Source organism: Heterodontus francisci, chromosome 10 (genome assembly GCF_036365525.1).
Source record: "Heterodontus francisci isolate sHetFra1 chromosome 10, sHetFra1.hap1, whole genome shotgun sequence".
NCBI lineage: Eukaryota > Metazoa > Chordata > Chondrichthyes > Heterodontiformes > Heterodontidae > Heterodontus > Heterodontus francisci.
This window is the reverse complement of record NC_090380.1, coordinates 68,168,841-68,240,929: the sequence shown is the minus strand read 5'-3', so window position 1 is coordinate 68,240,929 and position 72,089 is coordinate 68,168,841. Positions and strand designations below refer to the sequence as shown.

Below are 72,089 nucleotides of genomic sequence, written 5' to 3'. Positions count from 1 at the left end.
TTCTCATGAGCATCCTGTATTATTTTTTTCATTTGTATTCAAGCCTTTTACTAAAGTCTTAATTTTCTAAGCAACACTCTCCTGCCATCTAGGTGATTGTTTGAGTATTTCAAGTTGCAACTAATAGAGTGCTGCATAAATTGAACAGAAAACAAATTCATGAGGGAACAACATCTGCAGGATCAATGACACCTCAGGCAATTTGATTGCTCCCATCAATGCTCAAGGTGAGTAATGTTACTGGACTGAACTGCCAGTAAAAGAGACTTCTCACTGGTAGCATATGTTCATAAAATTGTCCCTTAGAACACTGTATTTACAGACTATGTCATTCTCACCAGAATATTTCAGAGGGCACATTTTTTTTCACCTCTGTTTCGCTGCAGAGGCTATGATTGAATTATGCATTTACTATGGATTACCTTCCAAACTCAACAACTGGGAGAGCTCTTCTCATCGCTGTGAAGGCCATAACAGCATTAAAGCTTCTGTACCATAGGTTCTATCTAGGCCACCACAGGGATGAAGTAAATCACTAATACCATGTCTTCCAGGGGAAACAGATTTTTCACTTTCCCAGAGGAAAGGCAGCACTTATTGGAAAGGGCACCAAACCTATACTAACTGGCCTGTTTCCCAAGAACCCAGGGTGTTATAGGTGGGAACCATTTTACCATCAGAGCTGCACACATCAACTCGAGTGCATAAATAACTCCATAAATTTCGGGTGATTTTTGACCACAGAAATGTGATCTTGCCCATTATCCAGAGAGAGCTTACAGTCCACAGTGCCTCAGAAATTAAAATCCTACACAGCAGCAGAGCACAGATAAAATGAGGGCTATGCCACCACCAACCAAGGACACCATAGGGATACTGAAGGAACAGTTCAATTGTTTGGACCTCTCTTATTACGATCCAGCCAAGATCTCCAAAATGATCATTATTTGTGCATGCAACATAACATTGTTACCCAAGTTGCATTCAGTGTAAAGGGTGTGCAGCTTTACGATTCAGGGTGTATTGTTTGGGAATGTGGGTTCGCATTGCCCATGTACCTTGTTGTTTGTGGGATCAGCACACAATGAGATAAAACAGCTTTCGGTTCTCCTCAACAGGGATGCTTTGCAAAGCAGACATAAGGCAAGGCTGAGGGACTCAAGGAATGGGAAGGTCTGGGATATGTTGTTTGGTCACTGTTAATAGTAATAAAGTGATTGAAGAACGTAAGTGGACCATATAATCAGAGTAACAGAATCACAGGGTCAGTGGCTTAGTGGTAATGTTACTGTACTAGTAATCCAGAGGCCCTGACTAATGCTGTGGCCACACAAGTTCAAATCCCACCACGGTAGCTGGTGGAATTTAAATTCAATTGATGAATAAATGTGGAATTAAATGCTAGTCTCAGTAATGGTGACTATGAAACTATGGGATTGTCATAAAAACCCATCTGGTTCACTAATGTCCTATAGGGAAGGAAATCTGCCTCCCATCCCAGGTCTGGCCTACATGTGACTCCAGACCAACAGCAATGTGGTTGACTCTTAACTGCCCTCTGAAATGGCCTATCAAGCCACTCAGAAAGGTCTAAAAAGAATAAAACCTGATGGACCACCCAGCATCAACTTAGACACCAGAAATGACAATGGCACACGCTGCCCAGTTGACCCTGATAACATCTGGGGACTTGTGCCAAAATTGGGAGAGCTGTCCCACAGACTAGTCAAGCAACAGCCTAACAGTCATTCTCACTAAATCGTACCTTACAGCCAATGTCCCAGACTCTTCCAACACCATCCCCTCCATCAGGGCAGACCCACCAGGGGTGGTGGCATAGTGGTATACAGGTGGCAGGGAGTTGCCCTAGGAATCCTCAACATTGATTCTGGACCCCATTAAGTCTCATGGAATCAGGTCAAACATGGGCAAGGAAACCACCTGCCAATTACCATCTACTGCCCTCCCTCAGTTGATGAATCAATACTCCTCCATGTTGAACACCATTTGGAAAAGCACTGACAGTAGCAAGGGCAAAGAATATACGCTGGGTTATGGACTTCAGTGCCCATCACCAAGAGTGGCTTGGTAGCACCACTAATGGCCGAGTCCTGAAGGACATATCTGCCAGACTGGGCCTGCGGCAGGTGGTGAGGGAAACAAGAGGGAAAACAGAAAGTGCTGGAAATACTAAGCAGATCAGGCAGCATCTGTGGAGAGAGAAGAAGAGTTAATTTTTCAGGTGACCTGAAATGTTAACTCTGCTTCTCTCTCCACAGATGCTGCCTGACCTGCTGAGTATTTCCAGCACTTTCTGTTTTTATTTCAGATTTCCAACATCTGCAGTATTTTGCTTTTATTATCACAAGAGGGAAAAACCTGCTTCACCGCCCACACCAATCTACCTGTCGCAGATGCATCTGTCCTTTTTATTATTCTTTCATGGGACATGGGTGTCACGGACACGGTCAACTTTTGTTGCCCATCCCCAATTGCCCTTTAGAAGGTGATGGTGAACTGCCTTCTTGAACTGTTGCAGTCCTTGACAGTATTGGTAGGAGTGACCACTGCACAGTCCTTGTGGAAACAAAGTCCTGTTTTCATATTGAGGATACCATCCATCATATTGTGTGGCACTACCATCATGCTAAATGGAATAGTTTAGTTTAGTTTAGTTTAGAGATACAGCACTGAACCAGGCCCTTCGGCCCACCGAGTCTGTGCCGACCATCAACCACCCATTTATACTAATCCTACACTAATTCCATATTCCTACCACATCCCCACCTGTCCCTATATTTCCCTACCACCTACCTATACTAGGGGAAATTTATAATGGCCAATTTACCTATCAACCTGCAAGTCTTTGGCATGTGGGAAGAAACCGGAGCACCCGGAGGAAACCCACGCAGACACAGGGAGAACTTGCAAACTCCACATAGGCAGTACCCAGAATTGATTCAGAATAGGTTCAGAACATATCTAGCAGCTCAGAACTGGGCATCCATGAGGCGCTGTGGGCCATCGGTAGCAGCAGAATTGCATTCAACCACAATCTGTAATGTAATGGTCCAGCACATCCCTCACTCTACCATTTCATCAAGCCAGGGAATCAACCCAGTTCAATAATAAGTGCAGGAGAGCATGCCAGGAGCAGCACCAGGCATGCCTAAAGATGAGGTGCCAACCTAGTGAAGATACAACACAGGACTACATGCATGCTAAACAACAGAAGCAGCACGCGATAGACAGAGCTAAGCAATCCTACAACCAACGGTTGAGATCAAAGCTCTGCAGTCCTGCCACATCCAGTCATGAATGGTGGTTGACAATTAAACAACTAACCAGAGGAGGAGGCACCACAAATATTCCCATCCTCAATGATAGAGAAACCCAGGACATCAGTGCAAAAGATGCATTTGTATCATTGAAGATGGTTATCTTCAGCCAGAAGTACTGAGTGAATGATCTATCTCAGCCTCCTCCTGAGGTCCCCAGCATCACAAATGGAGTGAATCAAATTGGCTGAAGACACTGGATACAGCAAAGGCTATGGGTCCTGACAACAAGCTGGCAGTAGTACTGAACACATGTGCTCCAGAACTAGCCGCGCCCCTAGCCAAGCTGTTCCAGTGCAGTGACAACACTGACATCTAGTGGAAAATTGCCCAGATGTGTCCTGTGCACATAAACCAGGACAATTCCAGTCCAGCCAATTACTGCCCCATCAGTCTACTTTGTAACGTCAGCAAAGTGATGGAAGGTGTTGTAGACAGTGAAATCAAGCAGAACTAATATAGCAATAACCTGCTCACTGATGCCCAGTTTGGGTTCTGCCAGGGCCACTCGGCTTCAGACCTCATTACAAACTTGGTCCAAACATGGAATTCAAGAGGTGAAGTGAGAGTCACTGCCCTTAACATCAATCAAGGAGCCTTCGCAAAATTGAAATCAATGAGAACCAGGGGAGAACTTTCCACTGGTTGGAGTCATACCTAGCACAAAGGAAGATGGTTGTGGTTCTTGGAGGCCAAACATCTCAGTCCCAGGACATCATTGCAGGAGTTCCTCAGGGTAGTGTCCTAGGCTCAACCATCTTCAGCTGCTTCATTAATGACCTTCCCTTCATCATAAGGTCGGAAGTGGGGATGTTCGCACAGTGTTCAGCACCATTCACAACTCCTCAGATACTGAAGAGACCTGGACAACATTCAGGCTTGGGCTAATGAGTGGCAAGTATTGTGTCACACAAGTGCCAGGCAATGACCATCTCCAACAAAAGAGAAGCTAACCAACTCCCTTTGACATTTAACCACATTGCTGAATCCCCCACCATTAACATTCTGGTGGTCACCATTGACCAGAAACCTATTTGGACCAACCACATAAATACTGCGCCAAAAGAAGCAGGTCAGAGACTGGATATTCTGTGGTGAGTGACTGACTATCTGACTCCCCAATGCCTGTCCACCATCTGCAAGGTACAAGTCAGGAGTGTGATGGAATAATGTGCACTTGCCTGGATGAGTGCAGCTCCAATAACACTCGAGGAGCTTGACACCTGGGAGACTGTTCCAGAATTCCATGTACCAGTGATCGGATTTTGTCTGGTAACTTGCCGACCAATAGCTAATTTGGGAAGTTTCCTCCCAGCGTGATTATCATGGATTGCATTCATTCTCCTGTGTTGTTTTAGAAGAACATCTCTAACTTCATGCACTGAATACAGTTTGCACTGGAGACTGTATGTTGGATGTAACAGGCTGTGCCTTACCCTCATTCTCACCCTTAGAAATCTTGAAACCACAAGACATGCAGAAGTTGAAAAGAGCTTCCATCTTCTGACCACAATGTGGGCAAAATTAGAAAACCAATGGAAAATCAATTGGGGTACCACAGCCCACCTTGCACTCCTTTGTTGCAAGGCTCCTTCTGGTCACAGTCTGAGGACTGGCAGGAGATAGTGCTTGGCGTCACCCAATGCCATGGATTGTTACAAAAGTTAGGTTGCTGCATGTGTGCAGTCCAGAAATAGCAAGTCCAGTCATTTGAACTATGTAGAAAAGTTGGGGTTTCCAATCAGAATCATTTTAACAGCACTTTAATCATAATGGATCCAAGACATTGGATTGGGGACCTATTGTAAACAGTTAGCTGAGCGTCGGTCGAAGCTCTCTTGGAATGCCATTTATCCAGATTCATGCATTTTAAGATGCTTGGGGTAAAATGTTTGTACTGACTCCCGTGTCCACATTTGTCCAAAGCAAATGCCTGTCTTCGTTTCCTGTACAGGAAGTACGAATGGATGCGAATACTTATAGCAGAGTAATTGAATCAATATGCTCGGAAACATTGACGACATGGAATGACTGTTCCGCTTGCTGACTCGTGTTTGTATTCTGATCTTCGGGATCAATAGTGCTACTGTCACCCACAACTTGGTGGATGAATCAATTGTGTCGTTTCGGAAAATTGCAATGTTTGTCAAGGTGCGAAGATGTTCTGCGGTTCGACTGTTTGTGTTCAGCACTCTTGCCCACAGTGTCTGTCTTGGCTTTCCAACATTGTTGTTTCCAATGGCCCCTGACACCACATGCTTTGCATATGGAGTTAAGTGCTGGACAGGCTTTAGGCAAATTCAAAAGCCTGTACCTTGTACATGATGACTTGGATTTGGAATCCCTTTTCAATGCACCTATGGTATTTGTTACATGTAGAGACTAAGGGCTTTGTTGACCTGCGATGATGGATTCAAATTTTGCAGACCTCCTTCAATGGGGCGTCAACCGTGTACTCTTTGCGTTTGTCCAAAAGATCCTTTTGGTAGAGTTCCATCTGTGTGGATGCAATCACAAGCTCGATGATGCAATCTGCTAGTTTGGAGTCAGTAAAATCACACTCTCGGCCTTTAGCATGACAATGACCGACAAACTGGTCTAGGGATCTGCAAGACTGTTGTCTGAAAGGCATGAATTCGAGTCAGTGTATTTGAAAATTGAGCTCAAGACATAATTGGTCTTCTAGAGTGGACCAAGACTTTGCAGGGTTCTTCTGTTCTTCATCATTAAGACCAGAGGTGTTGAGACGATGCAGACCTTCATTGCCAATGGCAAGACGTATCTTTACTGCTTGCTTCTGTGGATCATCAATGGCTAGGTCATCGAAACAAAGCTTGACTCTCTGCTTGAAAGGAAGAAATTCTGAAAGCAGGTCAGATGCTTCCCAATTAATAGTAGGAAAAGTGTTGCCATGATAAACTGGGAACGCAAGTAATAGTAATACTTGCAGTACCACTTGGATGATGTGGTGCTGTCTTCTGCAATGAAAGAAAGAGTTGTAGTTCCACTGGTGAACTTGTTTGGAGTTTGTGGCACTGTCGCTTGCTGTGGAGACTTGTTGTAATACCACAAACAAACAGGCTTGGAGGCTGTAGTGCTGTTGCCAAATTTGTGCATTTTTGGATTAGTCCCGCCCACGAAGGACAGACTTAGCATGAAGAGAAATCGAAGGCTCAAAACTGTGTTGCCGATTTTCTCTCAAAAAATAGCAATAACTATTGCTCCTCCGTAAACCATAATGAAAAACTCTCCTCCGTTCTGTGTCTTGACTGTTGCCTGTTCCGCTGTTCACTGATGGATCACTGTGGTCCCTGTACTGAAACTATGCCAATTTTGTGCTCGACCTGGTAGCCCACTGCCATGATGGTACTAAATTGTCTGCCGCACCTCATAAAAGTAAAGGGTTTGTTACCTTGGGGCAGCATTCAACTCGCCCAGACTTCCTCAGGTAACTCCCGATGTGAGAAACTGACCTCAGAATCCCCGTGTCAATTGAGTCAACTGGAGACTGCAGCCGCCCGACCTCACAGCCCAAGGTGGAAAGAAGCTTACCCAGTTGCTGCTTGCTGCACTGCTTCGTAGGTAAGAAGGCTGGATGGGTTGGGGCGTTGGAGGTCCAGATCATTGCTAAGCAGATTTGAAAGAAAACAAAAATGACTTGCAATGTGGTTTGATGTTCCAAGAGGAAATGAAGTCTGCTCTTTTTGGAATCCTGACATCCCATTATCAGCTTGTAACGTGTCTGGTTCTTCTAAAACCCCAGCAGTGATATCTGTTGCGTCTTTGGGTGTTCAGAAATATCACCACTGCCAACATGTTGCATGTTCCTTAAACCTCTGTGTTAGTTTAGACTGTACACAAAGACTGGGATCATTAATGCAATATTATGGATTCTTTATTGAGTGATGGTAGAGCAGCTAATATATCGAGATGTTCACTGTACAGGTGTTTCTGCAAGACTGCTAAACACTCAGAATCACGTGGTATGTTACATCATAGCTCTTAGATGACTAACATGATCTTGTAGCCACATCTCTTAAAGGTGTACACACACACACACAACACCTACACCAGATGGACTGCAGTGGTTCAAGAAGGCGGTTCACCATCACCTTCTCAAGGACAACAAATGCTGGACTTGCCTGTGACACTCTCATCGCATGAAAAAATATTTTAAAATTGGGAGAGATTGAGGATGTGAGTATATCTTATTGGCTCTATGTTGTATATCTGATGTCTGCATTCTGTGTCTTTTGATGTATTATGGTTTAGTGTTAGTTTGCAAGGAATGTAGAAATCAAAAGGTAGAATTGGTATAGTGTTTTGAGGAGACTATTGTATAATGTAGTCATTCTGGAATTATGGAGTGTGGAACCTGAGTTCTTATAGTGAATCATGAACTCGGTAATAAAGCATCATGTAATCATATTGAAATTGTGAGGTATGATTTGCCAGAGTATCTATGTTGGATTGTGTAACATGAACCCTTTAAAGACAAGGACCTGTTCCTGCAGTTGTTACAACTGATGTCTGTGTTTAAAGTAATGAAGCAAAATAGAACTGGAAAGCAGTCACCACCATAGTGTGGTACAGTTCCTCATTTGTCCAACTATTGGAAGCAGTGTCCTAGAAATGTAATTGTACCGGAAAATGATTGCACAAGGGAGCAGGGTGGACACTGTACACTGCAGTTCATGTGGTGGCAGTGACCACAGGAAATTGTGCTGGGGCCTCAATGAAATGAGATATAGGCATTCAACTAGCACTGATGATGGTAGATTCTGTGCAGGCAAAGATCATGGGAAGACTTGTCTTTGTGGTGGTTGGCATGATCGCTGGTGACTGAAGTGGCCAATTCTTGATCTGCAGGCTCTTGGGTAGTTGAGGCATAAGAGCTCTTGGTTGGAGGGGCTCTGGTATAAGTAGACTCCTTCCATTGTCTGCGCCTTTCTTCTGCAGCCTCTTGTCTGTTTGTTTCGAACTTGTAGGCTGCTTTCCTGATTGTTGTGCACCAGCTGTCTCTGTCGCCAGCTGCCTGCTCCCACACTCATTGTCATTGTCAGCCAGAGACAGAGCTGTCTTTTCAGCTGGTATTTGAAGCATTTGCAAGGTGTACCTCTATCTTGCTTACCGGAGCATAGTTCACCACAAACCACTGCCTTTGACATTCAGACTCCTCCATGCGCGATATGTTCTGTCCAACACAATTAGCATTGTAAGAGAATGCATTCAATGCTGGAAGACTGGTTCTGTTGAGGAGTTCATTGTTTGTGATGTAGTCCTGCCATCTGATGTTGATGATGGATTGAAGACAGTGCTGATGAAAGCACTCCAGTCACATTTGTTTTCTGTACAGAACCCATGATTCTGACCCATTAAAGAGGGTGGTGATGACAACCTCTGTGTATACTTGAATTTTGGTAGGTGTGCAGTGAATGGTTTTGCCAGACACGCTTAGAGAGGCAACCAAAGGAGCTGTTAGCCTTGGCCAGTCAATTGTCTATGTCCTTGTTGACTGTGGCATCATTTGAAATCATGCTACCTAGATAGATAAACTGTTCTACTGCATTGAGGTCTCTACTGTCAGTGCTGATCACTGGTGGATTTTAATTTCCTTGGGGCCATGGTTGGTACAGCACTTCTGTTTCCTTTAGGCTAATAGTAAGGCCAAAGGCATTTGCTGCCTAAGAGAAACAGTTTACAAACAGCTGCATTGCCTCCTCCATGTGTTCCAAAAGAGTGAAATCATCAGAAAACAGAAGCTCCACGATAAGCATTTCTGTGGTTTTGGTATTGTTACGATCAAGGTGAGAGGAGTGCACAGTCTTTTCTAGTTCCACTTCTCCACAACTCACAACATATATTTTGAAAATGTTTACCCAGTTACCAATTTAGTCAATCACAGACTCTACTCTTTATCCCAAAATAAAATACACCAACCAGGTTTCTTTAATAAACAACAAAATTATGAGTTTATAAAACAAGACTTATCCAGTAATGAAGCAAAGCATTAATACACAGATTGAAATATGAAAGTTCCCTTTTTAAATTCCCCACATACACACACACACACTGAAAAAAATGCAGAAATTCTCTCTGCAGAGGTCTGTTACAAAAAAAGAATACTTTGGCAAAATACTTGCTAATTTTCAAGAAAAAAGAGAAGATATGGCAGGAAGTCAGTTGTCCCTTTTGGTCTGGCATCTGGGTACACGGAAACAGGTCACTGGGATCGTTTCTAAAGCTGATCTTTTCAGGCGGCGTGAGAATTAATCTGGAAGGTTTTTCCAGCTTCTCAGGAGAGATGCAGCACCAAGGATTTTAGCACTCCCACATTGGATCTTTGCAGAGTTTCTTCAAAGAGGTAGAGAAAAAGGGTGAGCTGGCTGTTTTTTCCTTGGCAAGTTCAAAACAGTTCACACCACAATTGAACTGAAAATCAGCCTCCTGACCTCCATAAACCTTGACATGTGGATTCTCTGTAAACATCTTCCCCAGGTCACCAAGTTTTCTGTTCTTTATTGAGCTTAAAGCACATGATTTCCAGCACAGGTTGTTTTCAAACAACATCTCAAGTGTCCTTTCAGTGAACTTGGTAAAAAAACACATCCATGGAATCTTTTCTGTTTTAACACAAGTCGTCAAAACAAATTTTAAAAATGGAAGCACTTACATAATGGTATGTGCTGGTAGTTATCGCAGATTGAAGGAACTGCCGTCGGTTTGGAAGCAGATGTATATGCCATCTGTCAAGCCTGCCTTTGCCTTCTGAAGCATTGTACTGAAGAAAATAGAGAAAAGGTTCGGTACCAGAACACACCCTTGGAGATAGGGAAGCTGTCTGAGAGGGTTCTATTCTGCTTGACCTGACCTTGCTGGTCTTTGTGCCGTTGACTGAGAATAATAAGCAATCTTGGAGGGCACCCCAATCTAGATAGTATCTTCCAAAGTCCGTCCCAGCTAACTGTATCAAACACCTTGAGATCTACAAATGTAGCATACAGACCCAAGTTTGTTCTCTGAACTTCTCCTGGATCTGTCTCAGCACAAAAATCATGTCTGTAATTCCGCTATTGGGTCTGAATCTGCACTGACTTTCAGGGAGGCTTTCTTCAGCTATTGTCGTAACAAATCTATTTAGATGAACTCTGTCCAAGATTTTGCCTGCAATAGAGAGCAAGGTGTAGTTTGAACAGTCAGACCTCTCTGCCTTGTTTTTGTAGATGGAGACAATCACTGCATCTCGAAACGCCTGAGGCACTGTCCCTTACTCCCAGCATACTGCAAACAGATCTATAAGCCTATCAAGGATCACCTCTCCTCCCTGTTTATAACCTCAGCTGGAATCCCATCTGTTTTGGGGGCTGTGTGATTTTAATTGTGCAGTAGCTGTACTGAGCTCTACGCAGGTTGGTGATTCATCCAGCTCAGACTTCACTTCCGTCTAGGAATTCTTTGCAATGGACGTCTCCTGCACCATCCATTGGTCACCAAATAGACTCTCAAAGTGTTCTGACCATTGGTGCAAAATGGACTCTTTATGAGCAGGGTTCTGGCATCTGAAGATTTTAGTGGTGCCTGCATCTGGTGGGATGCTCCAAATACAGATCTCAAGGCTTCGTAGAAGGATCTCATATCCCCCATATCTGCAGACATTTATATCCTGTCAGTGAAAACGCTGTCCACCAGTCATTTTGGAAACTCGGAGACTGGTTTGCAGAGTGCTGCAGGCTTCTCTATATGCAGCATTTGTAGCCTGGTCATCAGGGCATGTAAGTAATCTATTGTGGCAGGGGGGTTTCTTTTGAAGAAGCTCTTGGATTTCCATGTCATTTTCATCAAACTAATTTTGGTTGAGAATCCAACCACTTCTGCAGTGGTTTCTTGTGGGGTTTTCAACTGTGCCCACTGCTCTATTGGGTTAAAATCACTGCCCGGAGTCGGCTCACTGCAGAGTCTGTATTCAAGCTTCCTTTGGAAAACTGCTTTTATGTCTAGTGGATATAGTCTATGGGTTCGTAGTTTCTGTTGTGTGATTGCCTTTAAGATCTTAGTATGCTAATGAGCTGAGTACCAGGATGTAGTCATGTGACTATATGTCAGTCTCATTCTGTACTGTAACACCAAGAGGCAAGACCTGCAAATAGATAGTTCTGCACTGTATTTAGTTGTTAGCTGTTCAATAAACCTGTTTGGAGATCTTCAACTATCTGAACTCCACGCATCTCATTTTATGTTGCACCAGACAACATAAAGAAGCTTCTCATTGTAGTTGCCTATTGGTGGGCCTTTCCTTTTGGGTGATGGTTTGATTTTGAAGGTAATGTTAGCTTGAACCAGCCTGTGGTCAGTGTAACAGTCAGCACTGGTCATAACTCTGCTGTGTCAAGAAGCCCAGGCTAATGCCCTGGGGACACAGGTTCAAATCCCACCATGGCAGCTGTGGAATTTAAACAATTAATTAACAATAAATTCAATTAATTAATAAAAATCTGGAATTGAAAGCAAATTTCAATAATGGTGCCATGAAGCTATCATCGATTGTCATACAAACTCATCTCATTCATTAATGCCCTTTAGGGAAGGAAAATTTGTCATCCTTACTTGGTCGGATCTACATGTGACTCCAGACCCACAGCAATGTGGTTAACTCTTAACTGCCCTCTGAAATGGCCTAGCAAGCCACTCAATTCAAGGGCAATTAGGGATGGCCTTGCCAGCGATGCCCACATTCCATAAAAAGAATGTAAAACGTATGTCCCGTACATCACATTGGTGCACCAGAATATAATCCAAATGGTGTCAGTGCTTTGAGCATGGATGTCTCCAGGTGCTCTTAAATCTGTCTTTCTGCTGGAATGGAGAATTAGTGATGTTGAGTTCATGCTCCATGCAGAATTCCAGCAGAAGTCGACCATTGTCATTACATTTGCCAATGCCATGGCTGCCCAAGACACCTCTTCAATGCTCTTAGTCACATCCAACTCTTGCGTTGAAATCTCCAAGTACAATGAGCTTATCATTGGATTCAACCTTCAGTAGAATGTATGCAGATCACAGTAGAAGCCTTCTTTGGTTACTAGATTGGCTTGTAGGGTAATAGTGGTGAACTGGTTGTCCTGGATTGGTAGTCGTAGGGATATGAGTTGATCAGAAAAACCGATGGGGAAGTTCTGAAGCCTGCTGACAATTGAGTTCTTAATCATAAATCCAACACCTGAGAGATGTTGTTCATCTTTACCTTTCCCTGACCAGAAACATATATAACCTGCTCCCTCCTCTGTCAATGATTCTCCTGCTCTGTGAAATAAATTTCACTGAGTGCAGTGATGTCAATGTTCAGCCAGGCGAGTTCTCTGGCTGCAAGTGTGGAACGTCTTCCTGGGTGTCTGTGATCATCTCAATCGGACATTGTACGAACATTCCAGCACACAAGTTTCAAGATGTTTTGTCTCTTTTTTTGTTTTTGTTACTTCTTTATTTTGCACCCTGTAGGAGATGCCCATTGGCTACTGCAAGCCAACCAGGTGAGTTAAAACAAGCAATATTTTGCACACCTTTTCCAGGCCCGTCTCCATTCTGATCAAGTAGTGCTATCCCTAGACAAGGTTGCTTGGTCACTCAGGGTGCTGCCGGATGATGTTGTTGTCTCAGGTTTACTACTGAGCTGCCTACATGCTGGATTGAAACTGCGTCCACCAGTGCCACCGTGCACCTGCTGTTTTCGCCTCTCCATTACCACTCAGACTTTTCTTCCCACCTGCGCTAAGTCTGTTTAAAGTGGAAATCAGCTCGAGCAGACTAATCCCACTCCTTGGGCATTTCTCCACAGTGGCTCAGCAAGCTGAGACGGCTGCAGCAACCACAAAGCTGTAGCTGTTACACTGGAGAATCTTTCTCCTAGTCTTTGGCTCAAGAGTCTGGCCTCAAGGCAGAGGGGTTATTTGCCCATTGCTGGGTCTTTGGCTGTCAGTTCCCCTATGTTTGAGCCAAGGCCCTTGAGACGTGGAAAGTAGCCTTGCTATATTGCTTTTGTGGTCATTGAACCCATCCTCCGCATGGTCCACTGAAGCAGTCTGAGTGCTGACCACCAGCTGCTAGCCGACAGAATAAAGCACAGGCCCCTGCTTAATCTTGGGGGTTGGGGTGGGGGGGGGGGGGGGGGTGGGAATGGGGGGAGGTCGCTCAGAGCCACAGACTTTCCTTCTCCTCCGCCATCTTGCAGTGCCTGTTCACGTCCAAAAACCCCTGCCTCAGCAATAGACTCCCATCACATTCAGCACTAATCCCCCTCAATAAATACCCCCGCCTCAGCAGTAAGCCCCCTCAATAACTAACCCGCCAGAATAACACCCACCTCAGCAATAAACCCCCTCAATAAAACCCTCCCTACTGTGCTGCTTATTGGGTACTTGCCTGTTTGTGGAGTACAGGAAATTGGGTGGCCCAGACGCCATTTAAAGACAGCCAGCACCTCTTAAAGGGGAGGTGTACTGTAAAAACAAGCATGGGGGAAATGTTCTCAAAGGGATAAAATGGCTGAAAGAGATACAGAGAAGTAACCCATATTCTCTGATGTCGCATTGGAAGTTCTGGTCCAAACTGTTGGCAAGTGGAGGGAGATCCTGTTCCCCAGGGGGCAGAAAGCATAGTAAATAAATAACTCAACCGTAACAGGCAACCCCTTAAAGGACAATGGGAAGAGACATTTAAAGAGTTGAATGCAAGGAGCTTGCCCCCAGCACATGGCTGCAATGCTGCAAAAGGCTCAATGACCTCAGCAGATTTGTCAAAGTAAGAATCTTACCTCTTAATTCAATCATTCTCTGCTCACACCTGCAGCTTCACCACTTATAGCACTCCCCTCTCCTGCTTCCATTCACTCTCCTACAATCAGTGTAGCATATTTCACACTGTTCCCTTCTCCTCGCACACTCTGCACCTCCTACTCTCAGCATGCTTGCAACAAGGACCAGGAGCAGGACCCACTGGCTGAAAAACACACCCTCTTGTTACAGCTTTAAAACCCACAGATGTGGGTGGAAGTTGAGAGGCATCCAGGAGTAGGAATATAAAAGTTCTCTGCGAATCATCTCAGACCTTGGCCATTCTGGTATCATAGAGGCAAATAACAGAACCATTTTTGTCTTTTTCGATTAGATTGATCTTTTGAATTTACTTCTCTCGTTCTTCATAAACATCAAATACATTGTGTGACACACTCCATCACCTCCCTGCAAACTTGCAGTGCAGAAATCAAGACTCATCGAATGTCTTCCATTCTAACTTATTCTTTCCCAAGATCACAAAATTGTGGAATCCTTTCCATCCGCAGACTTTCTACAGCCTGTTAAAACCCAAGTTTAGCATCAACTAATTTCTACCTCTTAACTTACCTGATCTTCTCTGAGTCTTTTCAACTTTGATGGAATCTTTACTATAAACCTCGGTTTCTCAAAGAAAGGTGTTGAATGGTGACCATATGCCAGATGGTTAAGGGAATAGAAATGGTAAATATGAACACCAGAAATGTACTCCGGGATTCTTCACATTGGCTGCAGTGGTTTCCCTTCCTGCTCCTGCATCATTACCTCTGGTGTATCCCAAGGATCTATCCTTGTCCCCCATCTGTTTCTCATCTACATGTTGCTATTCGGTGACATCATCCGAAAATACAGTGTCAGTTTTCATGTGTACACTAGCGACACCCAGCTCTGTCTCACCACCTCCTCTCTCCACCCCTGCACTTTCTCTGAATTATCAGACTGCTTATCTGACATCAGTATGAGAAGAGCAGAAATTTCCTCCAATTAAATATTGGGAAGCCTGAAGTCTTGGGTCCCTTCCACGAACTCCACTCCCCAGCCACTGACTCCATCCCTTTCCCTGGCAACTGTCTGAGCTTGAACCACATCTGTTTGCAACCTTGGTGTCACCTTTGACCCTGAAACAAGCTTCCAATGATATATCAGCCCATCATACCTGTGCCGGCCTGCATTTACTGTTCATTTAATCTACCCATACACTTTACCCAAAAGGTCTCACTCTGAAATGTTTTCTTTTTTTAAACTTCCTGAATGAGAGTTTTTGATAGCAGAGATAGAGAAAAACTATTCCCTTTAGTGAGAGGGTAAATAACCATCAGAAATGGATATAAAATCATTGCCAAAAGACCTAAGGTGAAATAAGGAGGAATGTTTTCACTCAAAGAGTTGTTGGGATCTGGATTGATCTATTTGAAAGGGTAGTGCAAGCTGATTCCATAAATAATTTTCAAAGGGAGTTGGACAGGTACTTGAGGATAAAAAGTGGGTAGGTGGGAGTAAGCCTGGCTGCTCTTTCAAAGAGCCAGCACAGTCACAAGGGGCTGAATGGCCTCCTTCTGTGTTCTATGTTTTTATAATTCTATGAATATCACATTTCACTTTGTGAATATCTACACCCCTACTCCCCACTCAGAATTTGCATGATTGCCTCACAATGGGCATTATTGACCAAAAAGCTGTCTTTTTCACTTTTTCTGAGATTTTCTTCAACCACTTTGGATCAGAATAATTCGCAGAGCAGAACAGGCAGAAAAAGACATAGAGCTTTCAACCCATATTGGCCCATTGTTTACACATGTCTACTGTTTTATTAAATGGGTGACCAGAGGAAAGTATAGACTCCATAGGAGAGAAGCAGTGGGACAGGAGAGGATTTAAAAAGCGTGCCAAAAGCTCGGAGATTCAGAGAAGCAGCGGGAGAGGAGAGGATTTAAAAAATGAGCCAAAAACTCAGACTCTGAAGCAGCAGGAGAGGAGAGGATTTTAAAAAATGAGCCAAAAGCTCAGAGATTCAGAGAGAAGCAGCAGGAGAGGAGAGGATTTTTTAAAAATGAGCCAAAAGCTCAGAGATTCAGAGAGAAGCAGCAGGAGAGGAGAGGATTTTTAAAAATGAGCCAAAAGCTCGAAGATTCAGAGAGAAGCAGCAGGAGAGGAGAGGATTTAAAAAATGAGCCAAAAGCTCAGAGATTCAGAGAGAAGCAGCAGGAGAGGAGAGGATTTAAAAAATGAGCCAAAAGCTCAGAGAGTCAGAGAGAAGCAGCAGGAGAGGAGAGGATTTTTAAAAAATGAGCCAAAAGCTCGAAGATTCAGAGAGAAGCAGCAGGAGAGGAGAGGATTTACAAAATGAGCCAAAAGCTCAGAGATTCAGAGAGAAGCAGCAGGAGAGAAGAGGGTTTTTAAAAATGAGCCAAAAGCTCAGATTCAGAGAGAAACAGCAGGAGAAGAGAGGATTTAAAAAAATGAGCCAAAAGCTCAGATTCAGAGAGAAGCAGCAGGAGAGAGGATTTAAACCATGAGCCAAAAACTCGAAGATTCAGAGAGAAGCAGCAGGAGAGGAGAGGATTTAAAAAATGAGCCAAAAGCTCAGGGATTCAGAGAGAAGCAGCAGGAGAGGAGAGGATTTTTAAAAATGAGCCAAAAGCTTAGCGATTCAGAGAGAAACAGTGGGAGATTCAGAGGCAAATCAAAAATCAATAAGTGACATCAGAGTAATTTCACAATCAACAGACTGTGCGGGAAAAAGAAAGCCAGCCAGGGTGAGGATACGGGTAAGCTTTTAATTTATTTGAAATGAATCAAGTATAAACTAAGACTTGATTGATTCATTGGTATAAAATAGAGAAAGAGAGTGAAACCAGTAGGGATGGTATTGGTTCAAATTAGGAGCTGGGAAATTAAAAATATTCAATCGGGGTAGTGTAACAGTAAGTGTTGTAATAAAACGATATGCACAGAGCAGGACTAGAGGCATTAATTAAAATTGATAGTTTATACATGGTACTGAATAGAGGGTTTTTGATTAGATCATGGAAGGGCAGCTGCAACCTTTTGCTTACAATTCCTGTGCCATCTGGGAATTTCAGGACACTTCAGGTGTCTTGGGCGACCATGTGCGTAGGAAGTGTCTCCAGCTGCTTCAGCTTGAGCTCAGGATTTCCAAGCTTGAGGGGCAGCTGGAGTCACTGCAGAGCATCAAAGAGCAGGAGAGTTTCCTGGATCATACATTCCAGGAGGTGGTCACCCCACAGGCAGCAGGAGTTTAACATCAGTGGTGGGTAAGGTTTTAGAAACAACAATCAGGGGAAAAGTCAACACACACTTGGAGAGGTTTGAGTTAATTAAGGCAAGCCAACATGGATTTGTAAAAGACAGATCATGCTTGAGTTTTTTGATGAAGTAACAGAGAAGGTTGATGAAGCAAATGTGGTGGATGTTGACTATATAGATTTTAGGAAATCGTTTGATAAGATACCACATAGAAGGCTGGTTAACAAAATTGAGGCTCATGGAATAGGAGGGTCAGTGTCCAACTGGATAAAAAATTGACTTAAAGACTGAAAACAGCGAGTTGTAGTAAATGGTTATTTTTCAGACTGGAGGATGGTAGTCAGTGGTGTATCCCAAGGGACCGTGCTGGGATGACTGCTTTTTTTTTTGCTATATATTAATGACTTGGATCTTGGAATACAGAGTAGAATCTCAAAATTTGCTAATGACACCAAACTTGGAGGTGTGGCGAACAGTGAGGATAATATGAACCGCCTACAAAAGGACATAGATAGGCTAGCAGAATGGGCAGAGAGATGGCAGATAGAATTTAATATGGACAAGTGTGAGGTGATGCATTTTGGCAGAAGTTTAGTTTAGTTTAGAGATACAGCACTGAAACAGGCCCTTCGGCCCATCGAGTCTGTGCCGACCATCAGCCACCCATTTATACTAATCCTACACTAATCCCATATTCCTACCACATCCCCACCTGTCCCTACATATTTCCCTACCACCTACCTATACTAGGGCAATTTATAATGGCCAATTAACCTATCAACCTGCAAGTCTTTGGCATGTGGGAGGAAACCGGAGCACCCGGAGGAAACCCACGCAGACACAGGGAGAACTTGCAAACTCCGCACAGGCAGTACCCAGAATCGAACCCGGGTCCCTGGAGCTGTGAGGCTGCGGTGCTAACCACTAAGGGATAAGGAAAGGCAATATAAATTAAATGGCAGAGTTCTGAAGAGTGTGCACGAACAGTGAAACCTGGGGGTATATGTGCATTGATCTTTGAAGGTGGCAGGACATATTGAGAGAGTGGTTAGTAAAGCATATGGAATCTTGGGCTTCATAAACAGAGGCACTGAGGACAAAAGCAGGGAAGTTATGCTGAACCTTTATAAAGCTGGTCAGGCCCAAACTGGAGTATTGCATTCTGTACTGGTTACCACAATTTAGGAAGGATGTGAGGAGCCTTGAGAGGTTGCAGAGGACCAGGATGGTCGCAGTGATGGGGGATCTTAGTTACAAGGTTAGGTTGGAAAAGCTGGGGCTGTTCTCTTTGGAGCAAAGGAGATTGAGGGGTGATTTGATAGCGGTGCACAAGATTATGACAAGCTTAGATAAATTAGACAAGGAAAAACTGTTCCCATTAACAAATGGTACAATGACAAGGGGACACAGATTGAAGGTTTGGGCAAAAGATGCAGGGGGAATGTGAGGAAGAACTTTTTTATGCAGTGAATGGTCATGACCTAGAACTCGCTGCCCACGAGGGTGGTTGAAGTGGAGACAATAAATGACTTCAAAAGGAAATTGGATGGCCATTTGAATGAAATAGACTTTCAGGGCTATGAGGATCGAGCGGGGGAATGGGACTGACTGGATAGGTCTGCGGAGAGCCAACATGGACTTGATGGGCCGAATGGTCGCCTTCTGTGTGATAAATGACTCTATGACTCCATTGTCAGTGCCATACACATACTACAGATCAGATATAGTACAAGTCAGTTGCAGGGTAAACTCCCACTATTCTGTTCCATTATATGGCTTAATTACAACTTCAGAACAGAACTCATTGCACCCGTGAGATTTTCATTTCTGACACCAGCCATCCTTATTCTCTGTCTGATTAAGACGATTGATTCTGAAATTGGATTAAAACTGTCCAAAGTTATTTTACTTCAAACTTTAACTCCTCTGTGATTGGTGGGCACCACAGAACATTTCCTATTTTATTGACAATAGGAACCAAATTGTCATTTAACACCACAGGGACACACTTTTGGTTTGACTTTGTTATCTGTAGTATTTGTCCTGCCACTTAATCAGCCCAGATAAAATAATACTTAGAACCCAAATATCTGTCTTTAATCACATCTGTATGCAGTTGATTTGATCGCAGATTCCAGAAGGGAGTGTACAGTGTGCCACCAGGTCTCTTTATCTGGTATTACTTATATTATTTGGCTGGGGTGGAGATCATCTCGTACAAAAGGCAGGTACTATATCGTAACATCAGGGCCACAGTGCTCTCCTGGTCTAGTCTTGATCGCCTAAGGGGATCAGAGAGGAATTTCCCAGATTTTTTTTCTTAAATTGGTCTGGATTTTTAATCTGGTTTATCATCTCTCCCAGCAGATTACATGGTTTCAGGTGGGCTAAGGAGTGTATATTTTGTGATGCACAAGGCATCACAATTGTGTGGGACAGGCTGGATAAACCAGTGGGTCTTCTCCTTTCCATCATTGTATGTTCGTATGTTTGTATATTATTTACTGGATTGTGATTTTATTCATGTAAAATATGTACCTTTTCATTAAAGCAGTAACTGTCATCTTGAAGTAACAGCTTCCTGTCCTGTGTGCTGCATGACACTGGAACTCACAGTTAATGAAATTTATATTGTTGGACTTCAAGAAATCTGAAAAGTTTTGCATTTATAAAGCACCTTTCACAACCTCAGCATGTCCCAAAGCACTTTACAGCTGATGAAGTACTTTTGAAGTGTAGTCACCATTGTAAATAAGGGAAATACGGTAACCAATGTGCTCACAGCAAGCTCTCAGACACAGCAATGAGATAATGACCAGATAATCTTCATCAGAAGGGCCATCAACCTGAAAGGTTAACTGTTTCTCTCTCCACAGATGCTGCCAGACCTGCTGCCTATTTCCGTTATTTCCTGTTTTATTTCAGATTTTTGGCATCCACAGTATTTTGCACTTGTAAGGGTTTTCTGTACTACGCCAGTATTCTATCACTGGTTTACAGTACTCCATTAATTGACAAACATGTTTTGCCGAATACCGAGGAAGCCAACAGCACCAGGTAGACCCAAGGTTTCTTGATGGATTTCAAAAAGTCTTCACTTTCTCCACTCATCATTACCAGTAGTTTGTCCCTGTACAGTTTTCCTCCCAACTGTCCAATCTCCTCCATATCTAACTGCAGTGATTCAGTCATATGTAAAATTAATAATGACTGACTCTCAGTCAATGTGAAGTTTTACTACATACTGGGTTAAGGTTTATGATATATACCTAAACATCAAACCATTATTGCAAATGAACAGTTACGTTTCTTCCACAGATATTGTTCTAAATTGTTCTGAATTGTTTTTTGTAGATGGTTTGTAGGAAATATGAAGACTTTGAAAACATATCTAGTAACTAGCACATTAATATTATGGATGTAAACATGCACACCATTCATACATCCAAAAAAAAGGAAACATATAAAACTCCCTGACCTGAAAGACAGATGAAGATGAAGCATAACTTAGATTAACCAGCAGTAAACAGAGCATTCCTGAAACAAAAACAAAGAGTGCTGGAAATGCTCAGTAGGTCTGGCAGCGTCTGTCGAGAAAGAAGCAAAGTTAACGTTTCAGGTCTGTGACCTTTCATCAGAATCTCAGTATTTCCAGCACTTTTTGTTTTTGTTTCAGATTTCCAGCAGCTGCAGTATCTTGCTTTTATTTTAGGGAGCATTCCTGAAATGCTGAGCCCCAGTGCTCACTGACAATCTACTCTGCTGCTCACATGTGTTATCACCATTATTCATTTTCATGCAGACTAATGCGGCAATCTGAATGCACAGTGCATTTCTCTGTGACATGCAGAGGTTGACATCAGGGATGAGAGGAGTGAGGGGAGCAGGAGTCACTGTATGAAAGTCTTCATAACTATCTCAAACACACTAAGGAAATTGGAATTGCCAAAGTATAACCTTGTTAATATCTTTAATTTAGACAAATTAGACAAAATGTGGTGACTTTTGAGGCATAAAAATTATCTACATTTTTAAAAACATTTTTCCTCCTTTTCAAATGATTTTCCCATGTCATGTAGAATCCGCAGCTAACCGCATAGCTGGGTAGACAATCTTATTCCAGTTCTCAGCCAATATCATCCTGAAATTGGTGCCTGGAAGATGTGTGATGGGGCCAGTCTCACATCAGTTTTCCCTCATTCTCTCTCTCTATGCCTGATGTACAGGTAAGAACAGGAATTCCATGTTTAATCATGGCCACTAGCTATGTTCCACATCCCACCTGCTTCCAATCAGAAACTAAGCATTTTATAAACATAATGTTCCAAGTCTTTGATCCACTTATTTAAGAAGTTCATACAGTGATTCCTGCTGTTGCACACCACCAATCCCCATACCCCCAACCACCCTCATTCCAGTTGTCAACCACTAGGTTGCATGAAATATCAGTGCTCTAAACCCATGTACTGCTCCAAACTTTCAAAAATGTAAATTAAAAGGGAGATGTATTGGGAACACAATGCAATGCAAGTGAAGCTATTCATGTCTGCAATTTTGACATAGTAGGACTGATAATGCAGTCCTGGTGCAATTAATTAATACAAATCTAGAATTGAAAGCTAGTCTCAGTAATGGCGCCATGAAACTATCATCGAATGTTGTAAAAACTCATCTGGTTCACTAATGTCCTTTAGGGAACGAAATCTGCCGTCATTACCTACATGTGACTCCAGACCACAGCAATGTGGCTGACTCTTAACTGCCCTTTGAAATTGCCTAGCAAGCCATTCAGTTGTCAAGGGCAGTTAGGGATGAGCATCAAATGCTGGCCTTGCCAGTCACAGCCACATGCCATGAAAGAATAAAAAAAAATCTAAATCCTCTACAATCATTTCATGTTTGTGCAACATGATAATATGACATCAGTACATTTAAATATTTCAGTGGTGCTCCCAGTGCATAGTCCATAATGTGTTGAGAGCACAACCATGGTTGGGGACTGGAATGATGGGTACCAGCAGCCATGAAAGGTTGTTCATTGTCACCATTTCTTCTTTCCATGTAGGATCTGACCAGTGAAGGACAACAATAAAACAATTGCAACAAGTAAGAGCAAGCCTATGTCTAGAAGAGGGCACAAGGAGCAAAAATGTTTTAATTCACCCCAGCCCACTCCACCCCCAAAGCGCCCAATTCAAAGGGGTGTTAAACTCTGTTGCTTGGATGCTCCAAGTGCATTGGGGAGCCCCTCAATTCATTTAATTTTCCTTCTGGAAAGAAGGAGGCCCTTATGATATATTCGGACAGAGCTGAGAGAGGAATCACAGAGAACAAGGTGGAACAGAAGGAGCACACAATAAAAATAGAGCTGAGAAAGGAATTGAACAGTAAGAAGTAATAAGGTCTAGTTTCAATTACCTAAAAAAGTCATGGAGGAATTTCCCAGATTTCTCTGCCCACATCGACCTGGCTTTTTATGTTTATTTGCCTTTCCCAGGAGATCACATGGTATTGGATGGGATGGGGAGTGTATTATGATGCACAAGGTATCACAATTGTGTGGGACAGGCTGGGTGAACCAGTAGGTCTTTTCCTGTCCATCTTAGCTCAGATTTATGGATATATGAACAAAGGGCTGAACCAAGATAAAACTAATTTATCCTTAAACAACAATTAGTCATCTTCACATGGGATATTCAGCAGCACAATTAAGGCAACGCACAATGATTTATTTACATCTATTACATGCTACATTCTGCCTACTTATGCATAAAATCCTACATGGAAGGACTGCCCGGGATATGTGTGCTGTAAAAAATTTAAATGGGACTTTCTATAAAACATTATGGGGTAAATGTAAAAAAAAAGTTTGTATTTGGCTGCAATGGCTTAAAATGAAACTGCTGAAATTATTCAAAATGTCAGTGGCACATTGCTGCCTGTTTAAGTTCCTTGTTCTGGAGCACAAAGCTGGTACAATCACAGATTTGGGCAGTGTATTGGGTGCAGTGCCTTATGTCTACCACCACACAGGGTTGCAGCTCTGAGTGTTCTTAGCTGGTGCCAAAAGGGATTTCCTAAGAGCATCAGCACCTTTCACTGGCAGAAACATGGCACTACAGAACCATAAATCCTGCTCTGGCTCTGCCAACCAACAGCGATATTACCCATTTTTTGCACTACAAAGGGAAACATTTTAAGTCCACAAGAGCAGCAAGTAACTGTGATGTTATTAATAACAGCTTTAAATTGAGTAAAATTATTAACATGGTATGACCTTCACTATCAATGAGGTGGTTAAAATAGGTGAAGAAAGTGATCCCAGATATAGAATCATACTGTTGGCTTTGTCACTCAGATCCAACACCATCTGGCCAGCAGAAAGCCTGTTACACTCTTCAGATGTGACATAAGGAAGCACTGTAATTAAAGCTGCACCTCTTGTTTGCTTTGCAAGTCTTGGCATGAAAGCATTGAGATTTTCTCCCAGCACACACAAGCAGCCAGTCAACTTGTCCAAAGTCTTGTTGGTTTCCCAAATGTGACCAGTGTCATTGACAGTTTTCAGAAAGTATTCAAAGATTCTGCTTGTTGTATATGTGCATGTTGTATAATCTCTCAGAGTTAAAACATCTGGCAAATTAGCCCTTAGCCACAGCAGAAATCAATTGGTTATCAAAGCAGTGCATTGTATTGAGAAAATCTCAAAAATCCCATTCACAAAATGGAACTTACATTGTGAAAAGGTTAGTATTTGGATTAACAGCTATTTGCTTTTTTTGGACAGCTAAAATCTTTAAAGCATTGGAGTTTAAAGACTTGACAGCCAGAAAGATTTCTGGTAAGACAGTCCCAAATATTTAATGTGAGTTTTCATCATGTGCTCCATCATTTCTTCCCCAACTGAAACTAGGATTTTCAACGAAAGGTAACAAATCTTCACATTAATAATCACAATCAGCACAATAATAATATTTAAATCCACAGAAGTATTAATGGGGCAAAATATTGAGATGGTGGAGAAGTGGTATTCTCACTAGACTTAATCCAAAGGCCCAGGCTAATGCCCTGGGAACACAGGTTCAAATCCCACCATGGCAACTGGTGGAATTTAAATTCAATTAATTAATAAAAATCTGGAATTGAAAGCCAGTCTCAGTAATGTTGTCATGAAACTACCATCGATTGTTGCAAAACCCATCTGGTTCACTAGTGTCCTTTAGGGAAGGAAATCTGCCACCCTTACCTGGTCTGGCCCAAATGTAATTCCAGACCTACAGCAATGTGGTTGGCTCTTAACTTACCTCTGAAATGGCCACCAAGCCACACAGTTGTCAAGGGTAATTAGGGATGGGCAACAAATGCTGGCTTTAATTGCCAGTGATGCCCACATCCCATGAAAGAATAAAATAACATTTCCAGACGTACAATGAGTACAACTATACCCAATTTAGCAAGGCAAAGGCTTACCCCCAATCAGCATTGGCATGCAAGCCACTGCTAAATTGGCCAGGGCCTTTTCATTAGTAACACCTAAATGAAGCCAGGTTTTATTTCAATATTGAAATGAGGCTTCTGGACACATTTACAACCTACAATGCGCCAGCTCTGTCTTGAGTGACTTAATCAGCAGTCCTTAAAGGGACCACTGGAGGCCATTCAAAAAATGCACCAGAACTTTGGGAAATTTCATTATTTGTGATGACGGAAGGAATAGGAATGCCCTTCCACAAAATAACTGCAGGCCACTGCCTGCTGTGCTCACCACTCTCCCAATCATCTCCTCCCTCTACAGCCTTACCTGTCGGCCTTGGTGCAGCCTGACATTGGTTATGACCGAAACTTCAAGCTGCTTGGGATGCCTGATTGGCACCCAGAGCTGACCAGAATTATGCTGTTGAGGCCCAAGGACTAACTTAGGATGGTTTGCGGCCTTCCTTGTTCTGGTGGACAGTTATGGCACACCACTAGAACTGCTCTTGATATTGGGCACTCTCCAATCTATTTAATAAAATTTAATAAGTGCAGAAGAAAACAGGGAATAATAAAAGCCCATATGATCTATTCTATCATGATCCATCACTCCAAACATTCTGAGCATTCCTATCATTTGAGCCCAGCCAAGCACTCTTCTCTAAGAAACGACTACATAATTTCTCCCTGACTCTTAAAGGATTCAAGAAAAACTGAATAACTTTCTATCCTCACATCTCTAATATCTAGTTCAGCCAGTTGTTCTTCAAAATGTTATTTCCTTGGTCCTGAAAAAGCAAACAATTATGTTCTATTTATTTGATTTTCTCAATCATGACAAGAAAGCTCAAATTTTGTATAATGACAAAACAGCATTCAGAACAGCAATCGCTACAACTTCACCATTCTACAGTCCGGAAGTTAATTAGCACATAACGTTAAAAAATATCAGAGATGTTACTACTCTGCTGAAAAAGCTTCCAAATAATTTCTCAGTGCAAAAGTCAGGATATCCTACCATTATCTCTACCATAGCAGATGAGTATGCTGAAGTTATTGTGTGGCATAGAGATAGAAGGAAAACAGATGCTGTACTCTATCACATCATGCACTGGAGGACGTGAGGAAGTACTGCCATAGCAACCAAATTATCAGCATGCTCCATACTTCCTCTAAGAACAATTAACTTAGGACAGAGGCTGGTGGAGTGACGGAGACGTCACTCCTGTTTTTGTATTGACCTCAAAAAATACTTCCATGAATCATTCGCAGAAGTTAGATTTAACTTTCTGGAGAATTGTTGCTGCACAGTTAGTGGAAACTGCTTCATACACATTTACTGAGTGTTAAAAGATCTGTGTGGAGGGTTTGGCAGATATGTGGAGCTGTGTCATCCTGGTCTTGATGTCTCTGGCACCCTTGGCAGTAAGTTTGAATACAAGAGCTAAAACCATTGCTAACGTAACAAGGTTGAAACCAGTCTACAACTTTGGCAGGAGCTTTCTGGGTTTGGACAAGTGCAATGCCTGTATAGGAACATCTCTGTGCAGGAAGTTCTTCAAAGAAGAAATCAGGTGAGATTAGAGATAATATTGACTGCAGAGAAACTATTCATTGATTGACTATAAACTCCATCAGATATGAGAGCTAAATATATTATAAAATATGTAAATTACGTTAAGTAATCCTAAATATGAAGTCTGGATCTTTCAAAATATTTCTGCATTGAAAATGGAAAGTACAGCAATGTCCATATAATTCCTGGGACAGGATATAGTGTGTGATGTGGGTGTAGGAAAATTTCAAAACTATTCTCTACAATTTGATTCATTCCTGTCGGTAATGGTCTGACCCTATAGTGAAATTAATAGTCTCCAGCTGAATGTTCTGCTTGAATTGTAAAATTCTGAAGTATTTGGAAGTGATGAGGAACATCCTTGGAATACAAAATTGACACATAGAAATTCCCCCTTTGGGGTTTCCCCCTCATTGCTCAATAGTGCAGGGCTAAACTCCTCAGGATTGGAGAAATTTCAGGGTTGGAGGGAGTGGTGTTGTAGGTGTGGAGGAAGTTACAGAAATAGGGAGCGTTGAGGTCATTGAGGGATTTGAACATAAGCATGAGAATTTTTAATTTGAGGCATTGGTGGACCGGGAGCTAATGTAGATCAGTGAACATAAGGGCAAAGGGCAAATGGGGCTCTGTAATTCCAACCTGTATCCCAGCACTCATGTGTCCCTTCTGACAGCAAATCTACACAGTGCATTACACCAAAGGTACAATCAATTTATCTCACTACTCGAGATGTGTCTGTACTTTAATAGTTTTTCCCCAGTACTTGCCCTTGGTGAGAGTGTAGATGTCTATTTTCTACTACCTAGTCTCATGATCCTTCTAAGATCCACCTCAGGGGGAAGAGGAAGTGTGGTGCCTTCCAGGCTGCATTGCTGATGTGGCATCATATTGTGGGCACAGTGTTTGGCTCTTCCTCAGGCCAGAGAATTCTTTTTTATTTGCACTGATGACACTAACATGAGAGATGTATTTGATGGGGTGGAACCTCCTGCCAATCTGATGCCTATTGTGACCTTCCTATTCTTGAAAGATACAGCTCTACCGTCAGCTTTGTGACTGTTGAAAGCTGATGGCACCAAGGCGAGAGACCTCAGTGCCACGACTGGGAGGTATCCTGACATTGCAGCATAGGGGAAGTGAGGGGGGGGGCGGGGGGTGTTTCTGCAGCCATTGCTCCTGTGCTGATGTAGGATCTGCAAGGGGGTAGTGTGTATTTGGGGGCTCTGCAAGGGGGCAAACCCAAGGGTACAGCAGAGAACTGGATTGTTTTCCCCTTTTCTTCATTTTATACAATGTTTTATTCTGATGCTATGCATAGACTGGATATTCGGTCACTGTTAGTGGTTCCTCTTTGTAGTTTAAGGCCTGATCTGAAATAAATGAAATTGAAACTTTATTTACGAAAAAAAGTTCTGAAATATTCCATAAAAACTGAGCATAAAGCAAAATCTCTTTTTCTCCCTGTAAATGTATTCAATGAATGGCAGAATATTTGATTCTTAGTCCTTTTAGAATGAGAATCGTTTCCAGATCGTAGTGCTTTTATTTTAACCCCTCCTCAACGAATCTGCTTTGTTTTAGCCCCTTCCCCAAAATTCCACAATAATCATGAGATAAAAGGAACAATGATGCTGGAAATCTGATAATTGGTCAAAAAAAAACTTGGTCTATACTAGTAGTATGAAATGGATCATAGCGAATCGGGTATTTTCCATTGGAAAAGAAAAGCTGACTCCAGTGTAGAACGACTGATGATTGGCTACGAGCCTGTATCAAGCTACTGTCATGGACCAATTTCACCTCCCTAGTGGAAGCTACCTTTCTTGCCTGACTACTTCTCAAATTATGTGTAGTGTGGTGCAGGGAATATACAAAGAGTAGGAGGGTTTAAAATTAAAAGCAAAAGAGAGGAAGAAAAAGAAACTTTCCATGGTAATGGATGTGAAATGTTCATTACAGGGAGAAATAATGAAAGATGCCCATTGCACTACATTTGCATTTCCTACCAGCTGATCATATGCCACAGTGGTGTCTGTTTTGAACAACTATTGCCTGGATCTCCCTCATGCACCATGCCAAGAACATTGATTAGAAAGGTGAAGTTTCATAGGCATTAGTAAATAGTATCAAGAAAATGCAATTTGGCCTCAGCAAGCCCATTCCTTTCAACAAGCCCGGGTACATCTTCCTTTCTACAAACATAACTTCCTAAAATTTCTCCCTGGAAAAACAACAACTTGTATTTAACTAGCACCTTTAACATAATAAAATGACCCAAGGGATTTGATAGAAGAATTATAAAGCAAAATTTGACCCCAAGCCACATAAGGAGATATTTTAGTGCAGATGACCAAAAGCTTGGTCAGAGAGGTAGGTTGTAAGCAATGTGTTAAAGAAGTGAAGCAAAGCAGAGAAGTAGAGAAGCAGAGAGCTTAGGGCACAGGCAGCTGGGGGCATAGATAGAAATGGTGGAGCAATTAAAACTGGGGATATTCAAGAGGCCAGAATAGAGCACCGCAGATATCTCCGATGGTTGTGGGGCTGGAGGAGACTACAGATGTAGGGAGGGACGAGGCCATGCCGTGATTTGAAAACAAGGATGAGAATTTCAAAATCGAGGTATTGCTTAACCAGGAGCCAATGTAGGTCAGTGAGCACAGGGATGATGGGTGAATAAGACTTGGTGCGAGTAAGGACATGGGCAGCAGAGTTTTGAATGACGCCAAGTTTCATGAGGGTAGAATGTGAGAGACTGACCAAGAGCCCATTGGAATAGTCAGCTCTAGAGGTAGCAAAGACATGGATAAGGATTTCTGTGGCAAATGAACTGAGAAAGAAATGGAATCAGGCAATGTTATGGAGTTGGAAATAAGCAATCTTAGTAATGGTGTGGATATATGTTGGAAGCTCATCTCAGGATCAAATAAGACACTAAGGTTGCAAACAGTCTGGCTCAGCCTCAGACAGTTGCCAGCAGAGGGATGGAGTTGGTGGCTAGGGAGCAGAGTTTGTAGAGGGGACCGCAGAAAATGGCTTTAGTCTTCCTGATATTTAATTGGAGGAAATTTCTACTCATCCAGGACTGGATGTCAGATAAGCAATCTGATAATTTAGAGATAGTGGAGGGGTTGAGAAAAGTGAGGTAGAGCTGGGTGTCATCAATACCAACGCGATGTTTTTAGATGATGTTGCCGAGGGGCAGCAAGGATAACTCCTTGGGGAATACCAGAGTATTGGTGCAGAAGCAGGAAGAGAAGTCATTGCATGTGATTGTCTGGGTACGAATACAAATATAAGAATGGAACCATGTGAGTGCAGTCCCAACTAGCTGAACAATGGTGAAGGAGGATGGGCTTGTCAACGACTGCAGACAGGTCAAGCAGAACAAGGAGGGATAGGTTTCCTTTGTTACAGTTACATAGGATGTCATTTGTAATTTTGATGAGAACTGTTTTGATGCTGTGGCAGGGGTGGAAACCTGATTGGAGGGATTCAAACATGGAGTTCAATCTCAAAATCAATTTTCCCTCAGTGAATCATAGAATGATTACAGCACAGAAGGCGACCATTCAACCCATCATGTCCATGCTGGCTCTCTGAAGGAGCAAGTGTTTAAATTCAACAATGGGAAGTGAGAAATATACACACGTGCACACTCTCAGTACTATACACAAATGCAAGGGAAATAAGTGACTTACAGCACACCAGTGTTAAACAGTGACTTCCTTTCACCAAAAGCAATGGGAAATACAGTCTCAAAGATGCTGTACACTGCTCCTGTGATGTCAGCAGCACAACAGAGATATACTCCAGCCATTATGATATGCTACTTTTAAGTACCCAATTTTGAATCCTTTTACTACTAGCACAACTAATTAATTAAAACAAACAGACTTCAAATAAGCTTCATTTTTATTTTCATGCCAGCTCATTCAAACAGTCCGTATTTGAACACTGGGCGACTGTGTTGTAGATTCTTGCAAATAAAATATTTTTAACACCACTGCTTCTAGATTCTGAAAGGATGTGGGAGAGACAAAACTAGGGGAAACAGTTTAAAAATAAGGGGTTACCCATTTAAGACAGAGATGAGGAGAATTTTTTTCTCTGAGGGTTGAGAGTCTTTGGAACTCTCTTCTCCAGAGAGTGGTGGAGGCAGGGTCATTAAATATTTTTAAGGATGAGTTAGATAAATTCTTGACTAACAAGATGAGTCAAACAGTATCGGGTGTAGGTGGGAAAGTGAAGTTGAGGCTACAATCAGATCAGCCATGATCTTATTAAATGGGGGAGCAAGCTGAAAGGGGCCGAATGGCCTACTCCTGCTCCTGATTCGTATGTTCATATGTTCTTTAAAATTAGACCAAAATAGCTGTAAAGACAGAACTCAGATGTACTTTTGCAAACTGCTGCACAATGTTTATTGCCTGGTTTTAACCCCATGAGATGACTATAATTTTCAATCACATTGAACAAATTGTATTTAAAATTAATTATTTCACAAATATCTTGAATTACAAAGTTATCTGTTCTGCTTTCCAATTTTGCTTGAAAATATTCATCGTATCATCAGGTGTTATTGGTTATTTATATTGTTGAAAGCTGGAAATTTCTTTCAGCACTCAAATAGTTAATCAAATTTTGACTGAAGGTGTATTTGAAGAATGTCTTATTTGGTTGCAACATAATCCTTGCTGTGGTGTAAAATGAACAAAATGCAAAACAGTTCAACAAGAGAATCACTGGAAATTTGAGTTGTGATAAGTGAGAATTACTTGAAACTTTAGATCCTTTATTACCTTATGATATATAAATGTGTTCTTCAACCTTCCAATGAAATAACTGCAAAAATACATTTTTAAGGTTCGAAATAGATCCACTGATCAGAAATGTAAAGGATATACTTATTAGTGTCACAACCCAAAAGATAATGCATACCACAAAAAATAGTGGTTAATTTAAAAGCAATTGGATGGCTATAGTGAGTAGGTACATACTATTTTTTATTCTGGGTCCCAGGTTCAAATCCAGTTCAGATCAGTTAGGGTAAGTGTCTCCTCTTTGACAACTATTAAGTTTGAACCCAGTGAGAATGAGTCTTTAGCACAAAGCTATTCTGAAAACCTGCCACTGAATTGTTCATTTTATTAAGAAATTGCAAGGATAGATGATGGGAAAATATAGAAACTCATTATACCACTGAAGATGCTCTCATTTGAAAACTACTTCATAGAAAAATGAAACAACTTTTATCAAGAATAATTGAGTTCTGCACCAAAGACAACTAATTTGCTTTATGATGTCATCAGTGAACACACATAGTGAAAGAAAGAAAGCAAGCATTGTGACATGTTAAAGCATTGTTTTCCTTTAAGATGTACAGGAATTCTTACGCCATGCTACATCTGTGATACAATTGTACTACTACTTGTAGATTTGAGAACTGGCTGTCTGCAGGTTTAAAGCTCCCTCCCAGCCACAGGAAGACTTATTTTGCAAATTACACTGCTGATACCGAAAATTGGAAGCCAGTTGTCATCTCACGGTTGCAAAGCAAGTATCAGAATGAAGTTGCGGATCGGAAAATCTGCATGTCGGCATCAAAGAAAGTTGCGTGCAGCATTGAAAATGTTCTGAGGGGCACAGAACGTTTCCAGAAATGGCTGACAGCTGATCGTCTCACTGCAGAGCTAGTTCAGGTATGTTACTGGATTTCTCCAATTGCACTAAACTGAAATGATCAATAATCATGAATTCTTTTTCCCATCTGTAGAAAACCCATGATCATCAGTCACATTTGAAAGCTATAGAAGGACCAATTGACCAGCCATAACTGGGTCACCTTAATAAAAACAGCCTAAATAATATATGCATTTTCCAAATACCATGCACAGTATACCATGTAAAGTATCAGTAGGAGATACAGTTAAGGGAGATGTACAAAAATTGTAGGAACATTGTTAAATCCTATTGAAGCATGTAGGAGTAATACTCTCCCGATGGTCCTCATCAGTGTGGTAGGTTGTTATTGGGGGAGCGGAGGAAGGTAGCTCACTTTGAGTGAAGTGTTGCCGGGCTTACCTTTCATTTGAAATATTCAACAAAGTGAACCACCTCGGCGGAAAAAAATTCTTCCACTCCTCGTACTTGTTAAATGTTATGTGTGTCACAATATGATTAATGGGAGTCAAGCACATTGCATATTATAATCTTGTACTTGCAGAAACACACAATGCAACATGGAAGTTCCAGGAACTAAGGTTTGATGATCTTATAACAAAAACAGTACTGTAATTGAGAGGTGCATAACTAAATCTCTGGGTGTAGCCATTAATAGATAAATCAAATTTAAAGTGAAATAGTTGCCTCGTTTTGAATTCAAGATTTAATTTTCTTGTGCAATATTTCAGATGAGGGGGGCAATATTCCTCTCACAACTGCCCTGTTCACATCTAAAAATTATGCAGTAATGGGAGCAAAATTGTTTAGATGTCTGCTGGTTTCAATTTTTGGACACATCTTGATTTAAATGCCCTGTGGTCTTACCAGAAACAGTTAAGGCCTCAACAAAAAGCCTGGATTTTGCAGTAGTAATAATGGTGAAACTGTCAGCATTCACTGTCATTACTCCTCAGTAATAACAGCAACTTCTGGTGTCTGCGCAATTGCAGTTAAGTGCGGAGGTCCAGAGGTTGCTGTCAGTGATTCCATGCTTCACCATAGGGTGCGCTTTTGAAGTTTCCCCAGACAGAAATCAATTAGGAATCATTGAACTGACCAGAGCGCGATTTTTATCCTATTAGTCTCACTTGAAAATGCTTGAAAAAGTTGCAGCTTGTTGAATGAGATGTTACTGGGTTTTTAACAGCATACTAAGTTCATAATTACTGCTGAACAACCTCTTTGGCCCTGAGAGACTAATATTTGCAGAATGACACATTTCCCCATTATGTAAAAAATTGCACATATTTTTAAATAATTCTTTTTAAAGTTTATGATATTTCAGTTTCTACCTTAATCCCATGTATACTTCCCAATCATTTATTCTGCTGTCTGTAAAACTTAATTAAAAGTGAAGGATAATCAGTGTGTTTTACTTGGTTTGCTGTCTGTGAGAACAAGGCTGCTTACGCTGCTTGATGGCATCATTGTTGCAGGTCACCTGGTGATCCCCTAGTCTTGGCACCAGATTTAAACTAACATCAGGAAAGGGGAAGTCCACACCAGAGATCAATAGACTTTTGTGGGCAGTTTTGAGGTCAGCCGCGAGCAGCGCCACCTCGCTGCTGACCACAAAATCTGAGCCAAAATGGTTCAACATGAGATCTGTCATTAGATAGGACAAGATTTTACCACTTATAGGTTGCACAGTATAATTATAAAATATAAGCACAAACAAAACTGAAACTGGAAGAATTTAATACAGTACCTGCAGAATAGATGAGTGCTTTTAGTTTTTTGTTAATATTGCTGCATTCCTGTGTACAGCTCATGGGAATTTGTCTGTACTGCCACATGTTTTTTTTAACCACAGAATCTCCCTAGCCCTTTGCTAAGATGTCCATCCCAGCGGCTGTTGGACCGGATTGTTCGGCGTTACGCTGAAGTAAGGGATTCAGGTAGTGTCCTGATGCGCCATTTGACTGATCGGGACAAGCTGCGCCTGCTCTATACCCTGTCTGTCAACACACACCCCATTGTACTGCAGGTACAATTCCTTACAACTACAGTTCAATTTTAATGTTACTGTTCTCTCGCTGAAGTACAAATTTTACTTTTGAATCAAACTTTATAAAATAAACCTGTTAAAGTATTTGATTTTTTTTTTGTCTTTAAGATAAAATAGAAAAATTATAAATCAAATAAGATCAATGATTCCAGATATTGAAGTTGACTTCCAAGAATTAGTAAATTGATGTCTGCCTGTTCATTGGGTAACCTGAGAGTGCATCCAATAATGAAATGCAATTACCCGCCCTCTTTACTGCCATAAAATCTTTTTTTTAAGCCTCCCTAGAATTTCGTTTAATTAAGACACAAAGAATTGTGGGGAACCAAGGGTCTAATGAGAGTGAGGAACTTTAATTAATTTCTTTATTACTAATTAATTTAATAATATCACTAATTTTGGCATTAATACTAATAGCCATATAAATACTGTGGCTACAAAATTAGGTCAGAGGCTGGGAATTCTGAGGCGAGTAACTCACCTCCTGACCCCTCAAAGCCTAACCCCCATCCGCAAGACACAAGTCAGGAGTGTGATGGAATACTCTCCACTTGCCTGGATGAGTGCAGCTCCAACAACACTGAAGAAGCTCGATATCATCTAAAACAAAGCAGCCTACTTGATTGGCACCCTAGCCACCAACTTAAAAATTCACTCCCTCCACCACCAGCACATAGTGGCAGCAATGTGTCCCATCTACAAGATGCACTGCAGCAACTCGCCAAGGCTCCTTAGACAGCACCTACCAAACCCGTGCCCTCTGCCAACTCGAAGGATAAGTGCAGCAGACACATGTGAACACCACCACCTGCAAATTCCCCTCCAAGCCATTCACCAATCTGACTTGGAACTACATCACCATCCTTCACCGTCACTGTCAAATCCTGGAATTCCCTCATGAACAGCACTGTGGGTTTACCTACACCAGATGGACTACTGTGGGTCAAGAAGGCAGCTCACCACCACCATCTCAGAGCAATTAGGACTGGGCAACAAAATGCTGGCCTTGCCAGCAATGCTCTCATCGCAAGAATAATTTTTTTAAAAATCAGCAAAGAAAAAAATACTGGAGAAATTAGTTGGATTGAAAGCTGACAAATCCTCTGGACCTGATGCCCTACAGCCTAGGGTTTTAAATGAGGTGGCTGCAGAGATAGTGGATGCATTGTACATAAAAACAAGAGAAGGCAATTCAGCCCCTTTAGCCTACTTGTCATTGAACAAGATGATGGTTGATCTTCTACCTCAACTCCGCCTTCCTGCACTATCCCCATATCCTTTGATTCCCTTAGTATCCAAAAATCTATCAATCTCTGACTTGAATATACTTAATGATTCAGCATCCACAGCTCTCTGGAGTAGAGTGCTCCTAAGGTTTACAACCCTTTGAGTGAAGAAGTTTCTCACCATCTCAGTCCCAAGTGGCTGACCCCTTATTCTGAGACTGTGACCCCTAGTTCTAGATTCCCCAGCCAGGGGAAATATTTTCTCAGCATCTACCCTGTCAATCCCCTTAAGAAGGGTCATTGACCCGAAACGTTAACTCTGCTTCTCTTTCCACAGATGCTGCCAGACCTGCTGAGTGATTCCAGCATTTCTTGTTTTTGTGCCCTTAAGAATCTTGTATGTTTCCATTAGATCACCTCTCATTCTTCTAAACTCTAGAAAATATAGGCCTAGCCTATTCAATCTCTCCTTATAGGACAAACCCCTCATCCCAGGAACCAGTCTAGTGAACCTTCATTGCACTCTCTCAAGAGCAAGTATATACTTCCTTATGTTATGGCATGACTGCTCAAGACAAAGCCCCCAATCAATATATATAATTCTGACTGTGGTGGAAGCAGTGCACTGTCAATTCAGTCCCGCCTCTCCACAGGTCTCATCATACGGATCTTAAAGCTTTCCAAATCAAAGAAAGCTACAGCCAAATTAAAGCAATCTAGTAACCCCCCCCAAATGAGGCGAACCAAACCAGGAATCTTTGGATATCAACAAATTAATTGTTTATTAAAAAAACTAAAATCTTAAACACTACTAAGATAAACTAATATCTAAAGACCTTATAACTTATTTTAAAAATCTAACTCCTGCATTTGCATACATATACCCAAACTATTGGTAGTTTGGTGCTTAAGTGGCTTCCTGAAAAAATAGAAATAATAAAATCTTTGCAGATTTACATTCCTGATGAAATGGAATCTTCAATGTAGAAACAGTCTGAGGTGCTTGAAGTCTTCGCAGTTGTCTGTTGGGAAAAAAACAAGTTCTTTCAACAATAGGAAATTCAGCAGTCCAGTTCAGCCGTTGAAGTGTTACTTTTCTTTTTCCAATGATGAACACAGCAGATCAACAATTGCATTTTTTTTTTAAGGAATTAATCTGGCTTGACTTTTCAGAATTTTGAGAGATAAATAAACAAACTAACTTCCCTTCTTTCAGTTTAAATGGACTTAAAGCACTCCTTTCATGTGCGAACAGACAAATGTCTCTCTGTCTCTGAACAAAACAGTTTTTTGCCAGCCAGTTTCTAAGTCAAACGGCAACATTGTATGTCCTGTTCTCCCTCTCTGTATGGTTGTATCCAGGCAACCAAGATGCAACTCAGTCTCTGCAGCTTGCTGCCTTAAAGATGTACTGATCTCTTACAGCCTTAAAAGCACACTGCTTATTTTCCAGAGGAGAAAAAAAACACGATCATGACACTTAGGTAGATGACCAAAACCGTACACCGTACTCCGGGTGTGATCTCACCAAGGCCCTATACAATCCCTCCAAGACTTCCTTACAGTTATAGTCCAATCAATTTGTAATAAAGGCTAACACACCACTTGCTTTCCGAATTGCTTGCTGTACCTGCATGTTAACTTGCTGTGATGTGTACAAGGACACCCTAATCACTCTGACTACCAATATTTCCCAGTCTCTCAGCATTTTAAAAAATATTCAGCTTTTCTATTTTCCTACCCAAGTGTATAATTTCACATTTCTTCCATCTGTCGTGTTCTTGCCCATTCACTTAACCTGTCTAAATCCATTTGCACATTCTTTGCGTCCCTCTCACTGCTTAAATTCCCACCTAGCTTTGTATCATTAGCAAACTTGGATATATTAGCCTTGGTCTCTTCATCTAAGTCATTAATATAGATTTCTAATAGCTGATGCCCAAGCACTGATCCTTTTAGTACCCCAGTAGCTACAGCCTGCAAACCAGATAATTATCCATTTATTGCTGCTCTCTGTTTTCTGTCCATTGATCAATCCTCAATCCATAATATACCCCCAATCCTTTGAGCCCTAATTTTGCATAATAACCTCTTGAGCTACACCTTATCAAATGCGTTTTGAAAATCTAAATACACTATATCCACTGGGTCCCCCTTATCCATCTTACCAGTTACATCCCAGAAAATCTAAGATTTGTCAAACAAGATTTCCCTTTCATTAATCCATGTTGATACTGCCCAATGGTATTATGATTTTCTAAGTGCCTTGCTATCATGTCCTGAATAAAAGATTTTAGCATTTTCCCGACCACTAATGTCAGGCTAACTGGTCTATCTCGTTCCCTCTTTTCTTGAATATCAGGGTTATGTTAGCTACCTTCCAATCCACAGACAGCATTCTAAAATCTAGGGAACTTTTTTTATTTGTTCCTAGGATGTGGCAAGGCCAGCATTTATTGCACATCCCTAATTGCCCTTGAGATGGTGGCGATGAATTCAGGAAGATTCAAACCAATGCATCTACTATCTCTTTAAACACCCCTTTTGAAATTCTAGGGTGGAGACAATCGGGTCCAGGGGCTTTGTCAGGTTTTAGTCCCATTCATTTCTTCAGTACTATTTCTTTACTCACACTGATATCCTTAAGTTCCTGAATTTCACTGGACCCTTGGTTCCTCCCTACTTCTGGAATGTTTTTTGTGACTTCTACCATGAAGACAAATATAAAGTATTCATTTAATGTCTCTGCCTTTTCCTTATTCAACATAATAATTTCTTCTGTCTCTGTCTCTAAGGGAACCATGCTCTCTCGCTAATCTCTTCCTTTTCTCCTGACCCAGCCCTGAACTTGTATCGTTCTCTAGTTTCTCTCCTATCTCCCCTCATGCCCTTTCTGAGCTCATCTTTCCCATGAGACCCATTTCTTGTTCTCTTGACCCTATTCCCACTAAACTACTGACCACCCAACTTCCCTCCTGGCTCCCATATTGGCCGACATTGTTAATGGTTTTCTCTCCTCAGGTTCTGTGTCTCTCTCCTTCAAAGCTTCTATCCTCACCCCTCTCCTCAAAAAGCCAACTCTTGACCCTTCCGTTGTTGCAAACCACCACCGCATCTCCAATCTCCCTTTCCTCTCCAAAGTCCTTGAACACATTGTCACCTCTCAAACTTGTGCCCATCTTTCCCAGAACTCCATATATGAATCCCTCCAATTAGGTTTCCACACCTGCCAAGTAAAGAAACAGCTCTTAGCAAAGTCACAAATGAAATCCTATGTGATGGTGACAAAAGCAAACTATCCCTCCTTGTCCTTCTTGATCTGTCTGCAATCTTTGCCATAGTTGATTACACCATCTTCCTCCAATGCCTCTCCACAGATATCCAGCTAGTTGGGACTGCACTCGCCTGGTTCCATTCTTATCTATCAAATTGTAACCAAAGTATCATTTGGAATGGTTTCCCTTCCCACTCCCATACAGTTACCTCTGGTGTCCTCAAAGGATTTATCCTTGGCCCCCTCCTATTCCTCATCTACACGTGCCCCTCGATAGCATCATCCAAAAACACGTTTCCACATGTTTGCTGACAACACCCAGCTTTACCGCACCACCACCTCTCTCGACGCCTCTACTGTCTCCAAATTGTCAGACAGCTTGTCCAACATCCAGTAGTGGATGAGCAGAAATTTTGTCCAAGTAAATATTGGGAAGACTGAAGCCATGGTTTTCAGCCCTAGCCACTGACTGCATTGCCCTACGGGAACTGTCTGAGGCTGAACCAGAATGTTCACAACCTCAGTGTTATATCTGAGGTGAGCTTTCAACCACATATCTGTGTCATTACTAAGACTGTCTATTAATACCTCCATAACATCTCCTGATTCTGACCCTGCCTCACCTCTTCTGCTGCTGAAACCCTCATCCACGGCTTTGTTACTTCCAGACTTGTCTATTCTAATGCATTCCTGGTCGCCCTCCCAAATTCTACTCTTCGTAAAATTGATGTCAACCAAAACTTAGTTGCCCGTGTCTTATCTTGCACCAAATCCCATTCAGCCATCACCCCTGTGCTTAACATCCTACTCTGCTCCTGGTTAAGCAACACCTCAATTTGTTCTCAAATCTCTCCAAGGCCTGGTCCCTCCCTATTTCTGTAATCTCTTTCAGCCCTACAACGTTCCAAGATATCGGTGCTGCTCTAATTCTGGCCTCTTGAATATCCCTGATTTTAAATCACTACACCATTGGCAGCTGTACCTTCATCTGCCTAGGCACTAAGCTCTGGAATTACTTCCCTAAACCTCTTCACCTCTTGACCTTGCTTTCCTCTTTTAAGACACTCCTTCAAACCTACATCTTTAACCAATCTCTTGTTCATCTACATTAATATCTCATGTGGTTCAGTGTCATACTTTGTTCTATAATGCCTCTGTGAAGCTCCTTGGGATGTTTTATTGCATTAAAGGTGTTATATGAAGACAAGTTTTACATAGCAATATAAGATTTTATAAACTGTTTTTATGTCTCTAGCTAGTGTAGTCTCATATCCTATTTTTCCATTTTTTATCAATCTGTTGCTCATTCTTTACTGAATTTTAAAATATTTCCAATCCTCATGCTTATTACATGTTTTAGCAAAATTATAACCCTCTTCCTTTATCTAATACTGTCTTTAACTCCTCTTGTTAGTCATGCTTGGATCACTTATGTGGGGTTTTTGTGCCTTAAAGGAATGAATATTTGTTTCAAATTTATGTTCTAATTCTTTAAATGCTTGTCTACTGTCATATCTTTTAACTTAGTTTCCCAATCTACCTTAGTCAACTCTCACCTTACAGCTACATAGTTTGCTTTGTTCAGATTTAAGCCCCTGGTTTATAAGTTAACTACGTCCCTCTCAAACTCAAAATAAAATTCTATAATGCGATGACCGCTCTTCCTCAAAGACTCCTTTAATACAAGGTTATTAATTAATCATGTCTCATTGTACAACATTAGACCCAAAATAGCTTGTTCCCTAGTTGGTTCCTTGACATACTGAACTAGAAAACCATCTTGAATTCATTTCATGAACTCATCCTTCACACTATTACTGCAAATTTGGTTTTCCCAGTCTAAATGAAGATTAAAATCTCCCATGATTACAGTATTACCCTTGTTACATGCAGCTCTAATTTCCTGATTTATACTCTGTCAGACAGTTAACCTTTAATTACTTTTAACTATTAACTATATGATTTAACTATTAGCCTTTAAACTACACCCCCCATCATTTTCTGTGCTTGTTGCTTCTTAGCTCTACCCGAACTAATTCTACGTCTTGATCCTTGGAGCTGAGATCCTTTCTCTCTACTGTCTTTATCCCATCTGTTATCAGGGCAACTCCTACTCCTTTTCTATTTTTCTCATTTCTTCTAAAAGTCAAGTTCCCAACTTTGGACACTCTGTAACCACATCTCTGTACTGGCTATTAGATCAAATCCATTAATTTATATCTGTGCTATTATCTATTTTGTTGTGAATGCTTTGTGCATTCAAATATAGTGCCTTTAGCTTGAATTTTTCTCTACGTTTGCCTGAAGGCACCTTGGTCACTAATGCCCTTTAAGTTTTCTGTCCCTTCCTGATCCACTCTGCTTATTTTTACCCTAATTGCTACACTGCGCTAGCCTCAACATTTCTCACACTGTTTTTGAATTTACCCTATTCTAAATCCTCCCACCGCCGCCCACCCAACACCTAATTCATTAGTTTAAAGCATTAGAACCATAAAAGCATCGAATGGTTACAGCACAGAAGGAGGCTATTTGGCCCTTCATGTCTGTGCCAGCTCTCTGTAAGAGCAACTCAGCTAGTCCCACTCCACTGCCTTTTCCCCAGAGCCCAGCAAATTTTTTCTCTTTTGAAAGCCATGATTGAATTTGCCTCCACCATACTTTATAAGCAGTGCATTCCAGACCCTAACCATTTGCTGCGTAAAAAAGTTTTTCCTCATGTCACCACTGGCTCTTTTTCCAATCACCTTAAATTGGTGTCCTCTGGTTCTCTACCCTTCTGCCAATGGGAACAGCTTCTCCCTATCTACTCCGTCCAGATCCCTCATGATTTTGAACACCTCTATCAAAACTCGTCTCCTAAAGACAACAGCCCAGCTTCTTCAATATATCTTCGTAACTGAAGTCTCTCATCCCCATAACTATTTTCGTAAATGTTTTCTGCATCCTCTCCAATGCCTTCACATCATTCCTAAGGTGTGGTGCCCAGAATTGGACACAATACTCCAGTTGAGGCCGAACCAGTGTTTTATAAAGGTTCACCATAGCTTCCTTGCTTTTGTACTCTATGGCCAGAATTTTACCTTCAGATGGCGGCCCCGCCCACTGGCTAAAAAGTCAGGGACAAGCCTGCCTTCATCGGGCCTGAAAGCCGTGCAGCAATTTTGCGTTTCCCAGGCCCTTGATTGGCCTCGGTTGGGAATTCCTCCCCTCTGAGGCAGGGAATTCCTCCTCCAAGAGCTGCCGGTCAATCAGAGGGCTGGCAGCTCCTTAGTTCCAGCACGCCACCGGAGGTGGTGGCCACTGCTGGTACTGCACTCAGTGAGGGGAGCCACCATTGATGCCTACATGGGAACAGGTAAGTGGGGATTGGGCTTCGCCAGGGACAATGGCTGGGCCCCGGCGAGCGGGGATGGGTGTCAGTCCGTAGGGCAGGGAGTGTAGTTTTAGCAGCCGATGCTGCTGGGAAGGGCCCTCCATCGGGCACAGGTATTACTGGGCGACCTCCACAGGTACTTAAGTGCCCGTCCACCGGTGATAAAATACAAATTGGCCTCTCCCGCTGCTGGTAAAATAGCAGCGGGGACAGGTAGGCGACGGAAATGGTACCCGAGACCTCCCACTGGATTTTACGCCCCTCCCCGCGTCCCAACCTGCTCCCGGGGGTGGGACGGGGGCAAGAAATTCAAGTCTCTGCCTCTATTTATAAAGCCCAGAATCCCATTTGCCTTATTAACTGCTTTCTCAACCTGACCTGCCGCATTCAATGATTTGTGCATGTATACCACCAGCTCCTTCTGATCCTACAAACCCTTTGGAATTATATGCATTATTTTATATTGCCTCTCCTCTCCTTGTTCTTCTGACCAAAATGTGTCACTTCACACTTCTCTGCATTAAATTTCATTCACCACGTCAGCCCATTCTACCAGTCTGTCTCTGTCCGCTTGAAGTCTATCACTATTCTCCTCACAGTTCACAATACTTCCAAGTTTTGTGGCATCTGCAAATTTTGAAATTGTGCAAGGCACACCCAAGTCTAGGTCACTAATATAGATCCAGAAAAGCAGTGGCCCTTCTATCAACCTCCACCTTCCTCCAGTCCAAAAAATAATTATTCACCATTACTTTCGATTTCCTGTCACTCAATCAATTCGTATTGTTATGCCAGGCCCCCACCTGCCAAGAATGAGGCACATCAGTTTTGTCATGAACATTGATTTTTAACTGTTGTTGGAGTGAGGAAATGACTTGTTAAACAGATCAGCCGTGGCTGGAAAAAAACATTTACATACTAACAGACATTGAAAGTGAGGAAGCGCATTCCAGGGCCTGCTAAGGAGGATATAATCCCCAAGGGCCAGGACTCGTTAGACCAGCTAGTCACATGACTAACTGGTTGTTCCAGGGTTTTCTTTTGAACTGGCCACAGAGGGTTTGAACTCAGAAAGACTGTTTGCTCCTGGACTGGGAAGATCTCTCTGTCTGCTCCCATCTCTTTCTCACAAGCCTCTGAATCCACTGAAGACACATAAACCCCAAGAGAGAAAAGTCTACTACAACGAACAAGGTTTAAGAAGGATACTGGGCTGCAACAAAAAGCAAGACCTACCTATAATCAAGGACTCTACAGTGAGCTCGAAGAACCGTAACAAAAGCTCTTCAGATATTGCCTCAAACTTTTCCACTTTATTTTTCTTCTGCTCTTTTCTGTCTCTCTATTTGCATGTGTATTGCGTATGCATGCAAGCGTGGGCGTGTCATGCATCCATAGGTGTCAACCGAATTATTTAAGTTCAAGTTTAATAAATTTCAACCTTTCTTCTTTAAACCTAAGAAAACCTGTTTGTGCTGGTTTCTTTGCCTTATATTCGGAAAGCGGTGAACAAGGATTCACCAAGGGGGAGCTAAAAACACGGTTTTAAAAATTAACCCTGTTACGGTAAGACCAGGTGAAGGCTGAGAGGGACCCCTAGACACCTTTCTCACCGGGTCATAACATATCCATGCTGCCACTGTCTCTTTTATTCCATGGTCTTAACTTTTCTGGTAAGCCTGTTATGTGGCACTTTAATCAAACGTCTTTTGGAAGTCCATATACACCACATCAACTGCATTCCCTCATCAACACTCTGTTACTTAATCGAAAAACTCAATCAAATTAAACACAATTTGCCCTTAACAAATCTGTGCTGACTTTCCTTATTAATCCATATTTGTCCAAGTGACTGTTAAATTTGTGCTGTATTATCATTTCCAGAAGCTTTCCCACCACCAAGGTTAAACGGACTGGCCTTAGTTAGTGGGTTTATCCTTATACCCTTTTTGGAACAGGGTTGTAACATTTGCAATTCTCCAGTCCTCTGGCACCACCCATGTACCTAAGGAGGATTGGAAGATTATGGCCACTGCCTCTGCATATTCCATCCTTACTTCCCTCAATATCCTTGAATGCATTTGATCCAGTCCTGGTGACTTATCACTAAGTACAGCCAACCTTTCTAATACATCCTCTTTCAATTTTTAGCCCAGCCAGTGTCTCAACTATCTCCTCTTTCACTACAACTTTGGCAGCATTTTCTTCCTTGGTAAAGACAGATGCAAAGTACTCATTTAGTACCTCAGCCATGCCCTCTGCCTCCATGTGTAAATCCCCTTTTTGGTCCCTGATCAGCCCTACTCCTCCTTTTACCACCCTTTTACTATTTATATGCCTATAGAAGAACTTTTGAATTCCCTTTTATGTTGGTCGCCAGTCTCTTCGAGTATTCACTCTTTGCTGCCCTTATTATTTCTTTATTCACTTCTCCTCTGAACATTCTACATTCAGTTGGGTTCTCACTTGTGTTATCAACTTAACATCTATCATATGCACACTTTTTCTGGTTCATCTTATTCTCTATCTCTTTTGTCATCCAGGGAGCTTTGTTTGTCCTACCTTTCCCCCTCATGGGAATGTACTTCAACGGTACCTAAACTATCTTCTCCTTAACAGCCCATTGTTCATTAGTTTTGCCTGCCACTCTTTGATTCCAATTTACCTGGCCACAAATGTTTTCATCCCAATGAAATTGGCCCTCCTCCAATTAATTATTTTTACTCTGCATTGCTCCTTGTCCTTTTCCATAGCTAACCTATACCTCATGATACTATAATCCCTATCCCCTAAATGGTCCCATGCTGACACTTGGTCCACTTGTCCCTCCTCATTGCCTAGAACCAGATCCAGCAATGCCGCCTTCATCATTGGACTGGAAACATACTAATGTAGAAAATTCTTCTGAACACACTCTTAGAAACTCTACCCTGACCTTTATACTATTACTATCCCAGTTCATATTAGGATAATTAAAGCCCCCCATTATACCTACACTATAGTTTTCCACCTCTCTGTAATTTCCTTGCAAATTTGTTCCTCTAGCTTTCTACTAGTTGGTGGCCTATAAAATACACCAAGTAGTGTAATGATACTTCTATTGTTGCATAGCTCTAAACAAATCGATTCTGTCCTTCACCCCTCTCGGACATCCTCTCCCTCCAGAACTGTAATATTATCCTTAATCAATACTGTCGCCCATCCTCCTTTCTTTCCTTCCCTATCTTTCCTGAACACCTTATATCCAGCAATATTTAGTATCCAGTCCTGCCCTTTTTTGAGTCGTTATACAGCACAGAAACAGACTCATTGTGTCCATGCTGGCCCATTAAGCACCTATCTATTCTAATCCCATTTTCCAGCACTTGGCCCCTAGCCTTGTATGCTGTGGTGTTTCAAGTGCTTACCGAAATACTTCTTAAATGTTGTGAGGGTTCCTGTCTCTACCACCCCTTCAGGCAGTGTGTTCCAGATTCCAACCACCATCTGGTGAAAACATTATTCCTCAAATCCCCTCTAAACCGTCTGCCCTTACCTTAAAGCTATGCCCACTGGTTATTGACACCTCCGCTAAGGGAAAAAGTTTCTTCCTATCTATGCCCCTCATAATTTTGTATACCTCAATCAGGTCCCCCTCAGCCTTCTAAGGAAAACAACCCCAGCCTATCCAGTCTCTCTTCATAGCCGAAATGCTCCAGCCCAAGCAACAACCTGGTGAATCTCCTCTGCACCCTCTCCAGTGCAATCACATCCTTTCTATAGTGTGGTGACCAGAACTGTACACAGTACTCCAACTGTGGCCTAACTAGTGTTTTATATAGCTCCATCATAACCTCCCTGCTCTTCTATTCTATGCCTCGGCTAATAAAGGCAAGTATCCCATATGCCTTCCTCACCACCTTATCTACCTGTGCTGCTGCCTTCAGTGATCTATGGACAAGTACCCCAAGGTCCTTCTGACCCTCTGTACATCCTAGGGTCCTACCATCCATTGTATATTCCCTTGTCTTGTTAGTCCTCCCAAAATGCATCACCTCACACTTCAGCTAGGTCTCTGTTATTGCCACAACATCATATTCCCATGTGGCTACCTATGTCTGCAGCTTATTGACCACACTCCGTATGTTCACATAAATGCACAGTAAACCCAAGTTAGACCTTATTGCATTTCCTCTTACTCTGACCCCACCTAATACCTTACTATTTCCTACTCTAGTGCTATCTGCCTCTCCCAATTCTTTGTGCACCTTCTTTTTCCTCTTTAACATTACCTCCTGGTTCCCATTCACCTGCCACGTTAGTTTAAACCATCAATAGCACTAGCAAACTACGCCGCAAGGACCTTGGTCCAGATCTGTTCAGGTACAATTTGTCCAGTCTGTACAGGTCCCATCTCCTCCAGAATTGGACCCAACATCCCAGGAATCTAAAGCCTTCCCCCTCCTGCACCATCTCTTCAGCCATGCATCCATCTGCTCTGTCTTCCTATTTCTGGTGTGTGGCACAGGGAGTAATCTGGAGATGGCGGTATAGTGATAATTTCACTGACCTAGTAATCCAGAGGCCTAGCCTAATGCCCCGGGGACACAGGTTCAAATCCCACCACGGCAGCTGGAGGAATTTGAATTCAATTAATAAATTCAATTCATAAAAATCTGGAATTGCAAGCTAGTCTCAGTAATGGTGCCATGGAACTATCGATTGCCATAAAAACCCATCTGGTTCACTAACCTCCTTTAGGCAAGGAAATCTGTCGTCATTGCCTGGTCTGGCGTACATGTGGCTCCAGACCCACAGCAATATGGATGACTCGTAACTGCCCTCTGAAATGGCCTACTAAGCCACTCAGTTGTCAAGGAAAATTAGGGATGGGCAACAAATGCTGGCCTTGCCAGTGATGCCCACATCCCTGGAAATAAAAAAACCTTTGAGATCCTGCTTCTTAATCTCTTTCCTAAGAACACAAGAAATAGGAACAGTCCATTCAATATGAGAATTCAGCTACAACTCCGCTTTCCTGCCCGCTCCCCATTTCCCAATTCCCCGAGAGACCCAAACTCTGTCTTTCCCAGCCTTAAATATATTCAATGATGGAGCATCCACAACCCTCTGGGGCAGAGAATTCCAAAGATTCACAATCCTTTGACTGAAGAAATTTCTCCTCATCTCAGTCCTAAATGATTGGCCCCTTATCCTGAAACTGTGCCCCCATTTCTAGATTCCCCAGCCAGGGGAAAGAATGTCTCTATGTCTACTTGGTCAAGTCCCTTCAGAATCTTGTATGCTTCAATGCGATCACTTCTCATTCCTATAAACACCAGAGAGTATAGACACAATTTACTCAACATTTCATCATAGGCCAACCCTCTCATCCCAGGGACCAATCTAGTGAACCTTTGTTGTACCGCCTCCAATGCAAGTATATCCTTCCTTAAATATGGAGACCAAAACTGCACACAGTACTCCAGATATGGTCTCACAAAAGCCCTGTAAAATTGTAGCAAGAACTCTGCATTCTTGTTCTCCAGTCCCCTTGCAATAAAGGCAAACATGCCATTTGCCTTCCTAATTGTTTTCTGTATCTGCATGCTAATTTTCTGCATTCCTTGTACAAGTGCACCCAAGTCCCTCTGAACATCAACATTTACAAGTTTCACTCCTTTTAAAAAATATTCGGTTTTCCTATTCTTACTCCCAAAGTGAATAACCTCACATTTCCCCACATTATACTCCATCTGCCACCTTGCTGCCCACTCACTTAACCTGTCTATATCTCTTGGCAGCCTCTTTGTGTGCTCCTCTCAGCTTGCATTCCTACCTAGTTTTGCATTGTCAGCAAACTTAGATATATTACTCTCAGTCTTCTTGTGTAAGCCATTAATATACATTGAAAATATCTGAGGCCACAGCATAGAGCACCCCACTAGTTACAGCCTGCCAATTGAAAATGTCCCATTTATCTCTACTCTCTGCTTCCTGTCCATTAGCCAATCCTCCATCCGTGCTAATAATATTAGCCCCAACTCCATGAGCCCTTATCTTGTGTATTAACCTTTTGTGTTGCACTTTATTGAATGCCTTTTGGAAATCCAAGTATACTACATCTACTTATTCCCTTTATCTACCCTACTAGTTACATCCTTAAAATACTGTAATAAATTTGTCAAATGTGATTTCCTTTTCATAAAACCATGTTGACTTTGTCTGATCATACTATGATTTTCTCAGTGCATTGTTAAGACTTCCTTGTTGATAGATTCCAGCACTTTCCCAACAACTGCTCTAAGGCTAACTGGCCTGTAGTTCCCCATTTTCTCTCTCCCTCCTTTCTTGAGGAGCAGTGTTATATTTGCTAACTTTCAATCCACTGGAATATTCTAGAATCTAGGGAAATTTTTAAGATCATAACCAGTGCATCCACTACCTCTACACCTACCTCTTTTCAAACCCTCAGGTGTAGGCCATCAGGTCCTGGGGATTTGTCGGATTTTAGTCCCTTATGCTTCTCTAGTACCTTTTCTCTGCTAATATCAATTACCTTAATTTCCTCACTTTTATTAGTCCCTAGGTTACCCTGTATTTCTGGTATGTAACGTGTGCCTTCTACAGTAAAGACAGACAGAAAATATTCGTTCAATGTCTCTGCCGTTTTCTCTTTGCCAATAATAATTTCTCCCATTTCTGCCTCCAAGGGACCACGGTTTACTTTAGCTACTCTCCTTTTTATATACTGGTAAAAGATCTTACAATCTGTTTTTACATTCCCAGCCAGCTTACTTTCATATTTGATTTTTTCCCTTTTCATCAACTTTTTGGTGACCTTTTGCTGATTTCTAAAGCACTCCCAATCCTCAGGCTTACTACTATTTTGTGCAACATTATGAGCCTCTTCTTTTAATCGAATGCTATCCTTGCTTATTGTAGCTCCCTAAAGCCTGCCTGCAGGACCCCATCCCTCTTTCTACCTATGTCATTGGCAACTCCATGTGAACTACACCTGCTGACTGTTCACTAGATATTCAATTCGCCAGGACATTGATCCCAGTCCAGATTAAGTGGAACCACTCCCAATGGAACAGCTCCCACTTTCCCCAGTACTGGTGCAAATGCCCCATAAATTGAAAGCACCCTGCCTTCCACACCACTCTTTCAGCCACACATTTAACCTTCTAATCTGTTTGTCCCTAAGTCAATTTGCATATGGCTGAGGTAACAATCCAGCAATTATTACCTATACGGTTCTGCACTTTACTTTAGATCCTAGTTCTTCAAACTCTCTCAGCAGAATCTCATTCCTAGTTCTATCTGTGCTATTGGTTCCTATGTGGGTAAAGACAACTGGATCCTCCCCCTCTCACTCCAAGTTCTTCTCCAACCACAAGCAGATGTCCTTAACCCTGGCACTGGTCAGGCAACACAACCTTCACCACTCCAATTGCGCTGCAGAAAACACTGTGGGCGGCGCAGTGGGTGAGCGGCACAGTGGTTAGCACCGCAGCCTCACAGCTCCAGCGACCCGGGGTTCAATTCTGGGTACTGCCTGTGTGGAGTTTGCAAGTTCTCCCTGTGTCGGCGTGGGTTTCCTCCGGGTGCTCCGGTTTCCTCCCACATGCCAAAAGACTTGCAGGTTGATAGGTAAATTGGCCATTATAAATTGCCCCTAGTATAGGTAGGTGGTAGGGAAATATAGGGACAGATGGGGATGTGGTAGGAATATGGAATTAGTATAGGATTAGTATAAATGGGTGGTTGATGGTCGGCACAGACTCGGTGGGCCGAAGGGCCTGTTTCAGTGCTGTATCTCTAAACTAAACAAAATTAAACTAAACTAATACCTATTCCTCTGATTATACTGTTGTATATCGCTACCACATTCCTTTTCACACCCCGCTTGAATGGCCTCCAATACCATGGTTCCATGGACAGTTTGCTAATTCACCCTGCAGACTTTGCCCTCATTCATACAAGCAGCAAAACCTTATACCTGTTAAACAGGGGCAAAGCCCTGGGGTTCCATTACCTGCATGACTCGCCGTCACATCCTCCTATCCCTGATCATTAACCAGACTTGCACCACTTCCAAATCTAATGTGTGTGACTGCCTCCTGGATCAAAGTGCCCGGGTAACTTGCCCCTCCCTGATGCCCTGCACTGTCTGTACCTCAGACTCCAGCTCATCAACTTGGAGCTGAGGTTCCTTGAGATGCAGACACTTACTGCAGATATGGTTGTCTGGGATTGCAATGCTGTCCCATAAACTCCCACATGCTGCAGTTGCAACACATCACCTGCAATACCATCCCTATCTAGCCTTGTTTAAAGTTTATGTAATTAATCAACTTCTGTTTTAGTTTTTAAACTAATTACTTGATCTAGTTTAGTTTTAGGAACGGAGGAACATTAGAAATAGGAGCAGGAATAGGCCATTCGGCCCCTCGAGCCTGCCCTGCCATTCAATTAGATCATGGCTGATCTTCTACCTCAATGCCATTTTCCCACACTAACCCCATATCCCTTGATATCTGTAATATCTAGAAATCTATTGATCTCTGTCTTGAACATACTCAATGACTGAGCCTCCACAGCCCCCTGAGGTAGAGAATTCTTCCTCATCTCAAGTGCTAAATGGCCTACCTCTTATTCTGAGACTATGTCCCCTGGTTCTAGATCCCCCATCCAGGGGAAACATCCTTCCTGTGTCTACCCTGTCGAGCCCTGTAAGAATTTTGTTTGCTTCAATGAGATCACCTCTCATTCTTCTAAATTCTAGAGAATATAAGCCCAGTCTCCTCAATCTCTCCTCATAAGACAATCCCGCAATCCCAAGAATCAGTCTGGTGAACCTTCGTTGCACTCCCTCTATGGCAAGTATATCCTTCCGTAGGTAAGAAGACCAAAACTGTACACAATGGTGCCGTCTCACCAAGGCTCTATACAATTGCAGCAAGACCTCTTTACTCCTGTACTCTTGAAATAAAGGCCAACATACCATTTGCCTTTCTAATTGTTTGCTGGACCTGCATGTTAGCTTTCAGTGACTTATGAACAAGGACACCCAGGTCCTTTTGGACATCACTTCCCAATCTCTCACTGCCTAGGAAATACTCTGCATTTCTGTTTTTCCTACCAAAATGGATAGCTTCACATTTTTCCACATTATGTTCCATCTGTCATGTTGTTGCCCACTCACCTAGCCTGTCTAAATCCCCCTGAAGCCTCTTTGCATCCTCCTCACAACTCACATCCCCAACTAATTTTGTGTCATCAGCAAACTTGGAAATATTACATTTGGTTCCCACATCCAAATCATTGATATAGATTATGAACAGCTGGGGCCCACGCACTGATCTTTGTGGTACCCCACTGGTCACAGCCTGCCAACCTGAGAATAATCCGTTTATTCCTTCTGTCATGACCAGGTGAGCAATGTGTCTAGGGGTCTGTTACTATCTTCACCTGGTCTTATTGTAACAGGGTTTAATTTTAAACACACTGTATTTTGAACTCCCCGTTTGTAAATCCTTGTTCACAGTTTGCAGATTATAAGACAAAGAAACCAATTCACACAGGCTCTCTCAGGTTTAAAGAAGAAAGATGAAATTTTATTAAAACTTACTCTAATAGAGTTCACGCCCATGGATATGTGACGTGCCCATGCTAGCATGTACACACGATACACACATGCAAATACGGACAGAAAAGAGAAGATGGAACAGTTTGAGGAAATATCTTGTTACAGTGCTTCGAGCTCACTGTGGTACTTCTGTAAATAGTCCTGCTTTTTGTTGGGGCCCTGTAGTCTTCTTAAAACCTTGTTCACATAGGAAAACTTTCTCTCTGAGTTTCATGTGTTTTCACAAGATTCAGTTCCGTGGGAAGGAGATGGAAGCAGGAACAGGCAGACAGGAGAGGCTGTAAGTCTTGCTTCAGCTCCAGGAGAGATCTTTACTCCATGAGCACACGGCTTTGTCTCATTTCAGATCCTGTTTTCTCCAATTTAAAACACTCAGTTCAAAACTCTGCAACAGCCAGTTAGTCATGTGACTAAAATTGGTCTGACCACTTCTGTGTATTGGGGAAGCAACAACTGGGTCCCCATTGTTTCAACATTGTCTGGTACTATGCAAATGTCCTTCCAGTCAGGGCTTGTAATTTTAAGTTTTTGTTCATATGGCAAAATAATGTGTGCCTCAGTCTTGGCGGGGGGGAGGTTGCCTGACACTACTCTGTTTTCTGTCCATTAACCAATTCTCAATCCATGCCAGTATATTACCCCCAATCCCATGTGCTCTAATCTTGCTTACTAACCTCCTGTGTGGGACTTTATCAAAAGCCTTCTGAAAATCCAAATACACCACATCCACTGGTTCCCCCTTATCTATTCTGCTAGTTACATCCTCAAAAAACTCCAATAGGTTTGTCAAACATGATTTCCCTTCCATAAATCCATGTTGACTCTGCCCAATCCTACCATTATTTTCAAGGTGTCCAGTTATAACATCCTTTATAAGAGATGCCAGCATTTTCCCAGCTACTTAGCAATTAGGAAAGCTAATGGTATGTTTAGTTTAGAGATACAGCACTGAAACAGGCCCTTCGGCCCACCGAGTCTGTGCCGACCATCAACCACCCATTTATACTAATCCTACACTAATTCCATATTCCTACCACATCCCCACCTGTCCCTATATTTCCCTACCACCTACCTATACTAGGGGCAATTTATAATGGCCAATTTACCTATCAACCTGCAAGTCTTTTGGCATGTGGGAGGAAACCGGAGCACCCGGAGGAAACCCACGCAGACACAGGGTGAACTTGCAAACTCCACACAGGCAGTACCCAGAATTGAACCCGGATCGCTGGAGCTGTGAGGCTGCGGTGCTAACCATTGCGCCGCCTCTTTATCGCAAGAAGATTTGAGTATAGGAGTAGTGAAGTCTTGCTTCAATTGTATAGAACCTTGATTAGACCACACTTGGAGTACTGTGTGCAGTTTTGGTCCCCTTACCTTAGGAAGGATATTATTGCTATAGAGGCAGTACAACGAAGATTCACCAGACTTGTTCTGGGGATGGTGGGACTGTCCTCTGGAGAGAGATTAGGGAAACTGGCCTCATTTCTCCAGAGTTTCAAAGAATGAGAGGTGATCTCATCGAAACCCACAAAAGGCATAGGCAGAGTAGATGCAGCTAAGATGTTTTTTCTGGTTGGACAGTCTAGAACCAGGGGACACAATTTCAAAATAAGGGGGAAGCCACTTAGGACAGAGATGAGGAAAAATTTCTTTATTCAGAGGGTTGCGAATCTTTGGAATTCTCTACTCCAGAGCGCTGTGAAAGCTCAGTCATTGAGTATGTTTAAAAGAGATTGACAGATTTCTAAATACAATGACATAAGGGGATATGAGGATAGTGTAGGAAAAAGGCATTGAAGTGGATCAGCAGCAATGATCATATTGAATGGCGGGGCAGGCTCAATGCGCTGAATGGCCTACTCCTGTTCCTATGTTCCTACTGCTGTCAGGCTAACAGGTCTGTAGTTCCCCGTTTTTCCTCTCCCTCCTTTCTTAAATAGTGAGGTTACATTTTCTACCTTCCAATCCTCAGTAACCATTGCATAATCTATAGAATTTTGGAAGATGATCACCAACGCATCCACTATCTCTACAGCCACCTCTTTCAACACTCTGGGAGGTAGATCATCAGGTCCAGGGGATTTATCAACTTTAAGTACCATTAATTTCTCCAGTACAACTTTTTTACTAATACTAATTTCTTTCAGTTCCTCATTCTCGTTAGTCCCTTGTTTCTTTAGTATTTCTGGGAGGTTGAAGACAGAAACAAAGTATTTGTTTCGTTTCTCTGCCATTTCCTTATTCTCCATTATAAATTCCCCTGTTCCTGCCTGTAATGGGCCACATTTGTTTTTGCTAATCTTTTCCTTTTTACATACCTGTAGAATCTTTTACAGTAGATTATGTTTCTCGATAGTTTACTTTCTTTTCTATTTTCTCTTTCTTTATCAGTTACTTGGACCTCCTTTGCTGAATTCTAAAATGCTCCCAATCCTCAGGCTTACAACTTTTTTGGCAACTTTATAAGCTTCTTCCTTTCATCTAATGCAATCTTTAACTTCTGTTGTTAGCCGTGGTTGGATCACCTTTCGTGTTGGGTTTTTGTGCCTCAAAGATTTGTAAATTTGTGATAAACCATGTATTGATTCTTTAAATGCTAGCCATTGCCTGTCTACCCTCATACCTTTTAATGTAGTTTCCCAATCTACCACAGCTAACGTGCCCCTCAAACCTTCGTAGTTTCCTTTGTTTAGCTTTAAGACTATAGTTCCAGATTGAGCTACATCACTTTCAAACTCAATGTAAAATTCTATCATATTATTGTCACTTTTCCCTCGAGGCTCCTGAACAACAAGGTTATTAATTATCCCTTTCTCACTGCACAATACCAGATCTAAAATAGCCCATTCTCTTGTTGGTTCATCAACATACAGTTCTAGAAAAGCATCTCGTATACATTCCAGGAATTCACCCTCCACAGCATTAGTGCTAATTAGGTTTACACAGTCTATATGTAGACTGAAGACCCCCATGATTACTGTATTACCCTTGTTACACACACCTCTAGTTTCCTGATTTATACCGTGCCCTACATTACCACTACACTGTTTGGTGGCGTATAAACAACTCCTGCCAATATTTGCTGCCCCTTGCTGTTTCTTAGCTCTATCCAAACTGATTCTACATCTTGATCCTTCAATCTAAGGTCTTCTCTCACTAATGTACTGATCGCATCCTTTATTTACAGCACTACCCCACCTCCTTTTCCTTTTCGCCTATCCTTCCTAACTGTCGCATACCCTTGAACATTCAGTTCCCAGCCTTGGTCACCCTGCAGCCACATCTCCATAATGGCAATTAGATCATGCCTGTTTGCTTCTATTTTTGGTATCAATTCATCTACCTTGTTGTGAATGCTGCATGCATTCAGATAGAGTGCCTTTAATTCTGTCTTTTTATTATTTTCATGACCTCTAGCCTTATCTGCTGACGCACTCTTAGGTTTATGCACACTGTCCCTTCCTACCACACTCAGATAATCAATTCCCTTGTTGCTACCTTGTGCTCTTGCCTTCTCGCTCTTTAAATTATCACATCTTCCCTCACTTGATCCCTCACCCCCACTATTTAGTTTAAAACCGTCTCTATCACCCTCATTATATGACTTGCCAGAACACTGGTCCCAGCACAGTTCAGGTGAAGACCGTCCTAACTGTACAGCTTCCATTTTCCCCAGTACTGGTGCTATTGTCCCATGAATTGAAACCCATTTCTCCCACATTAATCTTTGAGCCATGCATTTAACTAATTTTATTTACCCAACTCCAATTTACTTGCGGCTCAGGTAATAATCCAGAGATTACCACCTTTCAGGTTCTGCTTTTTAATTTAGCCCTGAGCTGCTCATACTTCCTATGAAGAACCTCTTTCCTAGTCCTATCTATGTCCTTGGTACCCACGTGGACCAAGACAACTCCCCTCCATCTGCAAGTTCCTCTCCAGACATGAGCAGATGTCCTGAACCCTAGCACCAAGTAGGCAACGCAGCCTTCTGGACTCTCGCTCTTGGCCACAGAGAACAGTGTCTATCCCCCTGACTGTACTATCTCCTACTACCACTACATTCCTATTTATTCCCACTTGAATTGTTTCCTGTACCATGGTGTCATGGGCAGTTTGCTCATCCACCTTGCAGCCCTTGCTCTCAGCCATACATGCTGAAAGAACCTCAAACCTGTTGGACAATTGCAAGGGCTGAGGCTCCTCTACATCTTCCTCTTTGATCCCCTTACCTGCCTCACTTGCAGTCACACCCTCCTATCCCTGACTATTGGCCAAATCAGAAGACACTAGCTATCCTATGGGGTGTGACTGCATTCTGGAACGAAGTGCCCAGGTAACTTTCCCCCTCTCTGATGCATCGCGGTGTCTGGAGCTTGGCCTCCAGCTCACTGACGCTGATCCGAAGTGCCTCAAGCCACAGACACTATAGATGTGGTTGCCATGGATCCTGCTGGTGGCCACCAACTCCCACATGCTACAGTTGCAACACATCACCTTCCCTGCCATATTTATTGTGTTTTAACTATTTGATTAATTAACTAATTTTATTTTTTTTAAATTAATGCCTTGACTCACCAACCACTTACACTATTAATTTAAACTTTAGTAATACCAATAAATTTTACCACTTATAAGGTAGCTATTTGAGGGTTATTTTTTTTAAAGAAAATTTTACATTTTTCAAATTTTCCAGCTATTTATGCACAATCCCTAACAGCAGTTACTCACCAACCAATCAACTTATGCCTTTCCTGTGATGTCACTTTTAGATTTTTTTTTTCATTCTTCAAACCCAGCACGCGCAGACCTCCAGCCAGGTAGTTTAACTTAAACGTTTACCTGTAAACTTACTCCCTCTGCCCCTCCTTTTGCTGTTACGTTATGATCTTTCTTTCTCCTACGCTGTTCACCTCTCTCTGCTGCTGCTGTGCTGTGCATCTGTTTCAAATGCTTGTGGCCAGTCCCCTGGTTCTGCACATTCTCCTGATGCTCTGATTGTGATTAGTTATGATCTTCATGAATTCCCCAGATTTTAGAATTGTCCCATGGATTGGAAGGTAGCAAATGTAACCCTGCTGTTCAAGAAAGAACGGAAACAGAAAACGGAACTATAAGCCAGTTATCCTGACATCAGTAGAAGGGAAAATGCTTGAATCTATTAAAGATATGGTAACAGGGCACTTCGAAAATCAAAATATGACTAAGTATAGTCAACACGGTTTTTTGAAAGGGAAATTGTGTTTGACAAATCTGTTAGAGTTTTTGAGGTTTTAACTAGCAGGGTAGATGAAGGGGTACCAGTCAATGCTGTATATTTGGATTTTCAGAAGGCATCCAATAAGGTGCCACACAAGAGGTTCTTACACAAGAAAGGGCTCATGGAATTACAGATAATATATTAGCATGGATTGCGAATCGGCTAATGAACAGAAAACAGCAAGTTGAAATTAACAGGCCATTTTCAGCATGGTAGAATTGAGTGGAACATCAAAAGAATCAGTGCTGAGGCCTCAGCCATTTACAATCTATATTAATGAATTAGATTGAGGGACCGAGTGTAACATATCTAGGTTTGCTGATGATGCAAAACTAGGTGGGAAAGTAAGCTGTAAGGAGAATGCAAAGAGCCTGCAGTTGGATATGGACCACTTAAGTGAGGAGGCAAGAAGATGGTGGATGGAGTATGATGTGCGAAGTGTGAAATTATCCACTTTGGAAGGACAACTGGAAAAGCAGAGTATTTTTTTTTAAAAAGGTGAGAGATTACTAAATGTTGATATTCATGGGATTTTGATGTTCTTGAACATGAATTAGGGAAAATTAACATACAGCTACAGCAAGCAATTAGGAAGACAAATGGTATGATATCCTTTATTGCAAGGTGGTTGGAATGTAAGAGCAAAGAAGTCTTGATGCAGTTATTTAAGGCTTTGCTGAAACCACACCTGGAGTACCATATACAGTTTTGCCTGCTTACCTAAGGAAGGATTTGTCAAACACAATTTCCCTTTCAACTAACTGCGTTGACACACCACTGATACAGCTTAAATGTGAAATACCAGTGATCAGCATTAGTGCACTGCAAACTCAGATTGGTGATCTTTTTAGGTTTCTTTTATCAACTTGGGGAAACAATGAGCAAGAAAAGACCAGCCAGTCCATCGAGCCTGCCCCACACCATGGCAGTTCCTATACTGGCTGGCCACTTCCACCACTGAAGGCAGCAGCACAGGTAGATAAGTGGTTAGGAAGGCATATGGGATACTTGCCTTTATTAGCCGAGATATAGAATATAAGAGCAGGGAGGTTACGATGGAGCTGTATAAAACACTAGTTAGGCCACAGCTGGAGTACCGTGTACAGTTCTGGGCACCACACTATAGGAAGGATATGATTGCACTGGAGAGGATGCAGAGGAGATTGACCAGGGTGTTGCCTGGGCTGGAGCATTTCAGCTATGAAGAGAGACTGAAAAGGCTGGGGTTGTTTTCCTTAGAGCAGAGAAGGCTGAGGGGGGACATGATTGAGGTGTACAAAATTCTGAGGGGCATAGATAGGGTAGATAGGAAGAAACTTTTTCCCTTAGCGAAGGTGTCAATAACCAGGGGGCATAGATTTAAGGTAAGGGGCAGGAGGTTTAGAAGGGATTTGAGGGAAAACATTTTCACTCAGAGGGTGGTTGCAATCTGGAACGCACTGCCTGAAGAGGTGGTAGAGGCAGGAACCCTCACAACATTTTATTAGTATTTAAATGAGCAATTGAAATGCCATAACATACAAGGCTATGGGCCAAGAGCTGGAAAATGGGATTAGAATAGTCAGGTGCTTGATGGCCGGCACAGACACGATGGGCTGAAGGGCCTGTTTCTGTGCTGTATAACTCTATGACACTCGCTTCACCAGCCTGTCCTGCAGCCATGTAATCACCTGGAAGATGCAAAAAAAAAAGAGAAAACCTTTGGGTCAATAAATAAAAGAAAAAGTGCTCTGGAAAGTTCCTCTCCGGTGATCAAAACCAGTCCAGGGGATCACATGACCACATTATCTGTAAAGCCACTTACCTTCTATATGTTGCAATCTCTGACCCAGTCAAGGACAAGTCCAACTCGCTCTTGAAAGCAGAGTCAACACTGACTGCACCAGTCAGCAATGCATTATTAACCTCCTTGTTTGTAAGGAACAGAACTGCTTAACAATTTTTTTAATTGATTAGAGTTGCTAAAAATCCATTACTGTCTTGCAAAACTGACAAAGATGCTCTTTCAGCTTTTTCCAGGGATAGAAGGCTGGCCATTTGTGCGATACTTTGGTTCTTGTGGTCGAGTAATTGTGACTCCGTGGACTATTCCTATCAGAGAGTTTTATAATGCATCTTCTGAGGTTACTGCAGATATAGCCTACCAGCTTCTGCAAATTACTCACTCTCTGAGAAACAATGACTTGAATTATTTCTTATACTATACCAGCGTCCACGATAACATGTTTGGCACTTTTGAAGATGGACGTCTTTACATCACAGACACCAGCACAATAGGCATCATTGACAAAAAGGAAGGTAGGTATTCCTGCTGTAGCCTTTTAGTTAACAGGACATATTACATATGTTGCCGTTAAATACTGCCTAAATGTTGTAACTTTTTTGTACAATTCACTTCTGTTACTCCATCCCCCTCCCTGGCAACTGTCGGAGGATGGAGCAGACTGTTCACAACCTTGGGGTCACATTTGACCCAGAGATGAGCTTCCAACCACACATCCACACCATCACCAGAACCGCCTACTTCCACCTCTGTAATATTGCCGACTCCACCCCAGCCTTTGCTCATCTGCTGTTGAAACCCTCATCCATGCCTTTGTTATCTAGACTTGACGATTCCAAACATGTTTAGTTGAACTCCCATCTTCTAACCTCCATAAACCTAAGCTTATCCAAAACTCTGCTGCCTCTATCCTAACTCACATTAAGTTCCATTCATCTGTCACCCCTCTGCTCCCTGACCTACACTGACTCTGGAATAAGCAATGCCTCGATTTTAAAATTCTCATCCTTGTTCTCAAATCCCTCCATGGCCTCCCTCCTCCCTATCTCTCTAATCTCCAGCTCATCTGCGCTTCTCCAATTCTGGCCTCTTCTGCATCCTGAAATTTAATCGCTCCACCATTGACGGCTGTGCCTTCAGCTGCTGAGGACTTAAGCACAGAAATTCCCTCCCTCAAGCTCTCCACCTCTCTTTCCTCCTTTAAGACACTCCATAAAACCTTACTCTTTGACCAAGCTTTTGGTCATCTGTCCTAATATCTCCTTATGTGGGTTGGTATCAAATTTTGTTTGATAATGCTGCTGTGGTGCACCTTGGGACATTTCACTATGTTGAAATCGCTATATAACTATAGCTTGTTGTATCAATTAATTTTAAACAACTTTACATTAATTAATATATATATTTTAAATTAATACATTTTAATGAGTTTTTTTTAGTAGCATTCATCTTTCCCTCATTAGGAGCAGTTATTCAACTTGTCCCTGGTCAACAGGCTCCTGGGTCATTCCACTGTTTAATTGCTCTTACTTCTACACATAAGATGACTCCATAATATAACACAAAAAATGCTATTTGCAAAAATGCTACTTAATATGATAATCCCAAATTCAGCACATTAGCTAACCATATTAGCTAGCTAGCTTTAGGTGAGTTCACTGTTAGACAATATGCACAAAAGTAAAATTTCACTTGTTCAAAGTTTGACCCTTCAAACAAGATAGTTTAGCTGGGGAAACCATGTGTAGTGAGTTTACACATTTCGGGCTCAAATAAAGTTCTGTTACAATCTGCCACCTTTTTACAGCTGTGTGAACTATAAATCACTAATCTAAATGCCCTTATAAGGCATGAAGCTCTCTAAACTACAAGATGTATATGTGACCAAGAGGCAAAGTCAAACTATTGACAACATGGGTGAGTGGACTTCATCTCATATGCTATTTCCCTTCATTTTCCCATACACCTTATTTTCCTCATTTAAGGTCACTTCATTAAGTCTCACACAGTAACATATATGAATCCTTCATATTGGACAAGATAAGCATGCAGGTTCTTATCTTCTCTTGAAGTCTGACTTTTGTATTTCAATAAGAACAATTAGAACATGAAACTGTGTTTAACCTCTGCTCTTTTAAAATACATTTTAATCCTTTTCTTGCCCATGCCTCCTAACCTTATCAATTCCAAAAGGCTTGAATAAATATGTATAAAGCCTAGTTTAAAATTAAAAGGGGCAATGCCTAAAAAGAGATACATGCCGCAGACTAACTTACAGTGACGTCCACTTTACTTTTAATTTAATCCCCATCACTAAAAATGCCTGATGAGGGATTATGGCAGGTATGTGATGGAAGCCATAAAATTAAAGCCAGCAAACCCAAAGAGTTTAAAGAGAAGCTGATGTATTGTGTAAGTATTCACCAAAAATGATTTATATACACAATAGTATAATTACATCTCTATTTTCTGGCTATTAAAAAAATACTGATATAACCGAATCCACAATGGGATCACAAGATTGAATCAGCATTTGCCCATCTGAACTCAAATATCTATTGAGAACCCATATGCCCCCATGTGCCTCAGTGGTAATACTCTCATCTGAGTTAGAAGGTTGTGGGTTTAAATCCCACTCCAGAGAATTAAGCCCAGAAATCTAGACTGACACACCAGGGCAGTACTGATGGAGTGCTGCACCATTGTCTTTTGGATGAAATGTTAAACCTGTCTGCTCTCTAAAGCGGACCTAAAATATCCCATGGCACTATTTTGAAGAAGAGCAGGGGAGTTATCCCCGATATCCTGATGAATATTTATACCTCAGTCAACATCACAAAAACAGATTATCTGGTCATGATCACATTGCTGCCACGTTTCCTAAATTACAACAGTGATTACACTTCAAAAAGTATTTAATTGGCTGTAAAGTGTTTTGGGATGTCCTGAGGTTGTGAAAGTCTTTTTTCCTCACCCAGTCACAGAATATCGCTATTTCTTAAATTATTCAATAAAACACAATTTTCTAGCAATTAGAAAGCCATCTGATATCTGAGATGTCAATTCAACATCAGCAAGTGGTAGGGACACTGCCTTCAACAAAAAGAGCCAGGAAAATCTTTTATTTTGAAAAAGAGAGAACAGTCCTTATTTACACTGATGTAAATACTATTCACCATTTTTCCAGGACTTCCGCAACCCTTCACCAAAGTGACAATGGACAAGCAGGAGTATCGATTAATAAAGCATACGGGATCTTGGGCATTATAAATAGAGGCATAGAATACAAAAGCAAGGAAGTTATAATAAACCTGTATAAAACACTGGTTCGGCCTCAACTGGAGTATTGTGTCCAGTTCTGAGCAACACACTTCAGGAAGGATGTGAAGGCATTAAAGAGGGAACCATTCACGGGAATGTTCCAGGAATGAGGAACTTCAGTTATGTGATAGATTGGAGAAGCTGGGGCTGTTTTCCTAGGAGAAGATTAAGAGGAGATTTGATAGGGGTGTTGAAAATCATGAGGGTTCTGGACAGAGTAGATAGGGAGAAATTGCTCCCATTGGTCAAAGGATCCAGAACCAGATTTAAGGTGATTGGGGAAAAAAAGCAACAGTGACATGAGGCAAAACATTTTTACGCAGCCAGTGGTTAGGATCTGGAATGCACTGCCTGAGAGTGTGGCGGAGGCAGATTCAATTGAGGCCCTCAAAACAGAATTGGATTATTATAGGAAGAGAAAAAAATTGCAGGGTTACGGGGAAAAGATGGAGGGTGAGACAAAGTGAGTTGCTCTCAGAGAGCGGTGCAAACACAACGGGCTGAATGGCCTCATTCTGTGCTGCAACCATTGCATGATTTTATGAATCCTGTTGGAAATTCACCCCCAGAATTTGTGCTGCCTGTGATTATAGAAATACTGGTTTATTGCTACTGGGACTAAATATTCCGATTCATGAATGAGTTGGTTCTGAGTTTGTTCCAAGTCTCTCTCTCATTCAAGCCACTTACTGCAGTAAATACAAGTTCAACAGATTTGAACCATGGGCTGAATTTTAACCTCGATGGACGGGAGTGTCCATCAACTGAAGTCAGGTGGTGAACCCGCCTCTGCCTGGCCTGGGGATCCAGACCACATTTTGCGGTGCCCAGGCCTTTAATTGGTCTGAGGCAGGACTTCCACCTCATTGAGGCATTAAGTCCCGCCTAATGGAGCTGCCGGCCAATCAGCGGACCGGCAGCTCTTAGTCCCAACCCAGCTTCAAGAACAAGAGGAATGAAGCCCCCGGGAAAAGATAAGTTTTTGGGGCCTCGCCAAGGATGATCAGTTGGGCTGTGGCGAGGCAAGTGTGGGGGTGTGGGGGGATGGGGGGTTGGAACATCGGGTGTGGCCCTCTGTCGGGCACAGGGCACCTGATAATGAGGTCTCGCCCCCAGGCTGTCAGAAAGCCGCCTGCTTTTGTCAGGCAGCTTTTGTCAGGCCTGGGCCGCCTGACCGGCCAAGGGTAAAATCCCCGTGGCGGCGAGCAGAGGCCCTTAAATGGGTGTTAACTGGCCACTTAAGGGCCTTGATTGGCCTGGGGCGGGTGGGCCGGTTTTCGCCACTGCTGCCCAGTGTAAAATGGCGGCGGAGGCAGGAGCAGGTTGGGAAGGCCCCCGCCACCCCCCCCCCCACCTACCTGCTGAGCCTCCCACTCCATTTTAGGTCAACTCCTCCTCCTTTCCCCCCCCCCCCCCCACCTCTACCAACCCACTCTTTGGGGGTCAGGGGGTGTAAAATTCCGGCCCACGTTGCTCAATTTTCAGTGCCAAGCAAGTTTTGTGTTTGCGTATATTTAATAATATATGATGATTCCTTTACATGTTATGCCATGTTTCTGCAGATAAGGAATTTGTACACGAAATACATGGAGAAAACGATGTCTTCTCTTGTTTGGCTTCAGACTGTAAAACGGAGCTTTCACCTTGTGGGAACGTCAGTGAGGCACAGAACTTTATAAAGGTGTGCAGGGACCTCCTGTCTCACTTATTAGCAGACAAATTCAGCTCTTCTCCATCTCTCCAACAGAAAATAGATAGATTTCTGAGTCTCTGCAGTGATGAGATGCTCTCTACCAAGGTTACCCTTGAGGCAGCTAGTTGTCTTATGGAATTGTTAAGATCCCAGCGATCTTGTGATCCTCGTTTTGAATACAGATATCCAGAATGCAAATACATTAAAGGCTATTGATATCCAGTTTGTGTTGTGTGCGTTTTGCTTCTCAACGTAGGAGAGATCCTAAGTCTGCAAAGTCTGTGTTTTTCTGAACTGAAATGAATCCTTGGTATTGGTAATAATGGCATTCCAATACAAATGCTATCTAGGCGGTATGGTCCTGCAATGGTTATGTTATTGGATTAGTAATCTGGAGGTCTGGACTAAAAATACAGAGAATGTAAATTTAATTCCCATCATGGCAGTTTGAGAATTTGCAATGTTTAAAACAAAATCCAGAAATAAATAGGTGATATCCATAAAAGTGACCATGAAGCTGTCCAATTGTCACAAAAACCCAATTGATTCAGTAATATCCTTAAGTGAAAGAGACCCAGTCTGGCCTGTGTGCGACTCCAGTCCCATACGAACATGACTATTCTTAACTGCCTTCTGAATTGGCCAAGGAAATCAATCAACTGCATCCAAGGTAATCAATACTGGCCTTGCCAGCAACACCCATGTCCTAAGAATGAATGAAAGAAATGTCAGCCGAACTCAGTTGGTAACATTATTACCTGTGAATCAGAAGATGTGGGTTCCAATTCAAAACAGGATTTGAGTGCATACTGTAAGGAGCAAGTGGTGCACTATTGGAGGTGCTTTTGCTCAGATAAGGTGCCATCAGCTTGCTCAAGACAAGCTAAAGCACTATTTTTTCTTTTAGAAAAAGCAGAGAGATCTGGTCAACATTTCACGCTCCTCAGTACCACTGTTAGAAAACAACATTAACTATTTATTCATCTTATTCCTGTTTGTGGGATGTAATCGATACGTTTTCCTACACAAAAATTATTACTGCCCTCTAAAAAGTAATTTACTGTCTGAAGAACTTGAGATGTTTGGAAACAACAATGTGGTATATAAGTATATTATCGATCAAAGGAACTCTCCTAGCAACGCTAACAGTAAGTTAAAGCAACTGGGATGTGAAGGCAGGACCCAGCCTGTCAGAGCCAGGAGTTATGCAGCACTAGCACAACTTAGAATAGTTGGGATTTTCCAAATCAACATTTTTTTTTAACCATTCGAGCTGCTTCTCCAGCTCATTCATTGTACCACTTCCTGCTCAGCCGTTTGCCATTCAGCAATCTGCTGTTAGAAACGTCATGGGAAATGTTCATTTAGACAAACTGAACAATCATCATTCCATGCTGCATAGTCATCAGATATTTCAGAGTTCTGTGATGCACGTCCACATCAACTTGGTTTGTGATTGTTTCATTCCATTATCAATACTGAGCTTCCATTGTCAAATAAGGTTGGAGGCTCTTCAAACAGATCACGCTCATCTGAAGCTTCACCTGATAATCCCCAATCTCTGTGGTCCTAACATGTTTGGTAAATTGTGCAAATGGCAATATGCATTTTTTTTTTACATTGCAACTTACTGTCCCTCCTTGATTTGTTTCTATCCATGTATCAGTGGGGTGCACGTGCTCCCCCTAGTGGGGAAATGGCTACCCCTCCCTGGTGGCAAAGGCAGGATCAGAGGTTCACCATGTGACTGAAAATCAGCATCATCCTGCTCCAGTATTTGGCACTGGAGCATAATCAAACTCTGTTCCCGTTCACGTGGAGGAGGAAACAGCTTCCATTCGCAGGATGAATATGCAATTCATGATTGGAGACGGTCAGGACAAAAATGTTTTAAATATATATCCAATGACCTAGGTACATGCTTGCTGGTTGTAAGCTCTGAGATCTCAATGGACTCTCTTAAACCCCAACTTTTTCTCATGTCTGGAACCTGCTGGCTTATATGCTTAGAACCTGTAAACCAGGGGCTTACAATAAAAGTCTTCCATTTCAACGATTACATCATCACATGTATGCATTTTAAAAATTCCAAATACAAAAGCTGAAAATTAAGTTTAACATGACCTACCTATGGGGGAAAAATCAGTTTGGAAAAAAAAAACAAAATGGCATTAGAAGTGGGACAGAATGTCCAATTTAGTAAGTAAATTGTTACAAAATAAAAAAAAGTAGAGAAGATCCAAAACATATAAAAGATGTTGAAATGAATATTTTAAAAAGTAAAATCAGACCAGTACCAGTACAATCAACCCACTGGGCTGGATTTTACCAAGCCCACGTCGTCAGGCTCTGTGGCAGGGGTGAGGTGGGGGGGCGGGTGCGGAAGATGGTTCCAGCAGCGGTCCACCACGGAGGCAGATGCTGGGAGGGCCTGGCCTGATCCTCCCGGCGGCAGCGAGACTCCATGGGGGGGGCCCCCCTGCCACAGGGCAACAGGAACAGCATTTCAATATTTAAATAAATGACATGAATGAATATAGATAAGCTTACCTGAAATCTTCCAGGCCCACTGTGATCTATGGCGCGATGACTGGCACTCCCACGTCTTCAATTCCTAGTCTGGGGAAAAGCGCGTGACCCTGGTGGGGAGGGGGAGGAGTTAGATTTTCACTGCAGGGGTGGGGTGGAAACGGAGTCAAATAAACGGAATGGGTGTAGGGGATGGTGGGAAGGGGTGAACTTTAAACTTTGCGCGGTCTGGCGGGGGGGTGGGGGAGATCAGATTTAAAAGGTAAATGTTTTGGGGGAGGCGGAGGTCAAATAGTTAATGCAATTGTTAGTGGGGGGGGGGGTTCAGAAAGGGGCATTAGAAATTTATTTGATAAATTTTGTGGGGGTGTTTCTTGAAAAATTTAAATATGCCGGCAGGGCCGGCTGCCCTTTAAAAATGGCGCCAGTGCCTGCGCACAGGCAGCGGACGCCATTGCTGGCAACAGACAGCCCAGGCCCCTTCACGTGATTGAGGGGGGGGGGGGCAGGCCGCCCCGGCTATTTAAATGAGCTGCAACGGAGGAGATCGTGGAGGCTCTTTGGCGTGCGGACCGCCATTTTTTGAGCTTGCTGCCGGCTCTTAAAATCCAGCCCACTGAGTGTGGCATTAGGTATGGGTGAATCAGAAACATCCAAGATGCGACAACTTTTATATTGAAAACTCCTATCACAGCACTACCTATAGAGGTATCAAGATGACAGCCATGGCTCAGTTGGTAGCACTCTTGTCACAAAGTTCTGGGTTCAAGTCCCATTCCAGGATCACAAAAATCAAGGCCGATACTCCAGTGCAATACTGAGGGAGATTTGCACTGTTGGAAGTGCTGCCTTTCAGATGAGACATTAATGCAAGGCCCCATCTGCCCTATCAGGTGGAGGTAAAAGATCCCATGGCACTATTCTGAAGAAGAGCAGGGGCGTTATCCCTGGTGTCCTGGCCAATATTTATCCCTCAATCAACATCACAAAAAACAGATTATTTGATTATTGCTGTTTGTGGGAGCTTGCTGTGTGAAAATTGGCTGCCATGACTACACTCCAAAAGTACTTAATTGGCTGTAAAACATTTGAGACATCCAGTGATCAAGTGATCATGAAAGACACTATATAGATGCAAGCCTTTCTTTCTTATACTGAAGCAAGGATGAGAGCTTTCAATGAAACATACAACTCATATACCAAATTAAACACATAATAGAGATGCAGTGGATGGATCCATCATTCCTATTTTAAACTTGCCATTTGTGCCTGTGACCTGCCCCAAAGGTTCCTCACTTGTAATTGGAAGATCTAAAACATGCAAGTTGTGACATGTTCACAAGATTTTCTAGTAAATGATTTCAATCCCTACACATTTCAGGGTACAATTGATGTGGACTTTATGTTTACCCACAGCAAAGATAAGCAGCTTCTGCATCTTAATTCAAGTCAACCCTCAGTATTGCCTTTCATTGGTACTTTCTAAGCACCTGTACAAATCCCAGTGTAGAGCCTCACTCAATGAGAGTACAGAGTGGAGAATCTGGAGCACCTCAAATTAAATACGCTGACCTCTAAACCAGATTCTCTGTTCCACATTAGGATGCTTGCCTTGTAAAGCTTAACTCTATATTTCACAAGAATTTGCATGACCTATGCTAATTACCTGCTGTCCTGACAATCTTGCAAAATGCTTGTGGAACAAAGCCTTGTGTAAAGTCACCTCATTGTGAAACAATATCTGCCTGCCTCGTAGGTTTGCGGACGACACAAAGGTTGGTGGAGTTGCGGATAGTGTTGAGGATTGCCAGAGGATACAGCAGGATATAGATCAGTTGGAGACATGGGCGGAGAAATGGCAGATGGAATTTAATCTGGACAAATGTGAGGTAATGCATTTTGGAAGGTCCAATGCAGATGGCTCCTGGGCTGGAAGCTCCCTTGCTGTTCAACTCTATCCATGGCCATCTGCTCCCATCCCTAACGTTTTCTCCCCCAATCTGCCCTCTTAAACTGTTTAAATTCCCCTGGCTCTTTAAATCAGTTCATTTTAGCCCTATCTAAAAGTTAACAGTTAGTTTAGTGTATGTTACCTGGGCCCACTGCCCTCCCCCAGCCACACCTGCTCTTTGTTTTCTCAATGAAATTGATCCGGATGTAACTGACGAGCACAGCTGCCGATACTTTAATCTCCGATCCTGCTGTCTTCACAGTCCAGAGTGTCTGCAGCCACGGCATGCGGTAAGTCCATTGAGGTGAAGAAGGAGCTGCGGGACCCGAGAGAAGTCCTGTGAAAAGGTGCCCCGAACACCCAAAACATCCACGAACGGCCCCCCCGGCCGCAACTTAAAAGCGCCCGCGGGAGATGGCTCGGAGAGCATCTGCAGCGCACTGTCGGCAATGCTGCATGCTTTTATTTAAACCACTGCAAAAAAAAAAACCCTTAGCAAATGTAATCACCTCTAAGTCTGCCAAATGATGCTTCACCTCCCGAAGGACGTGGATGAGCTTTCCGGACGTCGATGGTGGGCACTGAGGAAATGGCTTATTACCTGCACCAGATTCCACCCCCCCCCCCCCCCCCCCCCACCCCCGTCCCCTTCCCTGCTCCACCCTCTTAGCTCACCCCCTCACAACCCCGTCCCAGCCCGCCCCCCCCTCGCACCATCTTCACCCCGCACCCCCTTCCCCTGCACCCCCCCCACCCCCTCCCTCTACCCCTCCCCCTTGCATCCCCTCCTCCCACCGGCACCACCCTACACCTGTGTAGGGGCCCCAACAACCCCACTGCCTTGTGGGCGTCTCGGGAGAGACCAAGGCTAAGGGAGTAAACCCTAACAGAAAATCCGGAGCGGAACCCCGTAGGCGGTCATGTGTCACCTTTGGCATGTTTCCGGCAGTTCCTGCAGCCATACTGGTGCCAAACGTCGTGTCCTGCACTCCTTTGGACCCCACCAGAAAGGCCGAGAGGGGGGTTTTGACGACTGGGCAACTCTCAACCTCCATAAATTTGCCCAGGCATGCGCCATGGAGAGGTCACTCCATAGTTGCCTCACAGCGACTGAAACAACACGGAAGGCAGCAGTTACGGGTTATAAGTCCAGATAAATTGGCGTAGAAACTGGGCGCCACGGGTTGCCTTTGTCGGTGGGAGAGGTCATTGCACCTCACTGGACAGCTACCGCCCGCCTCAAACCGGGCAGCCCCCGGTCAATAAGGTTCTGTCCCGCCACAGTCTGCCTGCTTCAATGGGTGCTTGGAGCTCAGGGTCATTGCCCGAAAGGTGGACTGATACACCGCACCAAACAACATGAAAAAAGGAAAGAAGGTACCAGCCCTTCGCTTTGCAAGCTGGAACGTCAGAACTATGTGTCCTGGCCTGTCGGAAGACCTTACACAAATCAACGATTCTCGGAAGACCGCCATCATTAACAACGAGCTCAGTAGACTCAATGTGGACATTGCAGCACTTCAGGAGACTCGCCTCCCCGCGAGTGGCTCTCTAGCAGAGCAAGACTACACCTTCTTCTGGCAGGGCAGGGATCCTGAAGAACCAAGACAGCATGGAGTGGGCTTCGCCATCAGAAACTCCTTGCTCAGCATGATAGAGCCTCCCTCAAATGGCTCGGAACGCATACTGTCCATCCGACTGCTCACCACCTCTGGTCCAGTACACCTACTCAGCATCTATGCTCCAACACTCTGTTCCGCACCTGAAGCTAAAGACCAGTTCTATGAACAACTCCATAACATCATTAGCAGCATCCCCAACACCGAACACCTATTCCTGCTGGGGGACTTTAATGCCAGGGTTGGGGCCGACCATGACTCATGGCCCTCCTGCCTTGGGCGCTATGGCGTTGGAAGGATGAATGAGAACGGGCAGAGACTGCTTGAGTTGTGTACCTATCATAACCTCTGCATCACCAACTCGTTCTTTCACACTAAACCCTGTCACCAGGTTTCATGGAGGCACCCAAGATCACGTCGTTGGCACCAGCTAGACCTCATTGTCACAAGGCGAGCCGCCTTAAACAGTGTTCAAATCACACGCAGCTTCCACAGTGCGGACTGCGACACCGACCACTCCCTGGTGTGCAGCAAGGTTAGACTCAGACCAAAGAAGTTGCATCATTCCAAGCAGAAGGGCCACCCGCGCATCAACACGAGCAGAATTTCTCACCCACAGCTGTTACAAAAATTTCTAAATTCACTTGTAACAGCCCTTCAAAACACTCCCACAGGGGATGCTGAGACCAAGTGGGCCCACATCAGAGTCATCTATGAGTCAGCTTTGACCACCTACGGCAAAAGTGCGAAGAGAAATGCAGACTGGTTTCAATCTCATAATGAAGAGCTGGAACCTGTCATAGCCGCTAAGCGCATTGCACTTTTGAACTACAAGAAAGCCCCCAGCGATTTAACATCCGCAGCACTTAAAGCAGCCAGAAGTACTGCACAAAGAACAGCTAGGCGTTGCGCAAACGACTACTGGCAACACCTATGCAGTCATATTCAGCTGGCCTCAGACACCGGAAACATCAGAGGAATGTATGATGGCATGAAGAGAGCTCTTGGGCCAACCATCAAGAAGATCACCCCCCTCAAATCTAAATCGGGGGACATAATCACTGACCAACGCAAACAGATGGACCGCTGGGTTGAGCACGACCTAGAACTGTACTCCAGGGAGAATGCTGTCACTGAGACTGCCCTCAATGCAGCCCAGCCTCTACCAGTCATGGATGAGCTGGACATACAGCCAACCAAATCGGAACTCAGTGATGCCATTGATTCCCTAGCCAGCGGAAAAGCCCCTGGGAAGGACAGCATTACCCCTGAAATAATCAAGAGTGCCAAGCCTGCTATACTCTCAGCACTACATGAACTGCTATGCCTGTGCTGGGACGAGGGAGCAGTACCCCAGGACATGCGCGATGCCAACATCATCACCCTCTATAAAAACAAAGGTGACCGCGGTGACTGCAACAACTACCGTGGAATCTCCCTGCTCAGCATAGTGGGGAAAGTCTTTGCTCGAGTCGCTCTGAACAGGCTCCAGAAGCTGGCCGAGCGCGTCTACCCTGAGGCACAGTGTGGCTTTCGTGCAGAGAGATCGACTATTGACATGCTGTTCTCCCTTCGTCAGATACAGGAGAAATGCCGTGAACAACAGATGCCCCTCTACATTGCTTTCATTGATCTCACCAAAGCCTTTGACCTCGTCAGCAGACGTGGTCTCTTCAGACTACTAGAAAAGATCGGATGTCCACCAAAGCTACTAAGTATCATCACCTCATTCCATGACAATATGAAAGGCACAATTCAACATGGTGGCTCCTCATCAGAGCCCTTTCCTATCCTGAGTGGTGTGAAACAGGGCTGTGTTCTCGCACCCACACTTTTTGGGATTTTCTTCTCCCTGCTGCTTTCACATGCGTTCAAATCCTCTGAAGAAGGAATTTTCCTCCACACAAGATCAGGGGGCAGGTTGTTCAACCTTGCCCGTCTAAGAGCGAAGTCCAAAGTACGGAAAGTCCTCATCAGAGAACTCCTCTTTGCTGACGATGCTGCTTTAACATCTCACACTGAAGAATGCCTGCAGAGTCTCATCGACAGGTTTGCGTCTGCCTGCAATGAATTTGGCCTAACCATCAGCCTCAAGAAAACGAACATCATGGGGCAGGATGTCAGAAATGCTCCATCCATCAATATTGGCGACCACGCTCTGGAAGTGGTTCAAGAGTTCACCTACCTAGGCTCAACTATCACCAGTAACCT

At 42.8% G+C, this 72,089-nt stretch overlaps 1 protein-coding gene across 3 annotated transcripts; it reads left to right on the top strand.

Annotated features, from left to right (window-relative positions):
• The first annotated feature begins 26,090 nt into the window (after positions 1 to 26,090).
• dipk2b (divergent protein kinase domain 2B) lies at positions 26,091 to 64,001 on the top strand. Of its 3 annotated transcripts, none has more exons than XM_068040673.1 (5): positions 26,091 to 26,478; positions 31,915 to 32,179; positions 34,015 to 34,086; positions 58,992 to 59,280; positions 63,649 to 64,001. In XM_068040673.1, the coding sequence occupies exons 1-5, from the start codon at positions 26,282 to 26,284 to the stop codon at positions 63,993 to 63,995; spliced, it is 1,170 nt and encodes a 389-aa protein (XP_067896774.1). In that variant the 5' UTR covers positions 26,091 to 26,281; the 3' UTR covers positions 63,996 to 64,001. The 3 variants fall into 3 exon arrangements, with proteins under 3 accessions (XP_067896774.1, XP_067896773.1, XP_067896775.1); XM_068040672.1 differs by having other exon boundaries at positions 34,015 to 34,188; XM_068040674.1 differs by lacking the exon at positions 34,015 to 34,086.
• Positions 64,002 to 72,089: the final 8,088 nt, after the last annotated feature.

Bases quoted from the DNA above. Each gene is read 5' to 3' on its own strand.
- dipk2b (XM_068040672.1), top strand. From the start codon at position 26,282: ATGTGGAGCTGTGTCATCCTGGTCTTGATGTCTCTGGCACCCTTGGCA. The intron at 34,189-58,991 runs GTACAATTCCTT...ATGCTCTTTCAG, and splicing joins CACACCCCATTGTACTGCAG to CTTTTTCCAGGGATAGAAGG. The intron at 59,281-63,648 runs GTAGGTATTCCT...ATGTTTCTGCAG, and splicing joins CATCATTGACAAAAAGGAAG to ATAAGGAATTTGTACACGAA.